Here is a 72089-nt window from a genome sequence, read left to right as displayed (position 1 = left end):
TTGTGGTGTACACTTTACAAGGCATCTCACAATAGCAGAGTATTCTTTAGCCTATGTAAGCCACACAATTAGAGTAAACGTTATGTGCATAAACTTCAGATGGGCTGGATTCCTGGCTTCACCACTTAACTGAAGTGTGTGGTCGGTAAATCATAGTATCTTGCAATATTGGGTGTTCCTGAAAGTGACCAATGGGTTAACAGCGTACTCTTGTGGTGCTTTACATATATAAAATGTCATGTATTGCGCACCATTTCCTTGCCTAGTGCGACCCTCGTGGTAACTTGTAATGTAATGTGAGTGATATTACTCTTGTGATGTCTTTTGTGGTGCGGTTGCTTCTGGTAATGTCAGTGCATATTGACATTAGGAGGTTGGCACACCCTTTGTGGCCTTGCAAATGTTCGAACTGGCCTTGGTTTCAACCTCCTCCTTGATAAATCTAGAGGTGGGCCAGGCAGGTGGGGAGGCAAGATGACTGCTGGTATGCGTCTTGTGTTGGGAATTGAAGGCACCAGGTTCTGAGAGGCAGGCCACACGCCTGCTGGGTCATCCATGGGCTGAATCTCATAAGTCCCCCCCCCCCCCCCCGCCTCTGTGACGTTCTGTCAGTCACTCACCTTACCTCACCCAGGCCCTCATTGCACTGATCTTCTGGGTGTCCTCACCAAAGTAGACCAGAGCCACTAGAGGGATATTGCAGGTCGATCACCACTGCAGGAACAGCAGTAGGCACCACCTGCTTGCCCCATGTATACCACCAGCCCCCCTGTCATGTCACCGGACCATCCGAGCTCCTCGGATCACTGACCTGCCTTGCTGTTCCGTCTGAGAATCCAGTAGGCGTCTTCTGATCCTGGCCTGCAGGGAACACAGCTCAGCACCTCATAGTGTTCATTTCCCCATCCACCCACTTCCCCCCTGACCCCCAGCCGGGATGCTGGGCAACACGCAGAGTCGGAAGGCTCAGAGCATTAGAGTCTAACTGGAAAAAGTGACGGAAGCCTAAAAGCCGGAACTGACTCATCATATGCACATCACTCCCGAAATGTGCTGTCCTGATATCACTGTAAACTTGCTTCTGGTTTATACTCTAGACCTGAACGCAGAGTGTAGGCCGACCCTTCTGATAAACACCCCTGAACGCACAGTGTAGGCCGACCCTTCTGATAAACACCCCTGAACGCACAGTGTAGACCGACCCTTCTGATAAACACACCTGAACGCACAGTGTAGGCCGACCTTTCTGATAAACACACCTGAACGCACAGTGTAGGCCGACCCTTCTGATAAACACCCCTGAACGCACAGTGTAGGCCGACCCTTCTGATAAACACCCCTGAACGCACAGTGTAGACCGACCCTTCTGATAAACACACCTGAACGCACAGTGTAGGCCGACCTTTCTGATAAACACACCTGAACGCACAGTGTAGGCCGACCCTTCTGATAAACACCCCTGAACGCACAGTGTAGGCCGACCATTCTGATAAACACCCCTGAACGCACAGTGTAGGCCGACCCTTCTGATAAACACCCCTGAACGCACAGTGTAGGCCGACCCTTCTGATAAACACACCTGAACGTACAGTGTAGGCCGACCCAGTGTAGGCCGACCCTTCTGATAAACACACCTGAACGCACAGTGTAGGCCGACCCTTCTGATAAACACCCCTGAACGCACAGTGTAGGCCGACCCTTCTGATAAACACCCCTGAACGCACAGTGTAGGCCGACCCTTCTGATAAACACACCTGAACGCACAGTGTAGGCTTACCCTTCTGATAAACACACCTGAACGCACAGTGTAGGCCGACCCTTCTGATAAACACCCCTGAACGCACAGTGTAGACCGACCCTTCTGATAAACACACCTGAACGCACAGTGTAGGCCGACCCTTCTGATAAACACCCCTGAACGCACAGTGTAGGCCGACCCTTCTGATAAACACCCCTGAACGCACAGTGTAGGCCGACCCTTCTGATAAACACACCTGAACGCACAGTGTAGGCCGACCCTTCTGATAAACACCCCTGAACGCACAGTGTAGACCGACCATTCTGATAAACACACCTGAACGCACAGTGTAGGCCGACCCTTCTGATAAACACCCCTGAACGCACAGTGTAGGCCGACCCTTCTGATAAACACCCCTGAACGCACAGTGTAGGCCGACCCTTCTGATAAACACCCCTGAACGCACAGTGTAGGCCGACCCTTCTGATAAACACCCCTGAACGTACAGTGTAGGCCGACCCAGTGTAGGCCGACCCTTCTGATAAACACACCTGAACGCACAGTGTAGGCCGACCCTTCTGATAAACACCCCTGAACGCACAGTGTAGGCCGACCCTTCTGATAAACACACCTGAACGCACAGTGTAGGCCGACCCTTCTGATAAACACCCCTGAACAAACAGTGTAGACCGACCCTTCTGATAAACACACCTGAACGCACAGTGTAGGCCGACCCTTCTGATAAACACCCCTGAACGCACAGTGTAGGCCGACCCTTCTGATAAACACCCCTGAACGCACAGTGTAGGCCGACCCTTCTGATAAACACCCCTGAACGCACAGTGTAGGCCGACCCTTCTGATAAACACCCCTGAACGCACAGTGTAGGCCGACCCTTCTGATAAACACACCTGAACGCACAGTGTAGGCCGACCCTTCTGATAAACACACCTGAACGCAGAGTGTAGGCCGACCCTTCTGATAAACACACCTGAACGCACAGTGTAGGCCGACCCTTCTGATAAACACACCTGAACGCAGAGTGTAGGCCGACCCTTCTGATAAACACACCTGAACGCACAGTGTAGGCCGACCCTTCTGATAAACACACCTGAACGCACAGTGTAGGCCGACCCTTCTGATAAACACCCCTGAACGCAGAGTGTAGGCCGACCCTTCTGATAAACCCTTCTTCTTCTCACTTGTCATTCATCACCTTTCTGCACCTCGTAGATGATGGGATTAAAAGTAAGAGTTTCGATAAGAAAACCAAACTCCTCATGGACAAGGGCTATACGGTTTGAGACATTTTAGGGAAAATGTACTTACAGTAACCAGTTATTTTGTGGGAAGTACCAGCAGTGTGATAGAGAAACTGGGGAGTCTTTATCCAGCTGTTAACTTTCCCATTTTGTCTCTGGTTACCAAAACATTCCAGGCCACTCCGCCTGTTCTTAGCTAACTACTGTTAGAGTGCAGTGGAGAGGATGAGCGCCCTCCCACCTGCATCTTTTAGGGACTGCCTCCAGATATCCACACACAGTGGCCCCTGCCTTCCCCAGCCCTTCTGCAGACTGCCTTCTGCTGCATGAAGTACAGTGGAGAGGATTATAGGCGTCCTCACACTAGCATCTTCTAGAGGCTGCCTCTGTCATGACCCACAGAACGCGCCCCTTCTGGACTTCCTGGTCCTTATCGCAACGGGGCCTGTATTCATTTTTTCTTCCAACATGGCCGTATCACATGACACTCCTCGCACCAGCCTTCACGACGGACGTTGTACGTCCCATAAATGTGCCGCGGCCCCGCGCGTCTCAATGCTATTGCGAAGTAGCGACCAGACGTGTGCTCCGTAGCTCGCGGTATTGTATCCTTTGCTTCTTCCAGCTTACCCCATCCTAGTCCCTTTCCTTCCTTTCTTGGTTACTGGACTCGTGTGCTTGTTGCGCACCCTGTTACTTTCCTGGACTCCTGGATCACTGCATCCCAGAACCTTGAACGTACGATGGAGTTGGAAGAGACTTGTGCAGCTTTATTCAAGACTCGATCAGTTCGCAAGAAGGCATCTACAAAGAAATCCAGCAAAGATCGAACTCAGGTGAGAAGGGGGGAACTCCTTGACAGTTTGAGACGCCAACCGACCGAACTCGACATGGACATGGAAGCGGCCATCCAGGACCTGATGCGTGGCATGCAAGAGCTATCAACCGAGGTGCAGAATCTAAAGGAGGAAAACGCCGCTCTCAAACAACTAGTTCTATCCCGTGATTCTGCCACAAAGGAAAGTGTGTTGCTGGGCGGCATAGTGGACAAATACGATGGCCCAGCAAAAACCCCTCGTGGATTCCTGGATTCATGTTTGGTCCACTTTACTTTTAAGCCCTACTACTTTTCAACTCCCAGGGCTAAGGTTGGGTTCATAATTTCCCACCTTTCAGGAAATGCCTTGAGCGGGGCTACGCCCCTCAATAATTCCGGCGATACTCTTCTGGATGACTATGATGGCTTCATACAAGCCCTTAAAACCATGTTTGACCGTCCAGAGCAGGTCTATAGTGCCCAGGAATGCCTGTTAGACTTCCAGCAAGGATCCCAGGATATGCTCACCTATGTTACCCGATTCAAGCAATTGGTCAAGGAAGCTCATTGGTCCTCAGAGGCTAATTTTACCCTTTTCAGGAGAGGACTGAATGGGGAGATTAAGGATGAGTTGGCCAGAGTGGCTCGCCCAAACTCATTTCAGGCACTAATGGACCTTGCCTTGCAAATAGATTTCCGTATCCAGGAAAGGAAGGCAGAGAAGAAGAAATCCAGAGCTAATCCTCCGAAGCTGTCTTTCGAGAATACCACCAAGACGGACACAAACCCAGGCTCAGTCTCCGAACCTGAACCCATGCAGATCGGAGCCTTCCGTGGACCTATATCCCCGCAAGAAAGCATGAGAAGGATTCATACGGGGTTGTGCAGGTAACACTTGGTTAGGAAGTGTCCTCTAGCCCCTCCTCGGTGTTCGGGAAACGCCAGCTCCCGATCCTAGATAGAGAAGAGCTTCGGGAGAGAGATGTTTGCTCCACATCAATTCCATCCTTGCACTCTCCTGGACAAAACTATTTGGTGATACTACAGGCCTTCCTGTCGCCCTCCAAGAATAAGACCTACCCCATTTTGGCCTTGGTGGACTGCGGAGCTATGCGAAACTTCATTGATCAAGACTGGGTTGTTAGTCAACATATTCCGTATGAGACACGAAGCACCATGCAGCCGGTGGAAGCAATCGACGGAAGACCCCTCTCTTAAGGACCCATAAGCTTGCAGACAAAAGAGATCCAACTTTCCATAAACCATCACCAAGAGCGGATCAGATTCGACATCATTAAGTCAGCTCATTACCCCATGGTACTGGGCATGCCCTGGTTACAAAAGCACAATCCGTATATCAATTGGACAGCAGGATCACTATTCCTGGGCTCAGAGTTTTGTATGTCCCACTGTCTATCCCTGGATCCCTCCTCGACACCTCCTAAAGAACCACTAAGTGACCAGAAAACACCACTCATGGTTTCCAATAGCATACAAGTCCCAGAGGCCTATCAGGGATATGCTGATGTATTTTCAACTGCCATAGTCCAGGCCTTACCCCCTCACAGACCTGAAGACTGTGCCATAGATACCAATCCCTCAGCAGTGATTCCCTTCGGCAGAATGTTCATTCTTTCTGAACCTGAGAAAAAGGCCCTCCAAGAATACCTGGATACCAATCTTGAAAACGGCACCATAAGACCCTCAAAATCTCCAGCGGGTGCTTTGTTGTTCTTCGTTCCCAAGAAGGACACCAAGGAACTCGGACCTTGCCTCGACTATCGTGGCTTAAATCAATGCACCCTCAAAGATCTGTAACCACTGCCCCTGATCTCGGATATCCTGGAAGCTGTGAGAGGTGCCGTAATATTCACAAAGTTGGATCTCCGGGTGCCTATCATTTGATCCGTGTCCGGGAAGGAGACAAATGGAAAACAGCCTTTAGAACACCCTTTGGTCACTATGAATATCTAGTCATGCCCTTTGGACTAGCTAATGCCCCGCGGTTTTTCAACGTTTTATGGGTAGGGTGTTCTCTGACATGTTATTCCTCTTCGTCATTGTCTATCTGGATGACATATTGATCTTTTCCAAGGATCCTCTAAAGTATGAAGAACATGTAAAGGCAGTATTACAACGACTCTGTGAACACAAACCTTTAGCCAAACCCGAAAAATGCTTGTTAAACGTTATTTCTGTTCACTACCTAGGATTCATCCTCAGCCCAGAAGGAATTGGTATGGACCCTTTAAAGGTAAAGGCCGTACTGGCATTGCCCGCTCCCACGTCCGTGAAACAAGTTCAATCCTTCCTGGGGCTTGCCAACTTCTACCGGAAGTTCATTTCTACCTTTTCCAAGATCGTTCAGCCGATCGTTGCTCTCTTGAAGAAAGACACCCCCTTTATCTGGTCTACACCGAAATATAAAGCATTGCAACGATTGAAGAAAGAGTTCATGCCAGCCCCAATCCTGGCCCAACCCGACATAAATCGCCCATTCCTATTGGAAACAGATGCCTCTAACTACGCCATAGGAGCGGTCTTGAAACAGGTACTTGAGGATAAACTGGAACGCCCCATTGCTTACCTCTCACGAACCCTGACTCCCAGTGAGACACACTATTCCGTCCTGGAAAAGGAACTGTTAGCCATCCACCAAGCCTTCACTGAATGGCGACATCTACTTCTGGGTGCTAGATATCAAGTTCAGGTCCGCACGGACCATCGGAATCTTCAAATTCTACAGTCGTTGGAGTGTAGGAACAGTCGTCAGGTGCGTTGGGCCTACTTCTTTGTCCAGTGCCAAATTCCAAATCACTCATGTTCCCGGATCACAAAACATGATTGCTGACGCCTTATCTCGACGTCCTGACTATGTAACCACTGAAGACAAGGCCTATCCTAAGATGTTTCCCCACGCGATCTTTGTAGCTCAAACAGTCAACCTCCTGGAAGAAATTTGAGTGCAAACCCAATCCTCTGATCTCTGGAAGGATATTTCAAGGAAGAATCCATGGAACCTAAGAGTTGAGGAAGGATATTTATTCAAGGACAATGCACTGGTCATTCCTACACAGAAATGACAACAAAGAATAATAAACCTCTGTCATGATACCCTTCACTTCAGACATCGTGGAATAACCAACACCCTCCGTCTTATACAAAGACAATTTTGGTGGCCTGGAATGAAGACCGACGTACAGCAGTACATCAAAGCTTGTGCTGTCTGCAGTCAAAACAAACATGATAACAAGAGACCGGCGGGTCTTCTACTGCAACCTACACTGCCAACAAGGCCATGGCAATTCATTGCTACAGACTTCATTGTGGAATTACCACCTTCCCGAGGATACATGACCATCATGGTAACCATAGACTTGTTCACTCATATGGCTCATTTTACACCCCTGTGTAAGCTGCCATCCTCGTCCGAGCTTGCTGGAATCTTCCTGGAACACATATTTCGTTTACATGGACTTCCTTCCAAGATCATATCTGATCGAGGACCTCAATACGTCTCTCAATTCTGGAAACCTCTCTGTCACATTCTGGAACAGTATCTTCGATGTTTCGCCACCAAGGTTCAAGATGACTGGTCACTCCTGATACCCGTGGCTGAATTCGCCTACAACAATTCTGACCATTCAGCACTTAAGACCAGTCCTTTTTTTTATAGCCAAGGTTTCCATCCATCGGTTCTACCCTCTGTTCTCCCTCATCCTACACCAGTACCTACTGTCGACTCCTGGATAGAAACCCTCATCAACGTTCACCAGGCGGCCAAAGAAAACTCAGACAGGGCCAGAACACAGACTAAGAGTTATGCAGAATTAAAAAGGAGACCAGGTCCTTCTTATGCTATCGGTGATCAAGTCTGGTTGTCTTCAAAATTACTACCCCGGCATCTACAACCAAACAAGTTGGCCCCTCGGTACTATGGTTCATTTCCCATCAAGGAAATTATCAATCCAGTTTCATACCGGATTAGACTACCAGACTCTTGGAAGAGAATTCACCCAGTATGCCACACATCCTTATTAAAACCCTACAACCAATCCTCCCGGAAATCCTGCTGACCTCCTCCTCTACTGGTCGACAACCAATTGGAGTATGAAGAATCCCGAATATGTGATTCCAGGTATAAACGGGATCAGCTTCAATACCTGGTTGAATGGAAAGGATATCCTCCTAGTGAAAGAACCTGGGAGCCACTTTCTAATCTCAAGGCCCCTCAACTACTCAGAAGATTTCATCTTATATACCCTGGCAAACCTGGTGGAACAGGTTTTCGGAGGAGGCATGCTGTCATGACCGACAGAACGCGCCCCTTCTGGACTTCCTGGTCCTTATCGCGATGGGGCTTGTATTCATTGTTCCTTCTAACATGGCCGTATCACATGACACGCCTCGCACCAGCCTTTACGGCGGACGTTGTACGTCCCATAAATGTGCCACGCAGGCGCGTCTCAATGCGATTGCGAAGTAGCGACCAGACGTGTGCTCCGTAGCTCGCGGTATTGTATCCTTTGCTTCTTCCAGCTTACCCCATCCTAGTCCCTTTCCTTCCTTTCTTGGTTACTGGACTCGTGTGCTTGTTGTGCACCCTTTTACTTTCCCGGACTCCTGGATCCCTGCATCCCGGAACCTTGAACGCACGCTGGAGTCGGAAGAGACTCGTGCAGCTTTATTCAAGACTCGATCAGTTCGCAAGAAGGCATCGACCAAGAAATCCAGCAAAGATCGAACTCAGGTGAAAAGGGGGGAACTCCTGGACAGCCTCCAAATATCCACGCACAGTGACCCCCACTTTCCCGAGCCCTTCTGCAGACTGCCTTCCTCTGCATGAAGTGCAGTGGAGAGGCTAATGAGCGTCCTCACACTAGCACCTTCCAGAGACTCCCTCCAGATATCCACGCATAGTGGCCCCTGCCTTGCCCAGACTGCCTTCTGCTGCATGAATTGCCGTGGAGAGGTTTATCAGCGACCTCCCACCTGCATCGTTTAGGGACTGCCTCCCGATATCCACGCATAGTGGCCCCTGCCTTCCACAGCCCTTCTGCAGACTGCCTTCCTCTGCATGAAGAACAGTGGCGAGGGTAATAGGCGTCCTCACACTAGCACCTTCCAGAGACTCCCTCCAGATATCCACGCATAGTGGCCCCTGCCTGCCTGACCCTTCTGCAGACTTGACTTCCACTGCATGAAGTGCAGTGGAGAGGATTATGACAGTCCTCACACTAGCATCTCCCACGCACTGTCACCCTATATCCACGCATAGTGGCCCCTGCCTTCCCCAGCCCTTCTACACACTAACTTCCACTGCATGAAGTGCAGTGGAGAGGATTATGACAGTCCTCACACTAGCATCTTCCAGGGGCTTCCTCCAGATATCCCTGCATACTGGTCCCTGCCTGCCTCTGCCCTTCTGCAGACTTGACTTCCACTGCATGAAGTGCAGTGGAGAGGATTATGACAGTCCTCACACTAGCATCTCCCACGCACTGTCACCCTATATCCACGCATAGTGGCCCCTGCCTTCCCCAGCCCTTCTACACACTGACTTCCGCTGCATGAAGTGCAGTGGGGAGGATTATGAGCGATCTCACCCCTGCATTGTTTAGGGGCTGCCACCCTATATCCACGCATAGTGGCCCCTGCCTTCCCCAGCCCTTCTGCAGACTTGACTTCCGCTGCATGTTCTTATCTTTTGAACATCAGTACACCATAGCTGAAGCTAAGAAGAAAATCTTGAGAGATTGCCTTAATGAAACTTTGCCAAAGCTGTGATTATGCATCCAACTCTCCAGCTGGGGACCTCTGCCTTTGTATGGAATCTAGGCGTCTCAACAAGTACAGAGTTCTAGATGAGTGCCTCTTTGCCACTAATCCTTAATTTCTTGAAATCTCTCCAACAAGTTGCCATATCATAACATTGGACCAGAGGGTGGCTTATCACCTTACCTAGCTCCATGCTGGGGATGTATGGGAGACCGTTTCCTCTTCGTTTGATAAACCTACAAACAAACAGAAGATCTCAGGGACTTTAAGTGTGCTTAATGGCATTGTGAGCATTTTTAAGAAAATAAATTAATTGTTACTGGTGTATTCATATTGGAAAAGGAATATTTCTTGTTTATCAACAGCGTGCAGCAGTGGAGTGGGTGAGTACTCCTTCCAGAGGATACTCTTGTCTCCCTCGATCACACGTATGTGGTGCATATAAAGTTAGTTGTGGTAAACAAAATTAATTCCTTCCAATGTACATAGGTACATGCCAATTAATGGAAATGACACCAACTAATGTGAATGACAACACATGCATCACACAGCGTGTACTTTTGATAATATCACAACGTGCTTGCTTTTTCAGTGCCTTATACAAGATAATCGCTGTAACGGAAGAAATCAAAACAAACAAAGAGAAAGAAAAATGAGGGATTCAGGTAGTTTTGAATCAGTCCTTGAATTCATGTATGATCATTAGTCAATGATAAAATGCAGGTTCCCGCCTCTATAGACTTGTTAAAATTATCTTTAATGTGTTCTGGTAGTAGAAAATAGATTTTTACTTCAAAATCATTTCTATATGCAGTTTGTCTAAATTAGTTTACTGGAGTAAGTCAATTTTATATGATATTTCTCTGTATAGAAAATGCCTATGTTAGAGCAGAGTTGTTTGTTAAAGTCACATTTTTTTGGCAAGTATTTTAAAGTATAAATGCTTTTGTGGATTGTGGCAAGTAATTTTGTCAATTGCTTTGCTGTTTGAACAAAGTATACACATGTGAAGAAGACGGGCTATGTTTAGACAGACTGTAGTCTATAAAGTGAGCAATTTTAAATTCATCACCATTTTTAAAAGTCAAGTTTACCTTTTCTTTAGCTTGTTTCGAGTTAGTGGTTTGTAAAATGCATGCTACTTGCTGTTTGCACTCTCCTCAGGGACATTATACCATCTTATTGTATATAGTAAGCCTCTCCATTTAATGTAAATGATGCTAACTAATGCAAATGCCAAAATGTTTTTCACACTTGTACTGTTGATAAGTGCCTCTTGCAAGATAAGTCACAGTAACATAAGAAGTCAAATTAAAAGGAAACAGAAAACATAATGAGGGATTGAGTTAGGTTAGTCTTAATATATTGTTAATATTCAATAAATAATATTCAGGTCCTCACCTCTATATTCTTAAATATATTTTGTAATCCTTTCTGGTAATAAAGAAATTGATTTTAACTTCAAAACACTTTTTCAATGTAGGTAGGCCCAATCTTGTCACTTAAGTGAATCGTTAATTATGTCTGTGTAGAGAAAAGATCTATTGGAAAGGTTTTTGTTCAAGTCACGTAAAGGTCAAAGTGATAAGAATTTTAAATTATAGCCATTTGTATAAAGAACAAGTCACATGAAATTACTGTTTCTAAAATATGTTTAATTGATAACGACACTTGATGCAATACTTATGAACACAAAGAAGAATGAAGTGACTCACTGTCCAATAACTGTAAATACGCTGAAACGCAAGGTAGAAAGAATACATAGAATCTTGCTTATGAGAGGTAAATATTCAACGTTTAGGACGACCATTAGAGGAAAATGGACGACGGCTTATGTCAATCAAGCCAGCTACCTCAAAATACGAGCCCAGGATCTTAAAGTGAATAGATTATCAAGAAGATGTTTTCCCTTGAAAAATAGAGGACTACACGGGCTTGGAACCAAGGACGCTATTTCCAGAGTTGAAGGAAAAGCACAAAGAGAGTCTAACGAGCAGACCATGTGCAAGGACATATTTCCCACAGATTAGGAGGAACAAGAACATTTATGGATGCCAAATATTGGACAATTAAAAGGGCATGAAGTTAATATGGGATAGAGTGAGTAAAGGAGCAGCTGCACCCAGCATAATTCAATCAAGTGGTGTTTAATACACTGTCGAAATGGGCAAATTCATGGTCTTGTAACACGCGATTGAGAGCTCGCAAACAAGGGCTATTCTTTAAGTCTGGAGCTAAGATAATTGTGTACCTACACTCCCTCGAATGCCCCGAGTCAGTGCGGACTGGCAAGGTCAGCCTTCAAACAGAAGACACTGGCATGGAGCCTACTGATGAGAGAGGGTGGCCTAATTGGGAAAACGAGCGGAAAGCAGACGTATCTCCAAGCACCTGGGTTTTGTTTCTATGTACGAGCTGCTAGCAAGCCGAATGTCCAAGGTTGGATTTGGGTTGCCAACCAATTAGAAAAGCCTGCAATGCACTTTTACATACAATATTGCAAAGTATTATTCTGCTTCCAGGCTTTCTGCTATGACGAGTTTATGATACCACATGTATGGAAGTAGCTCAGGGCGTTTCCTACAGAAAAGGGGCCACCAATGAGAAACTAATATTTATGCGTTCTATATGCAGACATGCTCCCCTAATCCAATCCCACCCATCGATAGATTTTTGCAACTTGCCACATAGGATGACGTTATAGATGACGCATCTAGCATTATATAAACTGAGTATAATCGAAAAGATAGTGTGATCCGGCATGAATTGATTTGATGAGTGTTTATTCGCCCTGCTTTACTTTAGTTTAGTTTAATTTGTTTATTCGTATAGCTCAGCCAAACCCTAAGGTAACTGGGTGCATAGACTTGTGGCGCAACATAGGTTACAAAAGGTTGCACATGCAAAGTACATTAGAGTATAATACAGTAGATGGCATGAGGTCCGGGTTACAATGTGGTCTGCAACACGGCCACAGACTGGCCGGGTTACAGATTGGTAAGTAGCTGCATGCAGGTGTGATATCATTACTGAGAAGTGAGCCACATTTTCACCTTGGCTCTGAATTAACAGAATGATACTTGGCCCTGATTATCATGGGAAGTGTGTTCCAGCATTTTGCTGCTAGCACAGGGAAACTAGGTCCCCCTGCTGTTTCAAATTGAATTTGGGAATGTTTAGTTGGTGCAGGTAAGGGGTTCTGGTTGGTCTGGATGAGCTATGTCTAGAGAATTTGTCTGATAAGTAGCGTGGGGCAGTCATTGAGGCTTTGTTGAGATTAAAGCAGTAGTTTACCATCTCCTTTGAGCCTGTCTAGTTATTTGGTCTGAGAGATTTTATTGGTAATTCCATCGGGCACACAGATGCTTCAAGGTGCTATAGCACAGTACAGTGAGCTAAAACGTGTTTGTAGACCCTCCTGAGTGAGCACCTTCCCATAGAACAGGTTATTTGGCTGTGTTCATCCTCTGTAGAGGGGCTCCCAGACCTTTTTGTGACTTTTATTTATGTTTTTCAGATAGTTCTGATTAAACAGCGACTCTGGTAGATTCTTCTCTTAGAGAGCTGGGCTTTAGCCATTATATGAGGCTACACACATCCAGGGGAACATATTGGATTAGGTGGCCTCAATTAACATCCTAATAAGTAAGCCTTTAGTGCCACCATGTCTTTGGTCAGACCATAACTTTATCATGTTTACTATTGTATTGCCAAGTAGATGGAGAAGTATTTACATATGTAATGTGTATAGCGCCGGCATAGCTAGGGAGCAATGGATGGTGTACATGGCATAGTGAGTATGCTGTAAGGAGGGGATTACAATATGTGAACCGAATGTTCTGGCCATGGGGGTGGCATGTGATATAGGAATGCGAGGAGTTTGGGTGGCACCAGAGTAATGTCTGAACTGCTAGAGTCTTGCAACAGTCTGGAGTATTACTGGTGAGGGGCTCCAGTAGGCAGGGGCATATGTTTCCTGTGTTATTTGCCATCAATGGTCCGCTCCCCGAAAGAGTGCGACCCTGTCCACTGTTCACCAACCAGTCCAGCCATAAACAGCTCTGCAGACCCCTTTTATTTAGTAATGGCCCCACACACCTGAAGTCACTCGGAAAATAACTTTCCAGCTGACTGTCCCAACAGGCAGCTGGAGTATAAACTGTGCAGCACCTGTGATTCATTGGGGAAGGGAAGCTGCTGCATAACTGCCAACCCTCCCGATTTATGCGGGAGACTCCTGACTTTTCAGTGAAAAATTTAGCTATTTTTAACGTTCTCCCGCCTGTAATCATTCTAGCCCCAATGTATTCCTATGGGGAAATTTACATCTCCCGATTTCCCTGACGAAATCTCCCTCCCAGGTGCTTCTGAAGGTTGGCATGTATGCTGCTGGGCAAAATATCCCACCCATGTGCACCTCCTTCGTCAATTATCAGTGTTGCGCCGGAGAACAGTGACTACATGGTCCTCGTTCGGCCTGTTCCTCCAGTGAATGCAACGCCAGGCGCGGATCACTCAGTCCCAGGCCAGACTTCCACTATTGCACCCTGCAGTGCTTGCAAGAGGGATGCGTGGTATAGAAGAAAGAAGACACTGCTCTAGTCCCTACCAGCAAGGACACACACAAAATGGCAGACCGAGCATTCAGCCCAGCAGCGACGTACCTGTGCTTCCATGGGCACGGGGTGACTTTCCCTCCCGGGCGAGAAGCCCACTTTACATATTTCTCAACTCACCCGCCAAAAGCATCCAGACATCCGCCCACGTGCCAGCTCATCTGTTTCTCCTGCCTTGGAGCCACATACTCTGGTGCCTACCTCACACAGGCTCAATCTTCCCAAAATGAGCCAGCACCGTGGGCTGTGGGCACAGAAGAGAGCCACAGACACTCAAGTCTACTGAGTCAGCATTGATAAGTTTCCACTTGCTATGCTGTGTTTATTTAGCCTCATGTGAGACTGTATGTTTTAGTTTATAAATATAATACGAGATTAATGTGTAACAAAAACATCACCCTCCTTACAATCAGCTGCCTCACTTGCCAAGCCCCCTATACAACCATAGCTCTCAACTCACCCGCTTTTGGCGGGTGTCACCCGCCTTGCAAAGGGCTGACTCACCCGCCAAGCCTCCTGCACGCCCACTCATTCCAATGGGCGTCTCACCCGCCAGAAACAAAATCGGGTGATTTCACCCGCCTTTGCGAGACAAATGGTTGAGAGCTATGATACAACCATTCACTTCAATGGGCTCTCACCGCATCCCCAAAGAAATCGGTAGTTTTCACCCGCCTTGGTGTCAAAAAAGGTTGAGAATTAGGGCTTTATCTAACACGCTGCGCCTGTTAAAAAAAAAAAAAGGTCTCCACAGTGAAGCCATTCAGGGAGCCCAAGAGTACTCTATGCCAATGAGTTTGGTGCCCTCGATCACATGTAGGGAGGGTACTCACATAGCTCCCAATATTTTGTGTTACCAAGGCGGATGAAAACACTGGATTTTCTTTTTGGCGGGTGAGAGCCCATAGAATTGAATGGGCGTATGAGGGACTTGGCAGGTGATTCAGCTGCTTGCAAGGCGGGTGACACCTGCCAAAAGAGGGTGAGTTGGGAGCTATGTACTCACAAATGCACAAGTACTGCCTTCGCAGCCCAGCAGCGAGCGGATCGGTGCCTGTCCAGAAGACAAGAGATGCGTTTACCAGAGAGTATTAGTGAACAGGGATATGATACCACCTGGTGGAGGACAGACGGTGTCATTGCATAGCTCTCAACTCACACGCTTTTGGCGGGTATCACCCGCCTTGCAAAGGGCTGACTCACCCGCCAAGCCTCCTGCACGCCCATTCATTTCAATGGGCGTCTCATCCGCCAAAAACAAAATCTGGTGATTTCACCCGCCTTTGCTACACAAATGGTTGAGAGCTATGTGATCGGATAAAGGAAGTTATTGCCAAATGAGGCTGAACCTGAACAATAAGTACTGGGACGAGGAAGATGGACTTGGAGGTAATTCCTTACCTACAGAGTAGCTACTGCTTGGAGACAGGGTGGGGGGGGAGGGGGCATATGAGCTGTGCATGTGCGGAGAATGATCCCCCATTTCCCGTCCCCTAAACTTTCCGGCGGTTATTCCCCATTTTCAGCCTCTTCTAGTGTTTCCCCATTTTCTTTCTTTTCCCTTTTCCCCGGGGTTTGCCCAGTTTCCGAGACCCCCCTCATTCCCAGGCCCTGCAGCACGGGATCCTGCCTCGAGCTCCTGCCAGGGGGAGGTCAGTGAAGGAGGTAGGGAGTGCTGCCTTCATCCCTGCTCTTCCTCGTCACAGTACTCTGCTTGCCCCTGCTGCCTCCTGGGGTCGGGCACCCTTTTTAGCTGTGTGCACCTTCGCCTGCTGCTCATCCGTGCCGGTTCCCCACCGTGTTCCTTATTATTCTGCACGACCCCTCCCGCATCTGCACTCATTTCTCTCCTCATAATTCTGCTTATTTTGCATGTGTGTGTCTGCACACATACACCAAATATGGCTTCTTGCATGTGCAGGTTGCGTCAGGCACAGCACTCCATTTCAGGACATGCATGACCGGACGAGGCGCTGCACACCTTCCCTCGCGGCGCTAGGAGGGCTTTCTTCCTGCATGCATTAGCAGGGATATCGACCCAGGAGGGGGTGTATTTGGGCACTCTGCTCTTGCCTTCCTGTGGGAAGTGATGGAGGAGAGACTCAGGAACAGAAGTGTCCATTAGGTCCACAGTCCACCCCCTGCTTTCTGCTGAGGGCAACTCTGGGGTCAGGGGCTGCTTCCAGATAAGGGGGTGTTGGTCTGAATATGAGCACCTACATGTTTATGTGTACAGGTGTGCATACGTTGATATGTGTGCTTATGTGCTTGCCTGTGTGTGTATGCCTTCTCTAAGCCAGTGTAGGCCAGCATGAGATGGGGTGGGCGAGCCTGGGGGTGGTGCATGGAACATCAGAGAGGGTTGGGAGGAGGTTGCTGGAGCCACCGACGGGGGTATAGCTCTGTTTAAGGAACTGGCTGCAAAGTAACATGTTAAAAGGCAATACTGGCATATACAGCACAACCCCATGAGCATGTGGTTATTTTATGTCAGTGCTTATAGCACAAACCCAGCTCAAGAGCAGCAGAGAGATTTGCAGCAGGATTGGGGCCAGGATTGGGGCCAGGACTGGGCCATGATTGGGCCAGTACTGGGGCCAGGATTGGGCCAGGATTGGGGCCAAGATTGGGTCAGAATTGAGGCCAGGATTGGGGCCAAGATTGGGGCCAAGATTGGGGCCAGGATTGGGGCCAGGATTGGAGCCAGAATTGGGCTAGGTTTGGGCTAGGATTGAGGCCAGGATTGGGGCCAAGATTGGGGCCAAGATTGGGGCCAGGATTGGAGCCAGAATTGGGCTAGGTTTGGGCTAGGATTGAGGCCAGGATTGGGGCCAGGTTTGGGGCCAGTATTGGGGCCAGGATTGGGGCCAGGACTGGGGGTGGATTGGGGGTGGCATTTCATAGAGTAGCGCAGGACTTATTCCAGATTTTAGTGTTTTGTGGAACTGGAGGATGGCCGGGGCATTTCAAGCCTGTACCGGGAGTGAGTTCCAGATAGTTGGCCTGTGGTAGGAGAGGGACTGCTTGCGAGTCTGCTCTTCGCGAGCTAGTTTTGACTCCAACCTTTTCATACTTTTACTACTTGAAATGCGAGAGCCTCCAGAGGTATGGAGTTTAACCACTAAGTATGTTGGTCTTCTGTTTGAGACGCTTTGTAGGGTATGAATGCAATGTTGAATATGATCCTGGCAGAGAGGTGGAGCTAGTGAAGCGTGTGCAGTGTTGGAGAGATGAGGTCGTATTTGTGGGCACCTGCAATGAGGCGGGTGCAGCGTGGTGTGCTTCTTTGAAGGAGGCTAGGTGTGCAGCTGGAAGCCCAGTAATCGGAGCATTTCCCCCCTCGATGTGCAAGATAATGAGGGCTTGGACCACCCTGCCGAATTTGTTTGGGGAAGCGAAGGGTTTGTTTTTTGGAGTGTATGCATCGGTAGCCATGCGGTTTGTGCCGTTTTGCCCGTTTGCTTTTCAAGGAAAGGCTACTGTCAACAATGAAGCCCAGAGCCGTGGCTGAGTTGGACAGCGGAGGGGTGATTCCTTGCAGACACGTGTCATCCAACTATTGTTGCACAAGTTGTTGTTTGGTGGGGGGACCGATGAGGAACAATTTCGTCTTGTTCGGGCTCAGTTTAAGGTAACCGTTCGACATCCATGTTTGGATAGCGGGCAGGCATTTGCAGAGGCAAGCAATGCCCAGGGGGTCACTGACCTTAATGTGCAGCTGACTGTCATCAATGTTCTCGTAGGTGGCTATTTTGGGGTCATTTCGGAGAGTTCCCAGTGGTTCCATGTATAGATTAAATTAAAATTACTTTTCAGAATCAGAACAAGTTAGTGGATAATCCTTTTTATATGCTTCTTACAAAATTCCTACACCCTGAGGTGACTTCAATCACAAGGACAGTAAGTTGCAGAAAGGAAAGGTTTACGGAAGGAAAAAGGTTAAACAGGTTCTCAGTAGATGTCAGGACAACTAAATTTTCCAATGAAATCTAGACAAGCCTTTCCGAGCAGTAAGAGTCTACAACGAGTTACCACCTATGAGGGACAAACAATATCAAAGTCAATGGGCTAGAAGAGTCTTCAGGGAGCCAGGACAGCCAAAGTCAATTTCAAACAGTCTATGGAGCTCAGGAACTTCTTAGAATCAAAGTCTTGCACAAAGTTAGAGAGTTTGTAAGAAAATCACTTGTAGGGTCACAAGCTGTTAAGCCTGTGGAAAGAGAGTTGGAATCAACTCTAAAAGTAAGCCAATCGAGTCCCAACTGAGAAAAGCACAGCTAAAAAGGTAATGAGGTAAGTACCCCAAGTCTGAACAGTACCTCTGGGTTAAAGAAGAGTGGTCCAGCTGGATTCTGTCCTGCTGCAGCGGTGCAGACCCCTGTTGCTGAGCCTCAGTCATGGGGACAAGAGAGAGGACATCTGGAGGTCATCAGCAACTACGGGGTCTTTCCTGTTCAGCGGCACTTCGCGGTTTCAGCACTTAGCAAACAGCACTGTCATGGATCTCGAATACCGGTTTGACTTCCTTCACTCCTTGGGCCCTGCACTTTGGTGAGGGGACTCGGGATCTGGTTGTCCTGCTTCTGGAGGGTCCTTAGGACATACCTGGAGCTGCTAGCCGGATTTGTTACCGCATCAGACGTTTCAGTTGACTAGTCCCAAAAACCCTCGCCTTTTAAGCAGTTTTCTCCCATTCATGCACAGCCTAGGCTGTCAATCACACAGCACAGCCAGACAATCAGGACTAGTTGTATTCATGCATTCCTAGAGACAAAGGACAGGGGAGATTTGAGACCCTCCCTCACATCCTGTCCTTAAAGACACACTGGAGCTAAATGCAGGCTTCAGGGCCGAAGGCCGCCAAAGGCTCAACAGATAAAGGGCTTGAATCTATTTCGACACACATAGTAAAACCCAAGAAAGACCTCACAAACAGAAAATGGCCAAAAAAGAAGTCGGGTGCCATTTTAACAAAATGGTCACCCATTGAGCTTTACTGCAGCTGAAGGTTCAGCCTCTGGTAGAAAAGCACAATGGTAGGAAAATTAAACCACTGCCACCAGCCATTTAATGTAGTGAGGGTAACATACAAATGTTACATGAGAAAGTAGGATAAGGGGCTACTAAGTAACCCCCCAGCACTCCACATATGATGGGGTGTGCTGGACCTACAAAGAGAAAAAGTAAGTAAAGACAATTTCACTTTACTTTTCTTGGGAACTGTAGTTCACCCAAGAAAAGGTATTTAAACCTTAGATGAAATCTAAAAGGATTTCTCTGTGATATTGCACTGAAGGGGCTGTGTGTCGCCATACAAAAAGTAGATGCCTATGGAGTTTGTCAAACTCCAAGAACAGTGGAAACACAAAATCCAAATCAGGTCAAAACACATGAGAGAGTGGGAAAAAGGTCTCACTCAATCCAGGGTTGAAATGAAAAAGTCCTTAAGTCCAGCAAAAGAGCTGGGGGTCTCTAAGGTTGAAGGGAATTAGCACAGAAATGCGAATTCTCCCTAAGAGAGTTCTTAGGATGGCGGGACCCCTCATATGTAAGTACTGGGATGAAGAAGAGTAGAACTAGGAGTAATGAAGATTACCTGTAAGTAATCAGTGCAACTACTGTCATCTCCACCCTGAAGATGAGGATGAAAGTGGGCAAAGGGAAAACCTAATAATGCATGGAGAGTCACTGGAAAAGCACCAGCTGTAATGCAGTATTTGTGTAATATGGCAGTCCCCCCGCCCCAGATTACCACTGCTGTTAATGGTGATTACCATTGACTGCAATCAATCCAAACTAAACTGCAAAAGCCATAAGAACGGTCGGTGGGTTTTTATTTAAGCATTTTCCTTCCTTTCTTTCCCAGGAACTGTGAAGTCCGAAGTTATTCCACCATCTAAGGCAGTTATGGCATCAATCAGCCATCGGCAGAACTGAGAAGAGATGCAAAGTATGTCAGAGTCGGCTTTAGGTGAGCAACTGCAATGTCTCTGTTGTCTTGCTATGAGTATGTTTACAGCCAGTACACTGCATGCTGCAAGCACACATCCAAACACTACTGCACCTTGTATAACAACCACTCGTCCAAGTGACAATAATAACATCATTAAGGAAACTAAAAGTCCTACTTAAGATAGCACTGCAGGGAAATCTGGAGACTGGCTGACACTTGTTCATCTGTGTTTTATGGCCTAAAGGAATAGGATGAATAGGCCTTAACACAACTCATTGCATATTTAAATACAAATACAACCTTTAGAAAAAGATATTTAAGTCAAAAGAAAACACAATTCCATTCACAGACTTAATTTACCTAAAAAGCAATTAATAACGACCTCAAACAATGGTCGGCTGTGACCGCACCACTAGGTTTCTTTTGGACACACTAGCCATGGCCTTTAGCCATGGCCAGTAGCAACAACCTTTCCCTGTGGTCCCTTGACATGTTGTCCCAATAGGTTTCATTGGGGTCCACTAAACATGACCGTCGGTTGTATGTAGACCTTCTCTGCTTCGGGGTGGGCGGCAGGTTGACTTGATGCTCTCGAATACAACTTCCAAAGGATAGTGGCCACTGCTTAACTGGCCTCTTCAGTTCCCGTTTCTCCAATTTATTAAACTGAGAAAAAGCGGTCTTATCCCAACTCAGGAGAATGACTCCCATGTCCTGGGTAGAAGTCTCTACAGTTCTCGAAATATAACTGGACTAGGAGAATGACTCCTTCTCCTGGGTAGAAGTCTCTACAGTTCTAGAAATATCACTGGACTAGAGGAATGGCTCCCATGTCCTGGGTAGAAGTCTCTACAGTTCTAGAAATATCACTGGGCTATGAGAATGACTCCTTCTCCTGGGTAGAAGTCTGTACAGTTCTAGAAACATCACTGGACTAGGAGAATGGCCCCCATCTCCTGTGTAGGAGTCACTACAGTTCTAGAAATATCACTGGACTAGGAGAATGGCTCCCATCTCCTGTGTAGGAGTCACTACAGTTCTAGAAACATCACTGGACTCGGAGAATGGCTCCCATCTCCCGTGTAGGAGTCACTTCAGTTCTAGAAACATCACTGGACTAGGAGAATGGCCCCCATCTCCTGTGTAGGAGTCACTACAGTTCTAGAAATATCACTGGACTAGGAGAATGCCCCCCATCCCCTGTGTAGGAGTCACTACAGTTCTAGAAACATCACTGGACTAGGAGAATGGCTACAGTACTAGAAATATCACTTGTCTAGGAGAATGGCCCCCATCTCCTGTGTAGGAGTCACTACAGTTGTAGGAATATCACTGGACTAGGAGAATGACTCCCATCTCCTGTGTAGGAGTCACTACAGTTCTAGAAACATCACTGGACTAGGAGAATGACTCCCATCTCCTGTGTAGGAGTCACTACAGTTCTAGAAATATCACTGGACTAGGAGAATGGCTCCCATCTCCTGTGTAGGAGTCACTACAGTTGTAGGAATATCACTGGACTAGGAGAACGGCTCCCATCTCCTGTGTAGGAGTCACTACAGTTCTAGAAACATCACTGGACTAGGAGAATGGCCCCCATCTCCTGTGTAGGAGTCACTACAGTTCTAGAAACATCACTGGACTAGGTGAATGGCTCCCAATTCCTGGGTAGAAGTCTGTACAGTGATGTGGCCCCATCTCCTGTGTAGGAGTCTGTACAGTTCTAGAAACATCACTGGACTAGGAGAATGGCTCCGTCTCCTAGTTTACGTCCAGTTTTTAGCAGGCTTTCCTTACTTGTGTCACTTTAATCGTAGATTCTTCATCAACTCTTTCATTTCTTTTCACTGACATTTTGTTATCTCTACTTGAACACTGAACTTCAACTTTCCCCCACTGGGACGTGGGAGCGACTCCTGAACCCTCCTTGACTCTTTAACAGTTTAACAATATTCTTCAAACTGCCCACACTGGGATTAGGAAGAGGTTCCCCAAGTCCTTCTTGACGCTTCAATACCACAGTCTTATGGAATTGGCCAGGGATTTGCCTCACTAAATGATCTATTTCTCTCTTGTCTCCTTGTTTCAATTTCTCAGGCTTTCCCAGTCCCCTCCTGGACTTATTACTGTTCCTGTTACCTTCTCTCAGGGAGCTCTTCACTAGTTTAAACAGGGGTCGTGGGTTTGTTCTCTCTCTTTCTTTCTGCTCTTCTCCGGGATGCTTGACTTCGCAGGCTGCTACTGTTGGCAGTCTGGGTGCAGGTTTCAGAGCAGACGGTGCACTTCCCATGCAATCACCTATGTGGCTCTGCAGTAGGCTAGTGTTGGCAGTTTCAGCGTAGTTCTTGGACCGCACAGTTCACACTCGACAGGTCACGCCTTGACCACACTGACTCTCAGCTTCAGACAACTGACAAGGAGCATTCCTCGTGTCCCACAGCTCCTTCTCAACAATTCACACTGCTGCTTCAATGCTGCTTTCGATCTGCCTGTTACCAACTCATTGGCTTTCTGGCGGCCTCTTAGCTCTCCCTGTCCTTCTTTACTGTTTAGCTTAAGTAAATGGAACTGCCCCAGCGTGACGTCAGTTTGATTGACAACAGCTGGTAGAACACTCTTCATGCTTGACTGTAGCGTTCTCGGTTTCTTCTTCGTCCTAGTACATAGCATAGGGAGACTGTCTGACACATTACAGTAACACATAGGGGGTCATTACAGCTTTCCCGGTATCCCGCCAGTAATTCTGGTGAGATACCAGGAAAGCTGCATTACCGTCTCTGCCCCCGATATCCCAGTATCACCTGGATATTAGGGTTGGCGGAATAACGGTAAGTTCCCTTTCCCATGGATCCCACAGGACTCCACGGGATGGGAACCACTAATGCACCGGCATCATTGTTAACGGTGCCGGTGCTTCAGTGATTTATCTGCCGGTGGAGGCCTGAACTACCAGCTCGTCGGGCCTGCCGGTGGTTCACTGCCCCTACCGGCAGGCCCAGAGTATGCCGATCCACAAAAAAAGACAGAGCCGGTATTACCAGCCACTTTACCGGCAATGTTTCTGGACCGTCATGCTCATAATGCGCATAGTAAGGAAGGGCTGGATGTTATTACCCTGTAGCTTGGGAGGTACAAGGGTTGTTTTCCAGATTCCCGTCTTTGACCTCAGGAAGGGAGTCCCTCCCTGTGAGACCCCTGTATGTTTCAGCCACTAGGGGGCCTCACCCCCCTAGCCTCCGTGGAGAAGTGATGCCATCTGAAGGATTGTCACAAGAGATTCAGTTCTCAAAAGCGACAGCAAGACCCTTAGGTCTTGCAATCCATCATCAAGGGGTCAGGGTTTTCATCCCTACGCCTTCTACACCACACGTGGGAGAGGCCAAGCAGTCCCAGGGAGACAATAGGGCAGGCACTTCCCAGAGTGCAAAACCTATGTGAAGTATTCTGCCACAAGTCCCCTTCGGGATGGGAGAATTTCCCTGCATAGCTCGGAATTGTCTCTGACAACGTCCAATGTGTTGGCATTGCAGGTTATTGAACTGGTGTACTGTCTCCCTTTCATTCAGTGTTTCCTGGACCGTTTCCCTCAAACCACAACCACCCTGCCTCAGACCCCATCCTCTTGTATGAAGTCCATCAGCGTCTTTCAAAGAGCAGGGTTTAACTGGTGACACGCTCAGAATGAGGAAAGGGTTGGTATCCCACTTATTTTCTAGTTCTGAAGAAGGACGGTGACTTGCATCTGATACTGGATCTGAGGCTTCTGAATTCGTACCGAGGAAAGGACGAATTCAAGATGGTGACTCTAGCTCGCATCCTCCAAGCCGTCGAGCTGCAGGACTATTTGTATCGCTGGACCTTCAGGGTGCATTCTTCCACATGCCTATTCTTCCAAAGTACAGGAAGTACCTGAGGTTCATTCTAGGCCAACATCACTACCAGTGTTGCCATCCTGCCATTCTGCCTTTCCTTGGCGCACAGGTTTTTCACCAACCTGCTGACAGTGGTAGCGGCTCGTCTCAGTCCTTCCTGGCTTTCCCTACATGGATGACTGGCTCATCCGCGGCCACTCCCCAGATCAGAAGTCTGCATATTGATTCCACTCATGCAGCCCATGGCACTTCTTGGGGTTTTCCGTAAACTTCAAGATGTCTCATGTTTCACAGTCCCTCCGATTTATCGGAGCGGTCTTGAACACATGCCTGGGCAGAATCTTTCCAACGGAGGACCGACTAGCGAACATCTCCCAGGTGGTGCTTGTTCCCAATCCTCGGAACACGTTCCTGCCCAAGCCTTCCTGCATCTGCTGGGTCGCATTGCCTCCACATTCTTGTGGTCTCAGAAGCTCAGCTGCACATGAGGTCACTCTAATGGCTCCTCCGTTGCCAGTGGTCGCAATTTCCGGAACAGATGTCTGATCTTGTTGAGTCGACTGGCTCAGGACCTCACGTGCTGGTCCCTGAGGGACAACCTATTGAAAGGTGCGTTGTTCAGCCAACCCTGGCCTTGAGTGATGGTTGTCACAGTTGCATCCTTGACAGGTTAGGGCGTTCACCTGTCGCACTTGACAGTGAGCAGGCTGTGGTTCAGAATCTCAGAGCACATCAACTTGCTAGAGCTCGGAGCTGCCAGGCTGGCCTTGGTTGCCTTTCTACCCTCTGAAGGGCAAGACTGTGCGGACCCTGAAGGACAACAGTGGCCATGCACTACATCACCACACAGGGAGCTGTGGGCGTGTTGCCTCAGTTGATGCAGAGAAATAATGTGATTGTGGTTCTGGGATCTGGAGAACAGTGTCTCTCTGACAGCTGCCCATCTTCCAACAAGAGAAAACACTACGGCGTATGCCTTGAGCAGACAGACTTCGGCTTCCTAAGAGTGCGAGCTCTGCCAGGATGTCCTGGAGGAGGCATTGTCCCGCTGCAGGGGTTCTCCCGCTGGGGAACCCCTCAAGTGCTCTTCACTTCCTGTGTGAACAGGAAGTGCAGGTTGGTCTGCTCCAAGGAAGTTCCTCGACGGGCAGCTCTGAGAGACGCACTGACTGTCAAGTGGACCTTTGACCTCCTTTATGCGTTCCCACCGTTCCCTGCCGTTTTACTGGTTCTCAGGATACTGCACCTGTTCGGTCCACGTTGATTCTGATCGCTCTGGACTGGGCCCGGAGGACGATGCACTCGAAGTTGCTGGACATGTCCATCGGCCCTCCCCGGCCCCTTCTGCTGAGAGTGGACATGCTCTCCCAGTCAGAGGGGCGTGCTCCCTATTCTACCTTCAGCAGCCTAAATCTTTATGCTTAATGTGATAAATCCGGCAGAGTCCTCACAGAGACCCGACCTAAAGTCTCCTCCCCGGTGGCCAGGGAAAGGCAGACGCTTCCTGATCCTGTCCCTGGGGGTGGTATTAGCCGGGAGGATCACCTGGGAGGAGAAGGGCACTAGGGGAGCAGGAGGACTCTGTTGGGTGAGACGCAGTATTTATCTTCCTCAGGGAAGGGAATGTCGATGATACTGGAATATGTAAAGGCTTGCTGTCGGAGAGAGCTGATAACCTCCCAAGTTATCAAGGTAGGTGAAACAATAATAACCACTTACGCCCCGTAAAGGAGAATAGCCCCTTTGAGATCACGAACATTCATAAGGGTGAAAGAAAAACAAACTCCCAGAGGAACATTAAAGCTGAATCTGTAAATATTACCAACTTAAACCCGGAACATGATAATTCCTTGGTAAAACCAAATCCTTCATTTGACTCTTACAATACTCCTTTCAGGAATATAAATAAGGAGAGAAATGAACTAGATATTGATGATTTCATTAGAAACATTGATCTTTACACTATGGACTCCAATTCCCACAATTCCCAACGTACTGGGTCGAAGAAGAGGGCTGTAGAGGAAAGAGACTTCAAAGTGCAGCCTATTAGTGTTAATGACCCACACCTGAGGGAAACTGGGAGGCATACAAGGCCCCCTGAGGTTCCGGCCATAGAGAAGGAGAAGGAAAGTAGCAGCAGGATTTGGAGTGGTTGTGGAACACCCACGTGCCAGCAGAAGCTGAAGTTAGAGAAGAGGAGAGACGTTGCAAACACTATTGTGAGCCGAACGGATGCTGGTCCATAGAGGGTCTCTTCTTTTCAAGAACGTAATTGCAGAGGTTGCGTAGCGGGAAGCGGTAGGATTGACAACTTTTCCCTTGAGAGTCGCAGCTGTAGAGGTCATGCAGTGGAAAGCTCACAATTTGAAAGTTTACCCTGCTTTCAGCCGAGCTCTGGTAGCAGGTGAGCACAGTAGGGCTGGGGGAGCCATGAGAGCTCCTGTAGTGATTGGCACCAGCAGCTGCGAGCCAAGAAGCAGAGGTTGCCAGGCCACGGAGGAAAGCAGAAGCGAAGGACCAGGAGGCAGCCTGATGAACAGACAAGCACACAGACCCAGTGAGTTTGCTAAGTAATTGTGGAGCGCACTGTAACAGCCTGCTTGCCAATTCTGGGTGCCTTAAGCACAGAAACACTATAAACAGAGTGAAATGGAATGGAAACCATATGTTTGAATACTGAACTGACATACAATAGGCTAATCATTTATTATGAAACCAAGCTGACTCTAAAAGATGCAAGTGGCAGACTATTAACTTTAATATCAGACCAGCTGGGTGTGATTGTAGAGGTGTGGGACAGATTAAAAGCCAGCAGCACAAGAAGGCAATGAATCAAACAAACAACTATTACTCAAGCCAGAGGAGAAGTGTACCAAAGCTAACTGAAAAGAACAACCATTGCCAAATCCAAAGAGTTGTAAGAGTGGGAGAGAACCGTTGTCAGCAGTTGCTTAATGTGGAAGTAGGAACACGAGTTGCAGGAGAGCTGCCCTTCTGATAGGAAGTACTCAGAAGGAGTGGAGCATAACCTGCATAATGTGGTGAAATCACCAGTGTCATAAACAGCATCAGTGGGTTTCTTGTTTTCTCAGAAGAAATACTTATGTTGATGTTGTGAAGCAAGAGACATTGTAAACATGTTGAAGAAGCTAACCTTTACCACAGATGTACTTGTAGTTAGTGGGTGAAATCTGTCCTGGCAGGAGAGTACACCAGGACAGAAAACAGTGTAGTAGAAGGCCTGGCAGGTGAGTGGACCAGGTGGAAGATGCTGAAATACTGTGGTGTGGTTAAAGTGGAAGTGACAGAACCACAACGATGTATTGTTGAACTGTTACTGACAAATTAGTAGTGCTGAAGCAAGTGTGTTTTGTACTGCTGCAGAATTATCTACAATTGTCAAAACAAGTGTTTTGACCTATGGAAATATTATTGGTTTAGGAGAAGAAGTTTCCTTGAACTCTTTTGTCACAGGGGGAAAGAGGAAAACCTTGTGGAATAATTTTGAACTGTTGTTAGAGTTCAAGTTGAAACAAACAGAACTGTTTTCGCAAGACCACGCATATTGGCACAGTGCTTGCAGAGTGCTGTTGGCTGTCCTGTTCTCTGTCCCTGAACTGCTCTCCATTAACACCTCATTCTATATTGGCAGCATTACCTTCATACCAAGCTGTATCTACAATCTTGTTTGTTGATTGGCTCATACAATTGAGCTCATTCAATCCATTGGTTACCTCACGGAAAGACCCACCTCTGGCATGCGCGAATTGGCAAGAGTGCTTGAAGAGTGCTGTCAGCTCGTCAGTGAGCCAGTGAAGAGGTCCATGTTTTTTTACAAATATAAGCAAGTTTCTTGTCCTGCCTTGACTGACAGTAGATATGCCAGCTAAGCAAAAGGACAAGCCTTCCAGATATTTTCTAAGACATGGGCCAGACAATAATAACGCTCCTCTGGTTTCTGATCCTATTGTTAATGCATTCGTCTCTGCAACAGGACAGATGGGCCGCAGGTCGACCAAAGCATGCAGTTATAAAGGGAAAATAACATATTTGTATCAACCTGAGGAGCCAACAGCTTTGCCACCGGTCTGCTTGCCTCAAATGACGGAAATCAAACTAGAAATAATCAATCGGTTAATAATCTGAGCCGGGGCCTGTTATCTCTTGAAGGCACAGGTAGCAATGCGTTATTAAACCGAAGTGACTCGTTCCAGCAGAGTATGGCGGCCCCTGTTGAAGCACATCATGATGGAAATGGACTCACCACAGTTGCAGAAGTCCAAGTAATTTGTTCCAATACCAGTTTTTGTTCTGTAAAAGACTCTAACCATCTATCGGCATCTCCTAATCTGCTCTTGCATTCCTGGCCCCCGAAAGCGAAAAATGTATTATCAGAAAATCAGGGGGTTTCAGGCGGACACTCGACCCTCTATGGCTTCCCTGCAGTCTGTGACGGAAAGTTTACTAAAGCTCTGCGGCTGGACTTTTCAAACTGTTCAATCGATCACGAATGGCCACAGTAATTTAATAACTACAAATGATGTGGAAATGCAAACAAATGTCATAAACAGAGGCCTGGCAGGAAGTGGTAACGCCAAATTAATTGAAATTCCAGACACATGCAAGACTGACAAAATGATGAGGCTGTGGACAAGTCAGGGTCTGACAAGGACCTATTTTACTCTTGGAAGCAGAGAGGCCCGGCCAAACTGGCCCAGACTTGTGCATTAAGACCAGCAGAGGAGGCCAAAAAGGCCCCAGTTGCTAGCCCAACTAATGGGTCTAACTGAGCCTTGTTAGGGAGAATTCTATGTTTAGGCTGAATTTCCTAACCTAGTGAGTCCCGCAGCAGCTTTGCTGGATTTCTGGAGTTTGTTTTTTTCCTCCTGCCAAGAGTGAGACTCTTTTTCTCCCACTCTTGGACATGATTTATGGTGTTCCTTTGACTGTGAATGTGTTTGATGGGCTATGGGGTCTTTACTCCATAGGGCTTCATGTGTTTTTGTGATGTGTGTTACACCCCACCATAGGCTCCATACCCTGGGACTGACTACTGTCTCCCAGGGCATGTAAAGTCACCATTGGCTTTACTAGTCCCAAATTATGAACAGAAACCAGTACAAACCATCATATTGTGGACGTACTGGTCGGGGCAATTCGATTGCCTCGGGGTCTGTTAGTCGAGGGGGCACGTCTCCGTCCCCCCTGATCGAGTTTTGGCTGGTGGCAGTGGATACTACTTTTTATATTCGACCGCAAATATATCCCTATGGGATTTTCCCATTGTTCGAGGCTACCAACTTTAATTATTTAATTCTCATAGCCTCGAACATATCGCCAGTTTATTTATTTAATATTAATTCGCCGGTTGGTATTTTTTGCCAGGACTCGATTCTAAAATGGCGTTTGTGTTCTCTTCTGTGACTCCAACCCAAGTCGAGCCCTTTGTTCCACTTTTTGGCGGGCTTCTCCACAGAAGCCTCCAAAAGTGGTGCCACTCTGTCTGGGTACCACAGGGGGTGTGGGAGTGGGTTTAGGCATCCTGAACTGAGTTACCTTGGTAACTGAAGTCGCACTCTTGTGTGATTGGCCCAAGTGGTGAGCCGGCCGGCTCACCACTTAGCATGTTTGATTGACAGCTAGGCTGAGTGAATGGGGGTGGGCTGCATAAAAGCAGGGCTTTGGGGACTGGAACTTCAGAAGTCGCCACAGGACCTGAGAATCCGACGAGGGGGAAGCTGAGCCGACCTACCACGATGACACCACCGGTGGAGCCCTGCGGGACCGACTCACCACTTCCTGACGACAGAGAAGATCTCCCGGCTGGAGAGGCTTCTTCCCCTGACTGGTGGGCACAACCAGTTTACCTTCTTTTCCTCGCATCCCAGGACGTCTTGTGGTCGAATTGCCCGTGCCAAGCACCCCGGCAACCGGATAGCCACTTACCACTGGACCGCGAATAAAAGGACCGCTCCTTTTACCTGAGAACTCCGCGGCTGGTTTCTTCCCTGGCAGTGCAGCGGCCTCCTGTCTTCCTCCCCGACGACATCCTCTCTTCCCCCGGACGAAGCACCGACTTGCATCCGTTTCCAGGAACAACTGCCCCCGCTCGAGTATTCTCACCACTTTAAGGTACCGTGTCCGCCAGGCCTCCCTTTCTAAAGATTGCTACAAGGTAATAATAATCCCTTAACCTTCTGGACTGGGTTGGCCGCCTTGACCATCTAACTGGTCCCTTTCTTTGGTCCAACTCTTTCTGAACCTTCTCAAGACTTTTGTGCACTTCAACCGTGTGACCTTGGATACATTTCGTTCTGATCCTCTTAAAGTGGATCCGGCCTTCTGAACTATAACTTCACGGTATTACTTTGCCTTCCTCTCTTGTTGTGTTCTTGTGAAAGTGTTGGGATCTGTTTCATATTATACTCTGCTTTTCTCTCCCTTTTTAAAACGAATAATTAGAGTGCCATCTGCGTTAAGCGCTCACCGCTGTCTGAAAATAAGTGGGGTTTTACTTAAGACTTGTCTAATATTCTTCTAAGGGAGTGTATATCTTTTAGTGACTGTGTTTCTTAATTGCTTACTATTGGTGCCTGTGTGTTTTTCTAGATGTGGTTTTAAATAAATAATTATATCTCTTTTACACCAAGCCCTGGTCAGTGTTTACTTGTTCTATTGTGTTCTCTTGACACATTGTGAATACTCTGGATACTGCCTAACTCTTCTTGAGGGAAGTCTGACTGCTCAGCCACAGCTACCAAGTGAATCTGTGTGGTACAGACTGCTACCAAGTGGGTTTACTGCCAAACACCTGTAGTCTTAAATCTTTTGCAGTGGTCCCAGAGGGAACTGCACAGGTTTCTGCCTAAGAAGCCTGAAATAAGAAGCACCTACTAAAGAAATCAGGCCACCTGATCAGTTGTCTGACCACTGTGAAGCGGGACGAGAGGCTCATGGAGAGTCCTGAAGTGGGTGACCAGTCCTCCCAATTGAATAATGCATCGTGTATAAATGAGGCTCACCTCTCCCCTCAGACCTGCGGTGACGGCGAATTCAGTGGCACCCGTAGCCCAAGGTCAGATGGGAAAGGCCAACATGGAAGAAAACACCTTATCTGATGATGAAATCACTATAAAAAGTAGGAACCAGGGGAGCAGGTCATCTAGGTTGAGTCGTTCAGCATTTCTGTCCATCTTAAAACGGTTCCTAGCAATTGTTCCGAATGGCAAAGTTTAAAAAAATGCATTTTTTAAAAATTTCTTTAATGGGGGGGGGGCCTCCCTACCCCCATTTGTTTACCCCTTAACACCCATGTTTGTAAAAAAAAAAAAACTTTACCTACAAAAAAAATGCATTTTTTCGATGCATTTTTTTACTAAACTTTGGCATTCGAAACTATATATTCGAAGCAATTCCTGGATACCCTTAAAACACACCCTACAACTCTGTGTTCTAGAGCCGGGTGACTTTGGGTCTCATCAACCATAGAAATGCCACAATCCCAATATGTCACTGATTCACTGTAAGAACCCAGGCACTGTGATTCTGCTGCAGAACTTCAGAAATCTTTTGTGCAACAGTGGAGCGGACGAGGAGGATATTGCACTTCCGTGGTTACGCGTAGACAAGGATAAGGGTGGATGCTCTTTAGAGCTTAGCGCTCCAATGCAGCTGAAAGACATCCAAATCACTTTGAAATGGCTGGCGAATGCACTTCCGGTTGCACTGTCCCGCCAGAACCGAAACCCCACCATTATCTCCTGGAACACACCAGGCTTTGCACATCTCAATACCCCAAATGGGTCTGTCAGTTTGCTCTTCCAAAACGCAGTGTTTTTGATACAAGAGACTTGGCTTGTAAGTGGTGCGTCCCTCGATGGGCATGTTATCTGCCAGGTCAAGGCCGGCAGAGGTGTGAGGGGGAGGTCCCCATGGGGGCTTATTGGGAGAGTCTCTAACAAATGAAGGTCTTGTAGAGTTGAACTATTGACGCTGATTATGTCTTAGCCATTGAAGTCGTTATATATTGAACCTTGTATAAGGGTCCAATCCTGATGGTGAACCTCAATGACCTGCCTGGTGGGAACGACTCGGAACACATACAAGAAGCGTTGCATGATCGATCCTCTTCATGGGCTACGGGTGATGGCACTGAGGTGGTAGTCATGTGTGGTGATTGTAACGCACATTGCATTTGTCTTGAAGATTTGAAGGGATGGGGCAATTTAGGTGGCCAGAGTCGCATGAAACAGTCCAGCTCAAATCAAGCTGCTTTGAATGGGATGCCCTTTAACTCAAACTGGGACCTGAACATGTTAAATGGTCGTGCTGTTGGGGACTTGCCTGGGGACTACACATGGAGACTGAGCTCAACTTTAGATGACTTCTTTGTATCTTCAAAGGTAGTGCCAGGTGTTGTGGAAATGCGCTCCCAGTGCAAAGATTGGAGCGAACACTGATTGCGGTCCCTATAGATTGCCTGCGATTTAGATGTTCACAGTAAATATACGGGTGATGTCTCAATCAACCACGCGGGCAATCGAATTAGGTGAACATATGCTAACATACAACAGGCTAAAACCACTACAGGTGCTTACTGTCGTAACAACTCGCTGGATTGGTGGGAGAAAAGCATAGAGGAGATAGAAGCCTGGATTACTACTTTCTCACAACATCATGCTTCACACAGTAGTTTCCCTAATGCATACATTGATGATAGAAGTGTTAGTTATGACAGGGAAATGCGTGATAGGAAACGACTGTTTAGAAAGCAGCTCCGCAGACTTAAACAGCTCCCTGTGCGGACCTGATTTAAGGAAAGCGACCTAGCAAGCAAGAAATGTGTATAGGAAATGCTTGCGTCAATGGCATCTAACAGTAGTGCGTGTCCAATCACAACCTATGATCAAATCACTTGCATTGGGGAGCTCCAGATGTCTATGGCAATTGCTTGAAGGTGGCAAAGTAAACAGAGCCCATAAAGTTATCAGCCCCATAAATGAGGTCACTTGGTTGCATCATCTTGGAGAGGGTTACGCGAGGGGCAGCACGGATTGCTCCGTCACAGCTCCCCCTCATGCTCAGGAACATGAGAGGGGGACATAACATGGGGGTTAAGCTCCAGGACCTGACGGCTCAGCTGGCATAGTCTTCAAACAGGACCCTACGTTTTGGGCGGGGCTACTGAAAGTCTTATTTGACAAGGTCCTCCTGGAAGGTAGGATACCGGTGTCTTGGAGCTCTTCTATATTGATCCCAGTGTTTAAAAAGTGCTCTCCCTCTGCCCCTTGCAATTACCGTTTGTTATCCATGTTGGATTTGTGAGGAACTCATGGTGGCAACATGTAAGACAGACACAAGTGATCACAGTTCAAGGATGTTTATTGAACAATGAATGCTGTGTGCAGGTTGGAAAAACACCTAATCTAAGCCTAAATCTAAGATTGGAGCAAGCTACGACCATCAAATGAAAATAACTCAGTCCTTGTGGTGTGTCAAATAAAAAGGCCTATACTAAGAAACCTATTGCCAAACCTTACACCTAATACAAAAAAGGGTGTGGGATAATTCTCAAGAAAAGAAAGAAGTGTTCCCACATAATATGTCAGAAGGCGGTAGCCTGGGTCTCCCTTCCCCACGTTTTGAGCATGGGGTATGATGGGATCGTGGAGCACTGTAGTCTTGTGCTTCTCCAGTACAAGGTGACAGTTCTAATGGCAGCTCTCAGGACACACTCCTGAGATTTTCTAGCACAAGATGACAGTTCAGCTTTCAACTCTCGTCCGTCGATGGCCAAGTCTCGTTTTACTTGAAAGTCTCTTGCTTTCGAGGACCTTACATGTTCAAATAACAAAACTAAAGTTCCTTTAACCAAATGAAAGTTCATTAGGGTGATAATAGTTCACACCTGGGTCCGCCTCTGCTGGGCGCTGACCCTTCCTACATATCTCATTCCACAAATGATATGACAGTTCTTTTCTCAATTAACTTTTGGGTGATAGCTTCACCCCTGGATCTCCTTCGGTCGGACTCAGACGCCTCTTGACTGCCAGCACTTGGGGGACGGCTTCACCCCTGGATCTCCCTCGGTCAAGGTCGGACCCTTACCAACTTCACATTCACTTGTATTTGTGGGATTCACTTCCCTTTCTTTCACTTAGCTTGTCGATCAAAGTCTTTTGATTGTATGGGGATTTTGCTTGCCCATCAGTATGACCACTTTGATCTCTTCCGCTGGCTCTCTGAAGGCCTGCTGGTATCTGTAGTTTCTCTCATATGGGGCTCGACTAGAGTCTCTTTAGTTAGCACCCACGTGGTGGCAGTTTCCCTCTGCAACTGGTTTCCATTTGACACTGGATACAGTTCTTTCACAGTTCGTAGACCTTGGATTAAACTTGTCACTTTGTGAGTCTCACTCAACACAGCCCGGTTCTTATCGTTTTCCCTTTTCGACTCACCAGCTGTGATGAACCGCTTGGCTTTTCTTCTTCATTGGAGTCACGGCCGGTACCACGGTCGCAGGAGCTTACCTCGCTCCTGCTTATCGGCGTAGGTTTGCCCCGTATACTGTTGACATCTGCTGCAAGAGAGTTGTGCATTGTTTGTGGTCTTAGGCTCTCTTCCATTAAGGTTCTGCGGGCCTGGGACGAAAACGGCAAGGTCACTTCTCTCCTTGTCACACTGTCGATTCCTGCTGCCTTTCTCCATCTCTTGAACTGCTGCGCCTGATTAGCCGTCTCGTCGTGCTGTCTGCTGTGCTCATACTGTGCTCGCTGGCCACACATTTTATCCTTGTGGGCAAAAGGAAGGGCCGTCAGGTGTGTGTAATTTAGGTTAATTTCCTGACTTTGCCTGACCATCGTGTAGGAAAACAGTTTTATTATGAGTCCGTAAAACAGTATTCATGTCGGGAATCAGAGGGGTTGAAGTGTCGGTTTTGTCCTACAGGATATGATGCAGAGGTAATGTGATTATCACAAGGGGGTTGGTTGGTAGACTGAAAAGGACAAAATGGGTAAGCTTCGTGAACTGGACGAGAATGACCGGGATGGAGAACAGAACATAGGGGATGGTGGGAATTGTAATTGGTGGTCACTTTTGACAGGGAGTTCAGAAAGTGACAATCAGAGAGACGGGATTGGTAGGGTTTGTGGGGTAAACTGGAATAGCCAGAATCGTGAATTAAACAAGGAGGGTTGTGGGAACAATAGTGTTCTATCTGAGCCTGTTGGGAGTGTGGGAAACAATAATCAGAGGGATGTGGAGAAGAACGGTTGGAATTATTTAAGTAGGAATTAGAAAAGCAAGGATTCTGGAATAGGTTGTTTCTGAGAGCAATGGAAATTGGGATCCTAGGGGATTGGTTATATACAGAGGGTTTGTCAGCTTTTGGTAGAAGATATTTAGATGGAGGAGGTGAGGCAGATGTGTTTTAGCCTATAAAGGCCTCGGAGATATCACTCGCCTCTCCTTCTTCCTCGGCATTGAGCATTCTCCTGAGCATAACCCTGGGTCCCTTGACCGAGGTGATCTTTCCCTGCTTGTTTGCCTTCAGGGTTGGGATAAGAGAGGGCCAGTCTTTTTGTGGCTGCTTGAATAAGGGGTTCCCGGGATCTACTTGGGAGAACACCATCAGGAGTCTTCTCGTCTTTCCTGCTTAGAGAACTGCAGTTCCTGTGTGGCTTTCACATAGGACACTCTACCACTCGGAACCTCAGACTGTTGGATTACTTGATGGGGAGAGCGAGAGTGAAAGATTTTCCCGGTTTGTATGCTTTCTTTGTCGACTTTAAATCAGCCTAAGACACAGTGGATAGGGGTAGACTCTGGGCCAAACTTAAGAGCTATGGCTACCCCCCACTCCCCTTTGCTACTGTACTTATTGCAACTTTTTCTTATTGACAATACAGCCAGGGTTAGGTTGGGGGGCGAGGAGGCCTTGTCCGCTCCTGTTACAATTGACAACGAAGTAAAACAGGGTTGCATCTTGGCCCCCTTGCTCTTCAACCTATACCTGAGTGATCTATCTCATGTCCTTTCGAAAGAAGAGTCTATCCCCCCAGAATTCATGCAACACATTCCCATATGATAGCATATGCTGACGATCCAGTCCTGCTAGCCCACACTTTCTCAGGAACAAGACGAGCTGCTGAAGTATGCGAGGGAGACCTTTCTGATCATACATGGAAATAAAACTAAACTGATGACGTTTTCGGCCAAAGAGGGGAGTTGTGCAAATTTGATCATTGAGGACACTGCAATTGAACACATGGCAGAGTATACATATCTTGGTGTTGAATTGGAGTCCAAGAGAGGCTTTAAATGGGGTTTTAATGACCGGATAGGGAAGGCTACTCAACTAACGTCACTGTTCTACCGCGTTATGCACAGAATGGGTGGTTTCTCTATTGAGGGAGCGAGACGCCTTTATTTACAACGTTTGGTACCGGGCATCACCTATGGGCTCGAAACCCTCACCATTATCGATCTTGGATATTGGCATAAGATACTGGGTTAATCCCCTTGCATACCAATGGCCGCTATTAGATTAGAGCTTGACCTTCTGTCTCTATCCTCAATGGTTTTCAAAAAGCATGCATTATTGTATGGTGCAGATGGTGACAAACCCGGGTACAGCCTTCTTGCGTGATGTGGGTTCTGATCTCCTGAAGAGAGCAAGAGAGCCTGAGTATGAAATGAGCGCTAAACAGTTGCTTGAACAGCTGGACTGGTCACTTGCAGGTGAAGAAGACCTCTATGAGAATAAAAAGAGCTAATTAAGAACATTGAGCTGTGGGATTGGGGTGCTAACTTTCGGCACTTAGCCACATTGAAGAGTTACGCTTTTGTATCAGAATCCTTATAATCTTTTTTTTTAAAACAGCCTTATACAATGGTATGGCCCTCTAAGCATCTACGTCGCTTCCTCCTCTTGCTGCGATTAAACCATCTTCCAGTTCAGGCGGTGTTGTGTCGTAAGACAGGGATCACCAAGAATGAGAGGCATTGTGGCAGGTTCTAAAGGAATGTTCCAAAAGGGGACATGTTTACATGCGGTTTCTAGCAGAATTTGTGCATAGAGTGGACACAATAAAGACTAATTAGTTCCGGAGGTGCAGTTGTAACACATCGAGGAAGTCTCTTCAGCTGGCCTTATATAGGATATGGTTAGAAGTCAGAGGGAAACTGCAGTAAAACCGATGATTCAGGTTTGTTGGTTGCCAGGGTGATGAAATGTGATGATATGTTATAGTGACTTGACCGTGGATACATATTTTTCTTTTGTGGATTTTATGGAAGTGCATTAATGATTGTTACGCACTGTTTTTTTTTTTATTGTTGTTTGTATTTTATGTAATGTGTAGTTTTATACTAAAAGACATTACAATTAAATAAAAATAAAGTTGGAACTGTAGTTGTCAAGTGGAGCAAAGGAACTGAGTTGGAACTTTATTACAAGACGAGATTTCCTTATCTTTCTGGAGCTGGTGAACGGAATCCTGTTTGAATCTGGAGAAGGGGACTTCGCCCAGATTGAAAGGAGAGACAGTTCTCCGATTGTGAATCTATCTCTTATATATTTTATATTTGATCTGCCCTATGTGACTTTATGGCGTTGTTGTATGTTCAAGTGTGATGGACAAAGACCTTTTGTTAGAGTGTTTCTTTTAGTTTGTATTTTTTTTTTATTGATATAGTTGAAATTTAACAACTTTTCAATATAAATTAAATAGACTTTACAACTTATTTGAAAAAAAGGGATATACAGAAATATGCAAAAAGCAAGACTATTCGGACAGAGACAAAGAAAACAAATCTAAAATACAACTAAAATACAGTACCTCTAAAATAGAGTAACAGTAAACACAACAACATCATAATGTGTTGATTATTATAGTTTGTAATTTGCAGTGTCTAGTCGAACATAAGCCCAATCAGTTCTTAGTGTGTAACTATAGTTTCCTTTACTACTAATTTGTTTTAGTTTCATCAAGCTTTAATTCATGCAGAAAAGCTAATGCCCCTAACGACACGGCCGTTGAGATACCAGAATAAATGGTTCTCCAGAGCATGTCTGATGTTGTAACTCCAAAAGGTTCAGTTAAATGTTTGAAAAATGTAACACGAGAATTTAAAAGTGACCCACATTCAGTGAGTAAATGTCTCAGAGATTCAATAGTGTCTTGCTGTTCACAAAATCTGCAAGTCGGTTGGTCTTTGTTGATAAACTTACACCGGGCCATCACCTGCCTCGTCGGCCATAAATTGAATCTTAGCCGCAGTAAGTCATTGCGATGTTTTGAAGATGGCGATTTGATTAAATATCGTTCAGGAAAAGAATGCTTCTTGAATGTGAAAGTTAATAAGTCATGATCACAATAGGTGGCACATTTTATTCGGGTATTATACCAGTCCATTGCGAAAATTCTTGTCTTAACATGATCTGGATTCTGAAGTAAGCTTGAGAGGGAAGCATCGACCAACGCCAAGGTGTCAATGACTAGATTACGCCATTTTGTTAGAAAACTATCTTTGGAATCAAAAATGTAGGTATCCAAGATTCCCAGGACCGTCGTTGATTTCCAAGCCAATATGCATTTCCGGAATAAAGCTATTACTAGCCATATATATCTAATGTGAAGGGAAATTAGTCCCAACTTGTGTCGTATGATGGCTAATGGAGTTGATGTTGGTAGATGTAGAACACTACGCCAATACTTTGCTTCCAGATTGTTCCAGAATTTTTCGGTTATTATAGGTCTTGATTCCGAGGAGTACAACAAAATAGGTGACATTTTTTTATTGTAAAATGAAGGAGCCGGAGTCAGAGTGAACTTGAAATTATCTTAAAATGATCTTAGTTTGTTGTATGAAGGTAGTCACCTTGTCTTGTTGTTGTTTATATGCCACATTTTGGTCTTTTGTGAGTATTTGGGCACCCAAGTAGGTAAATAATTACTTACTTTTAGGAGGTTCTCTCCCTAGATGTTCCAGTTAAACATTGCTCTAGATGTTCTACGGTTGACATTAAACGTCATAACCTTTGTTTTCTCCCGGTTAATGCTTAAATGATTTACATTTGTGTAGTTGATGATTGCATCCAAAGATTTTTGCAAGCCCTTTGGTGTTTTGGACATGATCACAAGATCATATGCGTACATTAAGAAAGGAATGGGCTTGTTATTTAGTTTTGGTGGATCTATGAGGATGTTTTTGAAGGACTCTCCCACATCAGAGATAAAAAAGTTGAATAGAGCTGATGCGAGAGTACATCCTTGCCTCAACCCTCGGAATGTTTTAATCGGTTGAGATAATTTCCCATCGTGTTTAAGACGGATTTGTATTGTATTATCTGTATGTAGATCTTCAATCAGATGTATAATATAATTTGGACACCCAAAAAGAGTTAATTTTCTGAACTAATAACTCACGTGAGACAGAGTCAAAGGCGGCCCGTAGATCTATATAAATGAAATATAATGGCTGTTTGATTATTTTATGGTGCTCCATGATCGCTGTGAGTTTAAGTAAATTGACACATGTTCCCATACCGGCTACGAAACCGGTCTGAAATGGATCTCTAACATCTGACTGGAAAGACCATTTGTTAAAGTCTCTCAAGATGAATTTTGAGAACAGCTTACCCGCAGCATCTAGTAAGGAAATGGGCCTGTAATTCTTCGGTAAAGAACGGTCTCCTTTTTTGAAGATCGGTATTATAATTGCCGATTTCCACGAGACTGGTATGATGTTGGTAGTTATAATTAGATTGAATATTAACGTCTGAATTTTAGACCATTGTTTAGGAGCTTGTTTAAACATGAAGTTACTCATGCCATCCGGTCCGGGTGCTCGTGAGTTTGAGAGTTTATTTATGTAGAAGAGTACGTCTTCTTCTTTTATTTCAAGGCCTGTATATGTTGAGTGCTGTCTTGTGACATTACTTGTTGCGCAAGGCTTTTTCTGATACATAATGGTGAAGTATTTAATCCATTGACCTTCACTCACTCCGTTTAATTGAGCTGCCTTTTGGGTAGCATTCGTAGAGTTATTGATTAACGCCCATATTTGTCCCGTGTTTTTGTTAATACTATTAGACAACATAGATTCCCCATCTTTTTGATACATAAGGATACGATGACCTCTCAGCCATTTTGTATATTGACAATTAAGTGATTTTAATTTTTGATGTTTGTCAAGGCAATTTGAGAGGAGAAGTAATTTTCTGTTTTTCCTTAAAGTTGTTATTTTTTGTTGCACGAGAGCATCAAATTCATGCCTTGGTTTCACAAAGTCAAGTTTACGTTCTTTGTAAGCAACTTGAAAGAGATGGAGAAATGCTGTATAGTCAGTATTGGGACGATGAATATTCGCTTCAATTGTTGTACAATAATCCACCAAATTCCGCCTATTCCATATCAATCTTGTTCGGGCATTATTAGTTGACAGTATATGGTCACATTTTTGGTTATGTTGTTGAAAATCCATTTCCACATTCCATTTTAAGTTCAGAGCGTTGTGATCACTGTGTAACTGTGGAAGAATGTGAAAGCTGACTGCTTTATTGAAGGTAAGTAAATCCAGGAAAACGTAGTCAATTATTGAGGACACTGCTCCTCTGCCCCAAGTTGTGTTCGGGTTAATTGCACATGACTAATTTGCGAATTTTCATGAGGCTCTTCCATCTTAGACACGTTAGATTAAATTTCTGATTGTGTTTAGGTAGAAGCTGCAGATTTAAGTCTCCAGCTAAGATCACTGAAGTGATATCTGGCGAATCTGAGATGATATTCAAGAGGAGTTCCAACTCAAGAAAAAAATGTTCGTCCTCAAAACCTTTCGGATTTCTGTAGACGTTTAAGATTGCCATTACAGTACGTCTCATGTCCAGTCTGACCAAATGTAAGTATGGGTTCGGGGAGGCCCAGGCAGAGAGACTCCAATTATTATGGTTTTTGATAATGATCATCAGCCCTGAAGAGGGCCTTCCAGACAACCTAGTTATTGCTGGATTTAATAGAATAGTATTTTCTTCCCACGTATGGCTCTTAGTTAGCCATGTTTCTTGAAGCAATATTATATCATGAGGCAGTAGAGCAGCTGCACTAGGGCCTAGTAAATGGACATGGCCGCATGTGTTCCAGCTAAGTAAAGATAAAGGGCCTCATTACGACCCAGGCGGTAAGTTACCGCCTGGGCCGTGACTTTACCACCATGGCGTAAACTACGTTTACGCCATGGTGGTTGGCGGACTTACCGCCCCTTCCGAGTTTGGCGGGGCGGTAAATCCCCAATCCCCATTTACCCTTCCCCATTCCCATTTTTGCCCCATAGGGCATAATGGGAGTGGGGAAGGCGTTAATTACGCCACAGTAAATTACGGTGGCGTAATTAACTCCAAGATCCCTTAGCGCCATGGATTTTAACACCTGCTAAAAGCAGGTGTTAAATCCGCCATGGCGCTAAGGGACCTCGTACTCAGGCGGTAAGGGTCGGCGCTGTTTACGGCGCCGTAAACCCCTTACCGCCTGAGTTGTAATGAGGCCCAAAGTTTGTGAATCACTTCTTGGTTATGATTTTGTTTCACCTCATTTTCCATTATTTGTGAGTTTCTGAGTGGATTTATAGCAGTGCTATTATTAGTCTGACTGTAGTCTCCCTGATCGTGTTCCTCCATATAATTATCTTTTCTTTCCAAGATTATGTTGCCTTGCGCATCCAAGCACATGGGATCTCTGGCCAACACAAAACCCAAGGCAAATAGCTCCATTCTGGCTTGCCATAATGCATTTCTTGTTAGGTTCGAAGGTAGCCAAAGTCTCACCATGGAATGATCATGATCTTTGATGAATTCGACCTGTGCAATGTCAATTGAGGTGATATCATGCAGCGCATCGACATCCTCAGAGATCGCTAAGATACTCGTTCGATTAAGCACGTAGTCCGGATATGGGGCGGGTCGACATTTGAGAATTAGCCTATGATGAGTATTCCACTTCTGTTTATTCTTTAGATCATTTCGTTTACCAGTCATGGGTCTAATCTCTTTTGGTTTCACAAATTCCTGCGATTTTTTGAATTCTTGATGCTTGTTTACTGTTTGATCTTGATTCACTTCTATTGCATCTTTGTTGCCCTGGCTCAATTTGTTCATGTTCAGAGTAAAATAATTTTCAATTGCTTTAGCTATCTGCTTATCTATTTCAGCAGTTTTTGGTTGTTGTTTCTCTTGTGTATCAAAGCGTTGACTTTCGCGAGCATCGTTGGCATACGGATTATTATGCATGGCAGTCATCTCTTGTTGGTCAATAGTCTCTTGAGAGAGGGGATGGCCTTTGGCCATGCCATGTGAGTATGACCTTTGGATATGATATTTATTAGAACCTGAACAACTTGGTTGGAGCTGTTGCACTGCTTGATGGTACAACGCAAGTTGCATGTGTTGAGGGAATCGTTCTTGTTGTGAAAGTTGTATATTCACTTCCTTGTAAGGACTTGAAACAGGTTCTGTGATGTGCACCCAATTCTCTTGTGACTGAGAAGAGTTTTTCAATGATTTTTGCAACTCCAGATAATTCTTTATTGAGTTCTCAATCTGAGTTCTGATATCAGCTAATATTGAAAAAATCTCTCCATCTTGTTTTGGGATGTCCAACAAATCTCGTTTTATGCTACCAACCTGACTTTGACCATTCTCAACCTGTGTTTTATTCCTTACAACGCTGGAATTCGTCGCTTGGCTCAGTGCAGCTTGATGAGGTTTTGAAGATTGGGTGGGTACTTCCTGAGTATCAAGTTGGACCACCGACGCGTCAGTTGGTACAGGCATATTTGGTTTTTCAGTGGTCATATCGTTGCCTTCCATCGTGGCAACCCGATAGTCTTTAACAGTGAGTTCTGCAACTTCAGTTGTTGGAACATCATTTTTTTTCAGTTTCTTAACAGTCTTACTATTTGTTGTTTTTGAGTTCTCTTTCATTTTCGGAATTAGCTGTTTAATTAGATGTTCAATGTTAGCTCTTGAACGTAGAGTTAATCGTTCCTGGTTTTTGTTTTTTTTTCCTATTGATCCCAACATCTTTACTGTTGTTTTTTAACTGTTTTGCATTTTGAAACAGATTATACATCATTGGTCCAGGGGTTTCCAGGCACCTCTTTTCCTTTGTAACTTGATGTGACTTAGAATTACTCTCTTCAGAATTCACATTGGTGGTTAAATCATCCTTTTGGTTAGGTGGAGTCAAGAAGACATCACAATTGTTACCTTGTAATTCATCGTCCAAGTTTTCAATAGTCTGAACAGATTTATTTGGGTCCTCTTGTTGAAAGGCATCCTCGATGACATGATTTATTTCAGGCAAAGCGGAAAAGACCTTTTCTTTGGTCTCTTTATTGATTGAAATCTTTCCAGGACTCCTAGGAAAGAGACACGATTTAGTCCTCAAACTGTTCATCCAGGTGACTAATTGATCAAGTTGATTAGCTTGTAATGACAATTTTGAGTCTAAGGTTTCAAAAAGCTTCATCAATGTGACTATAGTCATGTGCATTGAGTTCCAGCAGATTGAATTGTAGTTGGGAATCCGTGGTTTGCCCAGCTAATGGTGTCTTATTGGGATCATGGGTGGGAGTTACTTTGCCTTCGGTCACTAAGCCAGCCAATGACATATGCAAAGTATTCGCAGTGTTGTCGTAAAGGCTTCGAGATTTATACAGACTGTTGTCCTGGTCCGGGATCATGGATGACGATGCTATTGCTGACATTTCTTCCAAGTTTAAACTTGACCCTTCTTTTCTGTCTTCTAAATCAATGTCAGCTGGTACTGGTGGCATGTTTTTTCCCTCGTCTCGTGGACAATCTGTGTCTTTATGAGGTTTCAAGTTGGCTCCATTAGGTATATTTGATTTTTTAACCTTTGAAGTATCTGATACTACCTGATCTTCAATCAAGATAACAGACAATTCTAAAGGATTTAAGTTTGGATAAACTTCCGATGTCAGTATTTGAGTGATTTCGGAGATGTCAGCCTGGGGCTGTGGATTCTGTACCGCCGTCTGATTTACTGGCAATATTTCTGTGGGGTCAGATAATTGCTCAGCAACCGTCCTTAATTGCGTATCCCTAATAGAAATGTCCTGTAAGCTGTTAGATTTCTCAGTATTGCACTTCCCTAACGAAGTAACATTGGATGTATTATCATGCGTCATAGTATCCGCCCTGGCAATCAGAGCATTTCCGCTTGTCTTTAATTTGCAAAAATCACGAATATCTCCTTCGCAAGGTTTCTTCATGGCGATATCCAGTGATTGATTCCGTACTTTTCTCTTAAGGCTGTTAACTGACGACATCCTATTAGGTGTAGATTTTTGTTACGAAGTTCGTTGGTCGTGTAGAGTATGAACAACCCCTCTGTCCCCAAGAAACACCCTGACAACACCAGAAATACTGTCAGCGTGATTATTAAGGCCACAGGTGGAAGTCCCCAAGCCAGGACGCGGGACAGCCGGAAGAACCCCTTGAGCACTGTAAGGCAAGGTACAATGGTTATGTAAGTAGGAAAGCAGGACACAATCTTCCCAAATGCAAATACCAAAACACTGGAATACCTGTGAGGACTTGTGTCTTTCCCAAGGCTGAAAGAGGCGTGAACCTCCAGACTGTGGCTGGACAAGGCTGTAAGGTAGAGCAGGTAACCACCTATTGTAGGACCGAGGTCCTAATGAAACACGTGATCCGTAGAGAACTCCAGGCAGTCCGAGGTCAGAAAACAGATGATTCAATGTTCCAGAGCCAATGAAGGGTTAAGCAAGGACAATCCGTGTAACAAGCGTAAGTCGGCAATAGGCAATCCAAGTTCCAGAGTCAGTGAAGGGTTAAGCAAAAACGATCCGTGGAGCAAGCGTAAGTCGGCAATAGGCAATCCAAAGTTCCAGAGTCAGTGAAGGGTTAAGCAAAGACGATCCGTGGAGCAAGCGTAGGTCAGAATAGAACAGGTCCTTGAATGAAGAGAGAGCGTCACGTGATCCTAGTTGAAACAGCTGTGAAGCAACGCCTTCGGTTTTCGAACTCCTTTTATCCCTGGAAGGGACGCACGTGACAGTATCACGTGAGAAGTGAACCGAAAGCATTGTAGCGTTGCTAGGCAACTAAGAGTCCCATGATCCGTGACGCGCCGGGCAGCGCCGGTCTCCGCGAAGGATGTGAGTTCCTGGAGTGAAGGAGTCTCCACTTGGTTTGCCACAGCCGTGAAGGGCGATAAACGCCAGGTCCGCCAAACATGCCATGCCGTGCCCTGTTGTGTGAAATGTGAGTGGGAAACGAAGTACATGAATCTGAGCGTGTGTGCCGGGGAGCGCGGATAGAGGTAGACGCGGAGGGGCGTGTCCTTGACGTAGTAGGAAGCGGTGTGACAGAATCCCCCCTCAAAGGCCCATGACCACGTGGGCTAGCAGGGTTGTCCCTATGAAACAGCGACACCAGAAGCGGAGCCCGGACATCCCGGGAGGGAACCCAGGAACGATCCTCGGGACCATAGCCCAGCCAGTCCACCAGATATTGAAGGCGACCCCGATGGTAACGGGAACCAAGGATAGCACTAACCTCAAAAACGTCCTGGGAAGACACAGAGACAGGGGCAGGCGGTACAAGGACACGAGTGGGAGCAAGGTACGGTTTGAGGAGAGAGGTATGGAACACCGGGTGGATCCGCCAGGAAAGGGGAACAGAGAGTTTGAGAGCCACGGGATTCAAGACCTTGGTAATCCGGTAAGGGCCCACAAAACGGGGCAACAGTTTGCGACAACCAGGGATCCGCAAATGTCTGGTCGACAGCCACACCCGGTCGCCCACCTGATACTCCGGAGCCTTCGCCCGCTTGCGGTCAGCCTTAATCTTCATCATCGCTTGGGCTTCACAGAGATGGACCAGTGTCTGGGCATGCACACCGGCCAGATCGCGCACACAGGCATTAGCAGCAGGAGTGGCAGAGGGGAAATCAGGGAGCGGCAGGGTGCGCAGATGTTGTCCATACAGAGCATAAAAGGGGGAGAAACCAGTGGTCGAATGACGGGAGTTGTTATACGCAAATTCAGTGAGGTATAACAGTTTGGACTAGGAGTCTTGGTACTGAAGGGACAGGCACCGCAAGTACTGCTCTAGAGCCTGATTCACCCTCTAGGTCTGCCCGTCGCTCTCAGGGTGATAAGCCGAAGAGAAGCGAGCATCTATACCCAGGAGTTTGGTGAGAGCGCGCCAGAAACAGGACGTGAACTGCGATCCACGGTCTGAGATGATGACCTGCGGTAAACCAAAGAGACAGAAGATAGTTCTAAAGAACAAGCGAGCCAGGGTTGGGGCAGACGGTATGCCTGTGCAGGGGATAAAGCGGGCCATTTTGGTGTACGAATCAACGATAACTCATATGGTATCGTAGCCTTGTCTGCGGGGCAGGTTGGTGATGAGATCCATAGAGATGGTGTGCCAAGGCCTGGGAGGTACCGGTAACGGTAAGAGTAGCCCTAAAGGCCGTCCCCTGCGTGGTTTGCATTGAGCACATATGGAGCACGTGTTAACATAATGTTCAATGTCTTTCCTCATGGAGGGCCTCCAGCACCAACGTTGTAACAAGTCTAAAGTGCGTTGTTGCCCTGGATGGCTGTTTATAGCAGCATCATGTGACCAGGCTAGTGCCTGGTTGCGTACATCGCATGTAGGGAGGAACAATTTGCCTTGGATGAATGGTAACCCCTCGTGAAGGGCAACGTCCCATTCGGTGAGTGCATGAGGATTTTGGGAAACCCATTGTCTAATGTCGGTAAGCATGGTGGGAGATGGCGTACACATACAGATAATATGGCCTTTTCCTAGTAGTGTGTCGGGGAACAGAGACAATGACTCCCCACCAGGAGAACGGGATAAAGCATCAGCCTTGCCATGGATGCGACCTGGTCTGTGTTTGACTACAAAATCAAAGGCGGCAAAGAACATATGCCAACGCACCTGCCTGCTGTTTGCACATTTCAGGGAGGCCAAGTCTTGTACGTTTTTGTGGTCTGTATATACCACCGTCTGATACTTTGCCCCCATGAGATGATGTCGCCACGCTTGTAGAGCGTCCTTGATGGCCAATAACTCTTTCTCGGTTACAGTATAGTGTGATTCGGCTGCCGAGAATTTTCGTGAGTGATAGGCTACCGGATGCAAACAACCTGTGGTTGGGCAAGGCTGAGACAGTACCGCACCTAGAGCAAACGAGGAGGCATCTGCCTCCAGAATGTAGGGGAGGTCGGGATCGGGGTGTTGCAAAACAGGGGCAGAAACGAACCTTGGCTTGAGTGCCTCGAAAGCCTTCTGATGTGTAGGGGTCCAAGAGAACGGGACAAGAGGGCTGGTCAAAGCGGTCAGAGGAGAAACGATAGAAGAGAAGCCGGCGATGAATCGCCGGTAAAAATTAGCGAAGCCGAGAAAGGACTGGAGTTGTTTGATGGTAACGGGAGTTGGCCATTCAGTGACAGCACGAACCTTAGACAGGTTCATGGACAAGCCCCCAGGGGAGATGTGAAAACCCAGAAACTCCACTTCCTTTGAATGGAATAAACATTTTTCAGGTTTGGCGAACAAGGCGTTTGCCTTGAGGCGAGAGAGTACCTCCCTAACATGACCGACGTGTTCCTCCAGGGAGGATGAGTAGATCAAAATATCATCCAGATATACCACCACGAACGTATCCAGGATGTCCGAGAATACGTCGTTGATTAATCGTTGGAACGTCGCGGGAGCATTACAAAGCCCAAAGGGCATTACTGTATATTCGAATAAACCCTGTCGGGAGCAGCACACCGTCTTCCACTCATCCCCAAGCCGCATACGAATCAGGTTGTACGCTCCTCTTAGGTCCAGCTTGGTGCAGACAGAAGCCTTAGTCAACCTGTCCAGCAGCGTGGATATAAGCGGAAGCGGGTACCTGTTTTTTACAGTGATGTAATTTAACCGTCTGTAGTCCACACATGGACGAAGATCGCCCTCCTTCTTTGGCACAAAGAAGATCGGACTGGCAGCTGGAGAACAAGAAGGCCGTATGTGACCCAACTTCAAAGCCCGATGTATGTATTCCTTAAGGGCTTGCTCCTCTGACTGTGACAACGAATAGACCCTACCCTTGGGAATGGGAGCCTCCGGAACCAGGTCAGTCGGACAATCGTATGGTCTATGTGGGGGTAGACCCTCAGCAGTGGCTTTATCAAAAACCATATGGAAATCGTGGTAGGCAACGGGTATGTTAGCTGTAACGGCCCCCACGGCGTGCGAAAGCACAGGGTCTGGAACAATGTCATCGATATGGGTGGCAGCCATGGCACCAAGGATCGTGGCAGGAGTGTACAGCGGGTCAGCTTCGATGAGACAAAACTATTGACACACCTCGGATTCGAATGTGACTTGTCCGTTTCCCCAATTGATCAACGGGTTATGTTGCCGTAACCAGGGTATGCCCAATATGATGCCGAACTGTGGTGTATTGATAAGATCAAACGACATGGTTTCCCTATGGATGTTTTGTATCACCACTTCCATCGGAGCAGTCTGGAACCTGATTGGGCCGGAAGACAGGGAAGTGCCGTCCTCGGCGTGTACAGGTTCCAGGTGTTCTTTCCTGACCAGGGGCAGATTGAGACGATGGGCCAAGGGAATATCGATGAAACAACCAGTGGCCCCAGAATCAACTACAATATGAACTATGTGTGCGATCTCCCTAGTGGGCTTCAGTAGGGCATGAACTACCACTGGTCTGACAGGCCCGAAGGTGGGTTCAGAGGGGGTCATAGACAGGCTTGCCGGTGCCCCCTGTATCATGGGCGAGCCTTCTGAAAACCCGAGGTTTTTTTCTTGGGGCGTCGGGGGCATTCCCTTACAAAGTGTCCGTTTAACCCGCAATAAAAACAGGCATTATCGTTTCTCCGACGTTCTCGTTCGGATGGTGTTATCGGACTACGGATACCGCCTACTTGCATGGGTTCAGCAGGGATGGTAGAAACGGAATGTCCAGATTTACTAGTGAACGTTGTTTCGGCCCTTCTCTCGGATCTCCTTGCGTCAACTTGTAAAGCAAGATCCACCAGATCCGAAAATACCGAGGGAAGGGCAGGAACCACTGAGAGTGCATCCTTCATGGCGTTGCATAGGCCACGATAGAAAACGATTGCCTTTTTCTCCTCTGGCCAGGATGTTTTAGCAGCGAGTTGGTTATACCTAGTAATGTATTCTATCAATGATTGTTTACCTTGTGTTAGATCCAGGAGTTTGAGATCCCTTGATTGGGCCTTATAGCGTGTATCGAAGATTTGGCCATTTCTGATACAAGAAGATCAAAATCATATAGAGCTGGATGATCGTTCTCCAGCATTGGGTTCGCCCAGGTGGCCGCCACCCCAGACAAATGGGACAGAAGAAACGCGGCCTTTGTAACAGAATCGGGAAACGCTAAGGGCCTGCACAAGAAATGTAATTTGCATTGATTAACGAAAGTACGATACTTCCGAGGGTCCCCCTAGTAGCGTTCTGGCGCAGCAAGAGGGACAGTTGTAGGAAGCAATACAGGAGTGGGTGCAGGGGCCGTGACAGGTGCTGGTTGGGCTGGGGGAACTGTGTCCCCGAAATCGGCATCCGTGGGTAATGGGAAACGTGTGCTTTGTAGGGCGTCCTGAGGGCCGCCACTGCCTGCAACAAAGCGGTCACTGGATCCCCGGCGGAGGGATTCATACTCTGGATGACCAAAAAGGCTTCACAGTCTGTTACGAAGTTCGTTGGTCGTGTAGAGTATGAACAACCCCTCTGTCCCCAAGAAACACCCTGACAACACCAGAAATACTGTCAGCGTGATTATTAAGGCCACAGGTGGAAGTCCCCAAGCCAGGACGCGGGACAGCCGGAAGAACCCCTTGAGCACTGTAAGGCAAGGTACAATGGTTATGTAAGTAGGAAAGCAGGACACAATCTTCCCAAATGCAAATACCAAAACACTGGAATACCTGTGAGGACTTGTGTCTTTCCCAAGGCTGAAAGAGGCGTGAACCTCCAGACTGTGGCTGGACAAGGCTGTAAGGTAGAGCAGGTAACCACCTATTGTAGGACCGAGGTCCTAATGAAACACGTGATCCGTAGAGAACTCCAGGCAGTCCGAGGTCAGAAAACAGATGATTCAATGTTCCAGAGCCAATGAAGGGTTAAGCAAGGACAATCCGTGTAACAAGCGTAAGTCGGCAATAGGCAATCCAAGTTCCAGAGTCAGTGAAGGGTTAAGCAAAAACGATTCGTGGAGCAAGCGTAAGTCGGCAATAGGCAATCCAAAGTTCCAGAGTCAGTGAAGGGTTAAGCAAAGACGATCCGTGGAGCAAGCGTAGGTCAGAATAGAACATGTCCTTGAACGAAGAGAGAGCGTCACGTGATCCTAGTTGAAACAGCTGTGAAGCAACGCCTTCGGTTTTCGAACTCCTTTTATCCCTGGAAGGGACGCACGTGACAGTATCACGTGAGAAGTGAACCGAAAGCGTTGTAGCGTTGCTAGGCAACTAAGAGTCCCGTGATCCGTGACGCGCCGGGCAGCGCCGGTCTCCACGAAGGATGTGAGTTCCTGGAGTGAAGGAGTCTCCACTTGGTTTGCCACAGCCGTGAAGGGCGATAAACGCCAGCTCCGCCAAACATGCCATGCCGTGCCCTGTTGTATGAAACGTGAGTGGGAAACGAAGTACATGAATCTGAGCGTGTGTGCCGGGGAGCGCGGATAGAGGTAGATGTGGAGGGGCGTGTCCTTGACGTAGTAGGAAGCGGTGTGACCATTTTAAAGTTAGGGACATGCTTGATGTTTTCATGTTGCTTGATATTTTTGATCGCAAAAAATACCCTCCGAGTTGCATCAAACAGCCACACTTCAAATGAACCTTTCACCAAAAGGAAAGCGGTGAGCGCACCGTCGTCTGAAATGTATATATTTCCAAATCATATCACAACCGTTCAAAGGGCGAAGCCCCACAGTCACGGCTGAGACCAGTGGAAAAGTGCGTTGTTTTCGTGACAAAGCCGTTCAAAGGGCCGAGCCCCGCAATCACAGCTGAGTCCAATGGAAGTACGTTGTTTTTGTTGTTTTCGTGACAAAGCCGTTCAAAGGGCCAGCCCCGCAGTCACGGCTGAGTCCAATGGAAGTGCGTTGTTTTCGTGACAAAGCCGTTCAAAGGGGCAAGCCCCGGAGTCACGGCTAAGACTTCAGGAGGGTTAGTATAGTACGTTGGGAATGCTTTAATGATTTAAAAGTTACACGCGATGACTCATATCTACATAATAATTAGTGTTCACTAGTAGCATTCCCGCAGGCCTATAAGGATCTTAGCTACACAAGGTTGAGATTTTTCGCTGTGTTTTCCAATAGCAGGAGTCAATGGACGGGTCTTGACCTCACCTCGTCCCGCCGCTCCCCAAGCAACACAAATAACACACTTGCCGCACTCCGCGACGCTCCGCGTATGTCCGGGGTTTTTATAATTGAAGGTCCACCTCCTGAATAGAGAACAGCGTAGAAAGACTGGTCGCTGCAGCTCGTCAGTGATACAAACACAAATAATACACTCGCCGCACTCCGCGACGCTCCGCGTATGTCCGGGGTTTTTATAATTGAAGGTACACCTCCTGAATAGTGAACAGCGTAGAAAGACTGGTCGCTGCAGCTCCTCAGTGATACAAATACAAATAACACACTCGCCGCACTCCGCGTTTATATTCATAGGCAGGGAAATCCTCATCAGGGTAAGGATAGTGAGGCGTTATCCTATCTTTTGAGTTAATGAAATGACATCTTTTTAAAAACCTTCACAAAGTTGTCCGCCTCACATTTCTGACCCCTCACATTGGCTACTGAGGGGCTAAAATACAAGGAGTGGGACTTGTCGGACGATGTCTTTGATGCTCCTATTAGCTTGGAGACCTGCAGGTGGTGTACATTTTCAGCTTCATTCTGGGGATGAGAGCGATTTGGACCCCCTTGTCTTGTCCTTTATGCCCTGTTTTGGATTTATTTTTCTGCCTTTCTGCCTAAGAATTGGTACCGAGAAGGTATACTGCTGTTCTGGTTTTTAAAAGTTCCCTGGAACAGGGATCCACAATCCACACGGTTATGCAGTTCTTGCAGGGTCTGTGTAACCAGTTTCCTCCACGCCCGTTTGTAGTTCTAGCGTGGAATTTGAATTTGGTTTTGGCATTTCTTATGGGAGTTCTGTTTGAGCCCCTCGATTTATTTTTTGAAACATTATTTTGTCTTAGGTTGCTCCCCCTAACTATTTTCCTGGTCGCGATCACTTTCCGCGAGGTGGGCGAGTGAACTTCTACCGTTGTCGGTTAAGCCTCCCTATTTGGTTTTCTTCAAAGAGGTGTTGTTGAGGGTGAGATCACAGCTTTCTTTCTAAAGTGGTCTCCAATGTCCATCTCAAAAGATCCATCTTCCTGTCTTTTCTCCTCTGCCCTATCCTTTCAAGGCAGTGGAATGATTCCATTGGCTGGATCTGATGTGGGCTCTTAGCTTTCTATCTCTCTCGGGCAAGGGATGCCAGGCAAGATGGCCAGCTTTCTGGGCGTTATGTTGGGACACGTGCTGGCAGGGCTGTGGCTAAGCAGATGTTGCCAAATTAGATCATTCTTTGCATTTTGTAATGATATTATCTGGATGGTATAAAGAGGTGCCTGAGGGTCTTGGAGCTCATTCTACCAGAGGAGTGACAGGCAACTCTGCCCTGCAGAGGGGTGTCCCTGTTCTTGACATATGCCAGGTGGCAATGCTGGCGTCTCTGCACATGCTTGCTAAGCGTCACTGCTTAGATTCCCTTTCAGGGTAGCACATCACTTCTGCATAGCGGTTTTCCAGAGTTTTTTGGTACAGTTTGTGTCCTTGCTCTCCTCCCTCCCAGATGCATGTCTTACATCTCTGAATTTTATTTTTGATGGATGTTCCTCACACAGATCCCTCGTTGCCCTCCTAACCTGCCCCTCTTCTCAGACAGCTACTACACCTTTTTGGTTTTGCGGTCCCTCACTATCAGAGTGCTCGGGAAAAAGGGTGGAACAGAGGTCACAGGGTGAAGCACCTCGATATTGAGAGAAACCTTAGGGTATTCCCACTCCTACTCCCCTTGGATCCTCTGTGCAGATGGCCAGGGAAAGGCCATCGCTCTTGGATCTCGACTCTGGGGGTGGAGAAGGGATGGAGGATCACCTGGGTGGAGGGTCATTTCGGAGTGGGGTGCCCGTGGGTGAGAGATGGTATCCCCCTTTACTTATTGACGATGAACCTAACCCTCCCCAACCTTTATGATCTATTATAAGCCAGTTCCCCTCATTTTTCTACATACAATCCATGATAGTACTGGGATGAAGAAGAAGAAACCAGGAGTAATGAAGACTACACTTTTCACCACTCTGGTAATGGGGATGAGGAAGATGCCTGCTGAGAGTTGTGAGAGTCATGCATGTTCCTTTGATTGTGGTCAGGTAGGGCTAAGTGGACATTCACATCTGCAGCCTGTCAAGGGGCTCCAGGTGTATAAATGGAGACCAGCCCAGCAACTAAAGGGTAATCAGGGAGACATGTGGAGTTTGCCGCAGTGAGGACAGCAGGAGACCCTTGAGAGAAGGCAGCCGTGGTGGGACTGGAGATTGAGCCAGGATGCCAGTAACAAACCAGAGGACTTGTGGGGCCCGAAGTGATGGTGCTGTTTGCTTTCCACAAGCTTGGGTCCTCCACTATCCAACATGTGGCGCAGGAGCTGCTCCGGAGACCAGGAGCTCGGAGGACGCCGTCCGCATCCAGGAGGAACCATTGGCGGCACTGGAGTGTGGAAGAAACACATGGCGAGTGAGCAGGGCTCAAGCCAATGGTCTCCCCGGCTTCAGAAACTGGGAGGAAGTCGCAGGAGCTACTGGAGAGAATCCTAGGAGCCTGGTGAGTGGCGGACAAGCGCTTTAGCAACTGGACGCTCCAAAAGGACCATGCAGGAGTAATGGTCTGCAAAAGGGATCCAATAAATGTATATTAATTGATTCTGGCAATCCCATGCCATGGAGTCTTATGGGAATACATGGAATTGGAACTTACCCATCCCTGCCTCCCGTAATATCCCAGTAATACCAGGATATCAGGCGGCGCAAACTTCAAGGCAGTTTCACCGGTATCACACCAGCAATTATGCCAGAATACCAGCAAAAAAGCGTAGAGACATTTATTTTGTTTCTTTGCCATTCAATCCGGAAGTGGAGGAGATTGTAAGAACTCGGTGATCGGGGCAGAAACCAGCCTACACTAAATTGCTACTGGATAAGAAACCCTATCATAAGCTAAGTTTAGATTCTATTTTCTTTTGTTAATAAGTAGAAGGTTAGCTAGTAGGTTAGAATAGATTTGGATGGAGGATTGTTTTATTTGTGAGACATCTTGATGAACAATCGTTTGTTGTTTTTTTAGATTAGGGCTCCTTCACAGAACTAGGCTTTAGAGGAGGTTTTCTTTAATTTCAATAAAGATCATCATTGAACCATGTCCTCTTGTCTGTCTCCTATGTCTGACTTAATACAAGTGGTGTCAGGAGTGGGATATGAACAACCCGGCACCGTTGGGACCCATGTTAGTGAGACGATTAAATTGCATAGCAAAGCTACCAAAAAGGTTTGCTCCCCAATGTATTGGTTTCACTTCTTCATTACTAAGGGAGATCCCTGAGATGATTTCCACCAGCATTAGTATCTCCCCTCCAGGGACCCAGACTCTGTCGCAATACTCAGAAAGTACATATTACTTGCTTTTATTGCTGTATGTTTGAAGGCTTACGTTTCAAGCTCAAAGTTTTAATTCCTATAGTTTTCAATCAATGTTCCTTAAACACATCTTTTGAATAGCAAGCATTGCAAATGAAATATATTATACATTACATATTTTAGTAATCACTTATTTAGAAAAAAAATGCATTATATCATTAAATTTGAAATTAGGCAAACATAACGAACTTAACAGTCCAAACTATCACAAACTTAGCTTAAACCTTGCTCTTCCATAATGGGGGAAATGATGGGTGGAAGGTAAACTAAGAGGGTGAGTGAAGAGAGGAAGAGGTGGGTAGCATTGTACACACCACTAAAGAAATGCACACATGAATGAAGTGCGCAGTGACATTAATTGCCATACATCTCCAATAAACTCCTCCACATATATTTATACTTTTTCTCAAGTTATTTGGAAATTCTCTCAAGCCCTCTGCTTATTTTGAGGGGCAGAGAGACAAAAAGACTCGCTCAGCATCTCCCACTATGTTATTGGGGAACGGTATACACATTCACAGATCAACACAAGATGTGTTTTGTTTGTTTATTTATTTGGTAATTCGCACCAAACCCTTAGGTAGCTGGGCGCAACAGGACAAGTATACTTAAAGTTTAGTTACAGCAAATGCAATGGGTACAGACACACAGAGATATAACTTGCTACCACTTACAGGTTACATCGAGGGCGCGGTGCTATAGGTCACACATTACATAATACAGTCAAGTAGTACAGTGGGTAACGGGTACAATGAGTGTGGTGGAGCCGTAAGCCGAAACTGCCATAAGGCAGCAAGATAAAGGTGGGGCAGAGATAGGGTAACGAGTATCGGGTGCAGTTCTAGTGAGGTAGGGTGGGTGTTAGCGGTCATTTGTTCGTAACCAATTTAGCATGTTACGTCTGAATTTAGGGTGAGGGTGTTCAGTTCTAATGTCTAGAGGGAGTGCATTCTAGGATAGGGTTGCTTTGACCGGGAAGCTGGATCCACCAGCCGTGGTTCATTTGAATCTAGGAATCTCTAGGAGGTGGGTATTGGCAGAGCTAGCTGGGCGTGTTGAGGTTCTCCTGTTTATTCTGTCTGAGAGATATGGTAGTGCTAAGTTGTTCAGGCACTTAGACGTAAGTGAAGCTGTTTTAAGGAGGATCCTGTCGTTTATTTTTAACCAATGGACATCTCTTCTGAATTTGGAGATTTGCTCTCTGTTGGGAATATTCAGAGCTGCTCTTAGGGCGTTGTTTTGCAACCTTTGGATTTTGTCAATGATGTATTAGCGCCTAAGTACAAAGCATTACAATAGTCCAGCCTGGACATTATAAGTGCATTAGCCAGGGTAATGCAGCTGGTTTCGGAGAGAAATGGTCTGCAAGCTCGGATACGCTTGCAGGTGTAGGCTGTTGTGGAATCAAGCTAGAACCCTAATGTTTTAACTACAGGTATCACCTTGATAGGGTTGCTGTCAATATTGAAGGAGGCATAAATGGGGCTGAGTTTTTTTAGGTTCATCTCTGAACCTACTATCAGTATCTCAGTTTTATCGTCATTCAGGCAGAGGCCATGGGATGCCATCCATGCCTGAATGAGGAGGTATATCTTGTTTACCAAGACCGTGTCCTCGAGAAAGTTTCCCGAAAGAGGAATCGGGATCTGGGTGTCATCTGCATAATTTGTGTAGGTGACACCCAATCTGTCCAACCTGTCGAATAAGGGTTTAGTAAAGATGTTATACATAGTAGGTGAGACACAGGATCCCTGTGGTACGCCACAGGACAATTGTATAGGGTCAGCAGAGGCTGAAGGGGGAAAAGGCTTTTTTCGTATGGTTTGCTAGATAGGACTGGACCCAGGTTATGGCATCACTTGAGAAATGGGCAGCCGACCTGAGGTGATTGCATAACACTGGGTGATCCACCAGATCAAAGGCTGCAGATAGGTCAGAAGTGGGAGAACCCAGGATTCTATAAGGTTGTTAGGCACTGTGTTTGTCTTGAAGGAGGCGTTAATAAGCTTAGAGATGAACAGAGCTAGGTCTCTAGCTGCGTCCTTTATAATTTGGGCCGGGCAGCTGTCTCCCTTGCAATTCGACAGTTTTAACGAGGGCATGATTTTCTCAGTCTCGAGGATAGAGATTTTAGTGAATCTGAAGGGTGTGGTGGTTCTATCAGGTGTGGATTGGTGGGTGGGGGGGTTGCTGATCAGAAGGGAGCAGTGAGGCTTTGTATTCGCTATTTTTAATTGGAGGGATGCAATTTTATTCAACAGAGCATTTTGTATGTCAGTATACCATTGCTTAGCTTTCGGGATGTTGTCAACGGGAGGGATCGGTGCTTCCATTTCCCGGAGGATGGTGAATAATTCCTTGGTATTAGACTTAGCCTTTGAGATTCTATCATTGAAAGTATTTTTTTTTGTGCTAATAATTTCTTTTTTGTAGAGTTGGAGTGGTCAGTTAGCTTGGCTTTGTTCTCATCAGTGGGAGAGTGATGCCAAGTGGATTGAAGCTTTCTTTTTTGGAGCCTTAATTCTTTGAGTTGGGGCTTAATCCAGGCATTAAGGTGTGATTTTTCTCTGCCTTTACGAAGTTTGATAGGTGCAATAATGTCCAGTGCCTTAGTCATGGAGTTGTTGAAGACCACCACTAGTAGGCTGTGGTCTGTGTTGCTGGCGAAGTTATTACTGGAAGGAAGGAGATGAGGGAGTCATTTTTCCGCTGTAATATGTTTTTCTATTTCTAGTTGCGAGTGGGGGTGCCATGACGATAGTTTTGGGGCTAAGGAGAGCTAGTGTGGCGGAGAAGGTGATTAGATGGTAGGCAGTCCAGGATTGCAGGGCGATGTTGGTAATGGCAATGTTACAAATCAGATCGGCCTTCGAGGGTCCTTCCTTTGATATGGGTGGGGTAAGGACTTTCTGTGTAAGCCCATTTCCCGTCAGTAGAACTGCTACTGATTGGGCATGTTTATTATCAAGGTCATTGAAGCCCAGATTAAAGTCCCCCATCAATAAGATCTGTGAGGAATCTTTTGTGGTGTTGGCTAGAAGGCTAGTTAAGTCATTTCTCTTCTTTGTGTGCATATTTGTTTGTATTTGTGAGCACCTCGATGCCCCCGGGCCTGTCATTTGGCGCGATACAAATAATAAATAAAATACAGTAGTACCAACATCATACAGGCGGTACGAGGACATAAAATAATATCTGAAACCTTTTCTTTTTTCAACAGAGAGTGGAGCCACTCCCAAAACCAAGACTCTGGCAATTAACACAAGATTATGGGATTTACAGAGGAATAGGGGAAATGCTATAGACAATTGGAAACGTTGTTCCACTGGAACTGTAAAGAAAGTGACATCCTTTCAGGAGAGCCAGACGCCCGGCACATCAATGACGATTCATACAAAGGAGAAGGCAGCTGCCTGCAGTGTTTGTGGGATGTGCTTCACTCACAGGTCCAGTCTAATCACACACATGAGGTCTCACAAGCGCCAGAGACTTACCCAGGAGTTGGAGAAGAGATATGATTCCTCAAATTTGATAACCCATCAGAGGGTCCATACGGGTGATATGCCATACAGTTTCACACAGTGCGAGGAGAGGTTCAATCCAGCTTCAACTACGAGAAGCAATCAGATGATACATACTGGACCGAAGCCGTATACATGTACAGAATGCATAAGAAGCTTCACCTGCTCCTCAGCTCTGATAACCCATCAGAGGGTCCATACTGGGGAGAAGCCCTACATGTGTACAGAGTGCAGAAAAAGCTTCAGTTGCTCCTCAGCTCTGATAACCCATCAGAGGGTCCATACGGGTGATATGCCATACAGTTTCACACAGTGCGAGGAAAGGTTCAATCCAGCTTCAACTACGAGAAGCAATCAGATGATACATACTGGACTGAAGCCGTATACATGTACAGAATGCAGAAGAAGCTTCACCTGCTCCTCAGCTCTGATAACCCATCAGAGGGTCCATACTGGGGTGAAACCCTACAGGTGCGCAGAGTGCAGGAACAGCTTCAGTAGCTCCACAGCTCTGTTAACCCATCAGAGGGTGCATACTGGGGAGAAGCCCTACAGGTGCAAAGAGTGCAAGAAAAGCTTCAGCCAGGCCTCATCTCTGAAAAACCATCTTGTGATCCATACTGATGAGAAGCCTTTCAAGTGCACAGAGTGCCAGAAAAGATTCAGTCGCTCTTCAGCTCTGATTTGCCATCACAGGATCCATACTGGGGAAAAGCCCTACCAGTGCACAGAGTGCAAGAAAAGCTTCTCACAACCCTCTAATTTGAGCACACATCAGAGGGTCCATACCGGGGAGAAGCCCTACACTTGCACAGAGTGCAAGAAAAACTTCAGTCAGTTATCCGATCTGAGAAAGCATCTCTTAATACATACTGGGGAGAAGCCCTACAAGTGCAGAGAGTGCCAGAAAAGTTTCAGAGACTCTTCACATCTGAGCAGGCATCAGAGGATCCATACTCTGAGGATCACAGAACCTTTAGAGGATCTTTGAAGAGTGTGCTCTTGCCGTACCCATCAAGCAGAGAGATGCTGCTGTGTTCTTGTGAGGGATTAGCGCCGAGAAGCTGGTAAGCAGTCATCCATGCTCTACAAGTGACTATGCAGGCTAACATGAGGAGGGTGGACAGATACTGAATGGATTACAATAAATAGAATCCCAGCGAGAAATAGGACTCAACAGCCCACGATCAATGAGACGATGAACCAGGTGGTAGGAGCTTAAATGTCAACGCGCACAGCAAAGTGAGTTTCACAAAGTGTGGGTACGACACCCAGGGGTAAATATCTAAAAGCAAAGTAGAAACCCTCTCCCATGATATGGTATGATATGATATGGCATTTATTAAGCACCTATACACAATTGTTTCATGGCAACATATAATGGAAGCAAATAACTGTCACACAGAAAGCAGGTAAAAGGAATGAAGACACCGGATGTCATGTGAAAGACTAAGATAAATTAACACAAACACTAAACAGAAGCTGGAAACCGAGAAGGTCCTACGGACATCTCCGGGGAAGAACCAAGATGCTCTAAAAACTGCCTGGTGGCTCTGAATATCGAGACTCACTAGAGCATTAAAAGCGATCTATCTGTCTAGATTCAATACGAGAAGCACACCCTAAACAAATCAAACTAACATGAAACAGGAACCAGAAACAAAAGAAAACAAAGAAACTCTGAATATGGTGATATACGAAAAAAGAGCAGACCGTGTTTGTTACAAGTGTGTGGCTGAAACTCTTCAGATTGATGGAAAAGGACCAAACTTAATGAAGCAGGTATAGCTGCTAATTCTGTGATTCTGCACCAACTTGGCCAACAAAGAAAAGAACATTTCTGCTCCTCCAGAACCTACGGCTTCCTCAGCCGCGCGCCTAATAGCCACCCTATCGGCAAGCGATACACTGTACCCAGGGATAAAGACAGGGAGGGTACATATACATCTAGAATCCAGAAGCATCGATAGAACAAGAGGGCGTCACAAGAACATCTGGTGGAACCTAACATCTGGAAGGGCTGGAACAAGCTACCATGGTCCGCTGGAAGAAAAGCTGGAATCCAAGCACATTTAACTATAAAGCACAAGCTTCAGGAAATGGGCAAGTGCAAAACCATGGGTTTGTATGTGGCCCACTTTCCATGGCAGCCACTGGTGTTTTGGGCTGTGCTTATATGCCTGCCCCCTGTATTAGTTGGGCACCGAGTTGGGGCTTTCTGGTGGTAACCTTTATAATGTCCCGGGCTGCATCGTCCAAGAGCTTAGTTTAGTACGACCCCTTTGCACGCCCCATTGTTGCTTCCGAAGGTTTGGCGGGCAAGGTAGTGTTAGCATGGTCGATCCTGAAGAAAGGTGCGAATACACACGTCCATGTTTCGATGAATGTTATGACCATGGGGGCAGGGACAGTGTTGGCTTATTGCCCTAAGGGAAAATGCTTAAATAGTCCTACTTATGGGCTTGTCATGCTGTAACATTCTACTGGTTACATTCATTAAATGTGAGAAAATAAAGTGAATTCATGGTTGTAGTTGCGATGTGTGGATGTATTCGTAATTGAGCAAGTAGTGCACATGTGTATCGCGCATGTGTCACGCAAAGTGATAAACAAGACCTGTGTGAGCCAATTGGTGTCACTGGGCCATATCTACTGCAATAGACATAGAGACACCAATTGGCTCACAAATGAGAATGTTTATATATATGAGAGAGAGAGATTTTCAGTGAAGAAACTTTGTTAAAGGGGCGTTAAGGTTAAGTTGCAATAATAAAAACATAAAATCCAGTCAAAAAAACTGAAACCCCCAGAAATTCGCCAGTTATGGTCAGCTAAGCAACCATAAATCGTACCACCACCATGCACTGTTAAGACTAACACCCAGGACATCAAAGATGACATCACATACCTGGGCGACGTGCTTTTGTTCCCTGACATATCTAAGCCAGGCGGTTTTGTTCACTGACTGTCAGAATATTAAAATTCAAAAAGTGCTATATATCAAGACGTTAACCTTGTCGTATGTTTTTAAAGTACTTTCCTTAGGGTTTGGTCTCAGCTCATGGTGCACGTACATGGAGCAATAAGCAGGCGTCAAACACACAATTCATGTGTGTACATGATGATTAACTCTAATGTTATTGTCATTTTCTGGTGATGTTGTTTCTTTCCTCCTTACTTTAGTTTCCCTGTATGTGCCTCTGATTTGTATGCATTGTGGGTCTCCATATGTATTGTTTGTACTAACACGAGCATGTAGTAAGTCTTGAATTATTAGCTATTTATTCCATGTTTAACATCACTAAAATTCTGAGAAGGTAGCATTCATTTTTTTGTTATCCAAAATTGCAAGATTACAAATATTGCACTTCTATGGTGCATGCTGCAGCCATTGCCTATGTTTATGTAGGATTATGTTCCTGTATTAACAATAACGCTCCAATATAATTTTTATTTTTGATGAGGACATTATTTAATAGATTAAGTAGTTCATGATACGTCTCCCGATCACCCCTGACATCTTGTTACCAACATTATAAATACAACCCCTTGTAGGTACTTTTCATCAAAATGTATTTCACATGTGATGTCATCAGTGATGTGATCAATGACATTTGTGATGTCATCTTTAATGTCCTGGGTGTTAGTTTTAGCTTTGTATGTTGGTGGCGCGGGTCATGATTGCTTACTCTACCATAACTGGCAAATTTCTGGGGGTTTTCAGTTAAACTTGTAACCATAACATCCCTTTAACGAAGTTCTTCCTTTGAATGTCAAAGGTTCATTATGAGTGAACATGTGTCATGATGTTGCATCACTGTATATAAGTTATTAAAACTTCCTCTTTTAACATTTATCAAGGAACTGTAAACCTCCTTTAAGAAGCATATATTTTGCAACTCATTCTGATGTGTGTTGTTATCAGCAGCGCATGCTGGGGATGCAAACCATGGTTGAATTGCCTAGAGCATGAGGGTCAACCATGACCCCAGCCCCACCAAACCACCCCCGTTATCCACTGCACCTGCATCCTAGCTCAGTGTCTACTATACTCTCATAATGTGATCAGTGGCCAGCGTTTATGGCTTGCAGCCATGGCCAGTCTCCACAATCCATGGGGCATGGGCTTCAGCCACAGACCCAAATAAGCAAATCTGAGTAGACATTTGTCCTTGCTGAGGGCCAGGCCCACTGCCCAGGCAGCAAAGTTATATCACAATTTAATGTACTTACATTTTGACACTTTAGAAAGAACAAAACACCGGAGAGATTTGCAGAACCATGCTGTGAGGTCCTTGCTGAGGCTCCTCGCGAATATTTGCTGCAATCCTGTCCAGCACTTCAGGCTGTAGTCACGAGCAGAATATTTTTTCCCATTGAAACTTATCCTGATTTTGAAAATCTTTGCCACATAGCTGGTCCCTGGAGGCCATGTCCACTTTAACCCTGTTGCTGGTCCCTCGTGGTCATGGCCAGGAGCGAGATTGTCTGGCTCATGACCCGGACAATCTGCCCAGAGCCCACGGCCACAGGCAGTACCTCAGTCACCAAACCTAGATCACACTTTTTTCTACCTATATTGAGACTTTTCAAAAAGTAAGACAGACACATTTGCAGAACCTGCTTTCAGGTCCTTGCCAATGCTCCTTGCACGGGTTTGCTGCAAATCCGTCCATGTTTTATTTTTTGAAAAGTGTCAAAATGTAAGTACAAAAAATAGTCATATAACTCGGCCCCCACTTGACAAAATCCATTCAGACTTTGCACAAAAATTCAAGGGCGGGTCTATAATCTTTCTGAAAACCTTTGTGCAGATTCGTCAGATGGCAACAAAGTTATAAGGCATCTAAAAATGTTGAGACCCTCTCTAACGTTGCCCCCTCTTGATAAATTCCCACTAAACTTTGCAAAAACATTCAAATCTGGACCTAAAATCTTTTTGCAAACATTTGTGCTGATTCATTAAACGGCACAAAATGAATAAGCCTTACAAATATGTTGGGACCCCTCTAGGCGAAACAGCACTAAACATTGCAGCACCATTCAGGGTCAGGTCTAAAATGATATTGCAAAATAATTTCATGCAGTTTCATTGAGTAGCGCCAAAGTTATAAGCCATGCAAAAACTATTTTTACTGACCATGTGGTACTGAAATATGCATGGATGTCCCCGAAAATGGGAGATGCTTGAGGACATCGGAGATGAAAAACACCAGATTGATTTCTTTGTATGGCGATATCCCGGCTTTGTTTGGCGATATCCCATCCCAGCCTCATAAACTCCCCAGAGATAGTTTCATTTGTTTGACAAGTGAAATGTTGTGTTTTTTAACATGTTTTGACCGCAATGCCTGCGGACTACGGGTGCAGTGCAGAATCCAACATGACGTCTGTTTCAAAATGTTTTGACGCACCTCAAGTTTTTAATTGACCAATCAGCACGTATGATGTCCGCAAACATCACGCTGCTCTCTGATTGCTCCAGAGGCATCTGCGGACTCCGAATCAGGAAATGCGTCCATGGACCGGATCCAGATATCAATATTTAGCAGCAGCGGAGACCAGCAGGGGAACCTCTCTTCGTGGGAGCCACCGTGGTGGAACGGGTTGCCCGTGATGCTGGAAATGCATCGGAGGGACAGGGCCTCCTTGTCCTTGTCCTGTAGTCCTTTTTCATTTGTGTTCTGTACTATTTTCTGCCCAGGAGTCCATGTGGGACTCCTGGCAGTGCAGCTCTTTCTCTTTCTGTTTTTGGTTTGGTGTACAGACCCAGGGGATACCCTTATGGCAACCATGGGTGGGGGTACAACCCTGTGCCCCTGGTGTATGTATTTGTGCACCTGTGTGTGGCCCACAGAGCAGGGTATGGGCTGGTGGCAGCTCCATGCTGGATTTGAAAGGTGCTCTGAGTATCCTCCATTTTGGGACACCCAGGCCCTGCCATTGGAATCAGTTGATTCCTGATAGAAACAAGATGGCCCCTGTGGCCTCTTGCTTTTTATTGCCTGTTACCTTGTTTTCCCAAAGTCCTGGGAAGCCCTGACTCTGTCCCTTCCCCCTGACTGGCTGTTGGGTGGAAGTTCCATATATGGTGTTGTTGTGAAGTCCAGGCCAGACTTGCTGGAGCCTTCCCAGTGACTGTATGTTGTGGGTACGCCCTGTGGGTGGGGCCTGGGTGAATGGAGTGTGTGACGAATATGCACTTCTTGTTGTGGATGTCTTGTTTCTGGTGTTTGACACAATGACTGAGACAGCCCTGCCCGAAACTGGTATGAATGCAGTGTGGAGTGTTGAATGGCAGAGTGCTTGTCCCATTCCTTGTTGTGAGTGTCTGAGAGGGAGGAGGATGGCCTCAATGCACTGTATGCCTGATTGGCTGACTGACTGCATGAATACCCTTCTGTATGATTGACTGCTGAGTGTGACCCAGCAGTGTGGATGAAAGGCAGAACAGTATATCTCTGGACCTCTCACCACTGGAAATTGTTCAGAAGCTGCGTCTACACTTGAAGAGTAACTGGAACTGCTGACCCTCGACGACCCAGCTTGAAGAAGACTTGCTGTTGTATTTGCTTCGACCCAATCTGAAAGATGCCGAATTTGTCAAGGACTGATCCGAGAGAGGACCTGGTTAGGCGCCCTCTTCCCGTGCTCCGAGGGACCATCGAGCACCTCTAACCTTTGCTGAAGCTCCCTGGAAGTCAGACCCTCGAAAGGCTGCCGACTGGAGACGGGGACCGCCGAGGAGAACGAAGTGAAGCACCCGGACATCGCCGCTGTCGAAGTCCATTGCCGTCGCCCAGGGTTCGGAGTATCGCCGTAACTACTGGAGGCCTTGACGCCGTGCCACCGACAACCGGAGCCGCCCGCTCCTTTGCCTAAGACTGTTGAATCGAAGGACTCCCCTGTCCGCACCCATGACCACTTACTCCCGCCGGAGAAAGTCGAGGACGCCGCCGTGCTGAGGAGAATCCGCCGGTGTGTTTCCCGCCACCCAGAGACCACAAAGACTTGGACGACTCGACACCCTTGTCGGGCCACAGTTCTTCAGAAACTCTTTGCGGTCCTGAACAATCAATCGCTGAGGTGTCCCGCACACCTCATCCTCGCAGGATGTCTCTGACCAGCACCGCCTGGATCAACGTCGTGGCCTCGGCACCCCCGAACTTTCCCTCAACGCCATTGAGGCCAAGTTCATCTTCTTCGACGCCTCTCGACGATCCGTGGCTCCAGGTTTAAAATGAATCACTCAAGAAGGATCCATTGACGCTTCTTCGAAGAACTCTGATCGACCAAGTATATTGAGGGGGTAAAAACATTATAGGAGAGAATAAGACTGTTGATCAATATATGGACTGGGCTTGTGCTATATATCTTTATTTTACAGGTTGCCCAGGTGGGGGGATCTCCACACAGAACTGTGTTTAGGTAGTTGGGCCAGTAATCTGCCTATTGTTTCAACCATCTTGCTTTCCTTCCTCTCTCTACCGCTGGTTTCCTCTTTATTGATCTGTGTGACATTTTGAAGGAATATAGTTGGTGCACTTTAATGATATCTGATATTTGTGGTACCACTGTACAACTGTATATATTTACCATTGTGGATTTTCTGAGCACAGAGTGAGTTATTGTGATAGTGTACATACCATTTGAATATTAATTATATAAAGACTGTGTTTTCAGTAATACAGTGTGTGGACATTCCTTTGTGGGTGCTTGGGGACTACACTGTACTTAAGAACCAGCCCGCATCACCTCCTGAGAAGCTAGGCCTTGATTGCTCGTCCATTGCTACCTTATAGAGAATCTTGGCTGGGGTCCTCTGTGGCTCTCCTCTACCATATAGAGAGCAGAAGTACAGACCCCCCCCTCCAGTCTTTACAACACTGAACCAGGACACCGGCAGACCAGGGTCACAGAGGACACTTTCCGCATCCACAGCAAATCAGAAAGAGAACCTGAACAAGACGTATCCGGCAGGCAAGTAGGGCTTGCGACTGTGGTGTTTCCCATCTGCAGAAGCAGAGCGGAAACCGCGGGAGCCACCGGGAAAAGGAGCAGACCGCTGGTGAGTGTCGGAAGGGCACGCAGACACTGGGGAGCTCTGATGCAAAAACTTATATTTGAACTTCAAGATCAAGAATGCATTTCGAGTACACATAAATTAAACTTAAACCTTAAGCAACAGAAGTAACGATTGAATTTAGAGCAATTCATCTTCAAAGCACATAAAAACCATTAAGCAACTTACATGTGAAGCCCAACAAGAACATTGAAGTACAACCCCAGAGGATGGCAAAGGGGTAGCCAAAAATAGTGGCACGTTGTATACAAGGCAAGGAGGCCCAACGAAAGACATTAAGCAGAACCACATAGGAGCACAGGAGTAAGAGACAAGAACCACCTTGGTGCATCAGATACGTGCCAAGGAACAGCGTGGGGCCCAGGAACAAACACCCAGGAAACCCTTGGGACATAGGAGAATCAGCAAAGGGCTGAAGAGCCCAGGGATCCTGGCTGCGTGACCTGTAATGGGTGTACCGTGTGGTCTGACAACTGCGCCTAGAGCAATGAGCCACGAATACTGAAGGCCCAGTATATTGGGGAAACCATCTGATGAAACGAACCACAATAAGTATAAACGGTGAAGTTGAAGTTGTGGGGAAGGGAGCCTGAGACTGAAAAACTTGTTTAGTTTGTCTTGAGAGTGAGGTCTCAAGATCCCCCCGCCCCCTTGTTTGGAATTATGTTGCATGAGACTAGTGGAAGGGAACCCAAAGGATTATCTTGAATTATGTCTTGAATTATGAGAGAGGTGATCCTGAGACCTTTTGTGGGACTATATTATATTGGGGAGCAGAGGGGAGAAGGCTGAGCGCTAGAAAAAGCAGCAAACACTGCATGAAACTTAGCTTCTTTGGTTATAAACATCCCTACACATTGTTCGTCTACCTGGTGAGGGCAAGTGTAGGTTGTGGACACTGAAAGACTTACACGTGGAACTATTTGACCCAGCTACAATCTCCACTCGAGAAACCGCAGGGGAGAAAATCCCCAAAGGTTCTTCATTTCCAGGTGGCGTAGAGACAATATCCTTTGGCTTCTTATCTGCTGCACTATTATCGAGAATTATATCTACAGCTAGACCCAGCACCTGGCATAACTCTTCCTGTGTGTTAGATACATTCATGCAGAGACGAAAGAGTTAAAACGCCCGCACGTTTTGCATCAGAATCAGAACTAGATGAAGAGACAAAGTCATCTGTATAATCATGGAAGTTATTTACAATTTCCTCTAAATCTGGAGATGTTCACAGATGAAAACCGATGCCATTACTCATGGCAGCAGATTGCGGTATAGGGAGCACTGTGTCAGAAAGCCAATAGGCTCACGCTGTGGACTAGAACATGAGTTAAGGAAGGAGTAATGGACTACTCTCAGAAGCCTCAGGGCCTCAGTGGAATTCATATCTCCATCTAACAAGCCCTGCCTTTCTTTCTCTGCCTCTTTAGGAGCAGCCATTAGACTGTTTGACTTTATCAGTCGCCGCTGCTGGTATTGGCTCAGTCTCAGCATTGCCGCCTTTCATGAGAGTGCATCAGCGTTACAATGATGTCATTTAGCAAGGGGGCGTATTGGGAATTGCGCCTAATTGATACCCGTTGCCTTTACCAGGCATGATGGATAGAAGTAAATGACTTGCCAACATTAAAAATGATTCACCCACAGCCGCTGCCAGTCTGCGTGTCTGCACTTAGAGTGCACTTGTGAGAACACACTCGTACTGTGGATGGGCTCCTTCCTTTGCCTGCTCTTCTTGGATGCTTGCCACTGCACCACATTCCCAGTAAACACATTCGCCCTGTGGATGGGCTCCTTCTTTTGCCTGCTCTTCTTGGATGCTTGCCACTGCACCACATTCCCAGTAAACACATTCGCACTGTGGATGGGCTCCTTCCTTCGCCAGCTCTTCTTGGATGCTTGCCACTGCACCACATTCCCAGTAAACACGTGTCCTGTGGATGGGCTCCTTCCTTTGCCTGCTCTTCTTGGATGATTGCCACTGCACCACATTCCCAGTAAACACATTCGCCCTGTGGATGGGCTCCTTCCTTCGCCAGCTCTTCTTGGATGCTTGCCACTGCACCACATTCCCAGTAAACACTTGTCCTGTGGATGGGCTCCTTCCTTCGCCTGCTCCTCTTGGGTGCCTGCCACTGCACCACATTCCCAGTAAACGCACTCGCTCTGTGTATGGGCTCCTTCCATCACCTGCTCCTCTTGGGTGCCTGCCACTGCACCACATTCCCAGTAAACGCACTCGCTCTGTGTATGGGCTCCTTCCATCACCTGCTCCTCTTGGGTGCCTGCCACTGCACCACATTCCCAGTAAACGCACTCGCTCTGTGTATGGGCTCCTTCCATCACCTGCTCCTCTTGGGTGCCTGCCACTGCACCACATTCCCAGTAAACGCACTCGCTCTGTGTATGGGCTCCTTCCATCGCCTGCTCCTCTTGGGTGCCTGCCACTGCACCACATTCCCAGTAAACGCACTCGCTCTGTGTATGGGCTCCTTCCATCGCCTGCTCCTCTTGGGTGCCTGCCACTGCACCACATTCCCAGTAAACACACTCGCTCTGTGTATGGGCTCCTTCCATCACCTGCTCCTCTTGGATGCCTGCTACTGCACCACATTCCCAGTAAACACTTGTCCTGTGGATGGGCTCCTTCCTTTGCCTGCTCCTCTTGGATGCCTGCCGCTGCACCACATTCCCAGTAAACACTTGTCCTGTGGATGGGCTCCTTCCTTCGCCTGCTCCTCTTGGGTGCCTGCTGCTGCACCACATTCCCAGTAAACACTTGTCCTGTGGATGGGCTCCTTCCTTCGCCTGCTCCTCTTGGATGCCTGCCGCTGCACCACATTCCCAGTAAACACATTCGCCCTGTGGATGGGCACCTTCCTTTGCCAGCTCCTCTTGGATGCCTGCCGCTGCACCACATTCCCAGTAAACACTTGTCCTGTGGATGGGCTCCTTCCTTTGCCTGCTCTTGTTGGGTACCTGCCGCTGCACCACATTCCCAGTAAACACATTCGCCCTGTGGATGGGCTCCTTCCTTCGGCTGCTCCTCTTGGATGCCTGCCGCTGCACCACATTCCCAGTAAACACTTGTCCTGTGGATGGGCTCCTTCCTTTGCCTGCTCTTGTTGGGTGCCTGCCGCTGCACCACATTCCCAGTAAACACTTGTCCTGTGGATGGGCTCCCTCCTTTTCCTGCTCCTCTTGAGTGCCTGCCACTGCACCACATTCCCAGTAAACACATTCGCCCTGTGGATGGGCTCCTTCCTACGCCAGCTCTTCTTGGATGCTTGCCACTGCACCACATTCCCAGTAAACACTTGTCCTGTGGATGGGCTCCTTCCTTCGCCTGCTCCTCTTGGGTGCCTGCCACTGCACCACATTCCCAGTAAATGCACTTGCTCTGTGTATGGGCTCCTTCCTTCGCCTGCTCCTCTTGGGTGCCTGCCACTGCACCACATTCCCAGTAAACACACTCGCTCTGTGTATGGGCTCCTTCCATCACCTGCTCCTCTTGGATGCCTGCTGCTGCACCACATTCCCAGTAAACACTTGTCCTGTGGATGGGCTCCTTCCTTCGCCTGCTCCTCTTGGGTGCCTGCTGCTGCACCACATTCCCAGTAAACACTTGTCCTGTGGATGGGCTCCTTCCTTCGCCTGCTCCTCTTGAGTGCCTGCCGCTGCACCACATTCCCAGTAAACACATTCGCCCTGTGGATGGGCTCCTTCCTACGCCAGCTCCTCTTGGATGCTTGCCGCTGCACCACATTCCCAGTAAACACACTCGCTCTGTGGATGGGCTCCTTCCTACGCCAGCTCCTCTTGGATGCCTGCCGCTGCACCACATTCCCAGTAAACACTTGTCCTGTGGATGGGCTCCTTCCTTTGCCTGCTCCTCTTGAGTGCTTGCCGCTGCACCACATTCCCAGTAAACACACTCGCTCTGTGGATGGGCTCCTTCCTTCGCCTGCTCCTCTTGGATGCCTGCCACTGCACCACATTCCCAGTAAACACACTCGCTCTGTGTATGGGCTCCTTCCATCACCTGCTCCTCTTGGATGCCTGCCGCTGCACCACATTCCCAGTAAACACTTGTCCTGTGGATGGGCTCCTTCCTTTGCCAGCTCCTCTTGGATGCTTGCCGCTGCACCACATTCCCAGTAAACACACTCGCTCTGTGGATGCATTTAGCTCAATTCCAAGGGGAAAAGCCAAATCTGCCATGTTGGCAAGCAGATAGTGGGCAAAACCAGCGTGCTGGGCAAAAGTAAAGCATTATTTAGCTACATTAGTTGTGTGGGATTCGCGGTGTGCAATTGTTGTTCGGTCCTCGGTAAGTCGCAGTGAAGCAGTGACTGTGTGATGAATGTCATAGCAGCAACTTCCAAGAATGCGCTGAAAATAAGTGACTTGCAGTCCAAAGACATGGCACGTGCACATTGCCCTGGGAAACGAGATGGCACGTCACACACGGGCACACAGTGCTCTTTCTGTCCCCCCCCCCACCCATGCATTCGCCTGCGACCACAGTCCTGTGCAGAGCTGGCCGGTCCCTCATCCTTCCTTAGGCAAGTCCTCATTCCTGAGGGTGTGTCATTCCTTCTCCATTTAGTTTCTGTCCTCCCCAGCCCCCCGCCCCCCGCATGATCAGCAGTCTCCAGGGGGGTGGTCTTTGTATGACTGAGTGATGTTCAGCCCTGAGCCGGGTTATTCTTGCACATCACCGCAGAGCCTTTTGCCAGAATGTACTAAGAGCTAAGCAGCAAACTCACAGGCCTTAAACCAAGCCCTATGACGACATCCCCTGAGCTGCCATCACCAAGAGTATCTGGGTAGCACCTACCCCTACTTCTCACCCACCCTCACCGCCAGGCATTGAATGGAAAGAATTGAGAATGCAGCCTTATTAGAGAGTCCATCATATGCCAGCCCCTCTACCCCTGCGGGCACACTGCTCGTATCACGTCTCCATGCCCCTTGTATAGGGCTGGGGGCTACTTTCTTTGCGGAATCCCCACTCCACCTTCCATCTCTTCTGCACATTGGTTGCAGCGTTGCTCTGATCCCCAAGACCTGGCGATGCCACAAACCCTGGTGTGTTGTGGCTGTTGCTGGCAGGTGAAGGTTTGGTTTACAGGGTCTTGGCAAACTGAGCCTGGATTTTCTCCTCTGCCCTGACCAATCTCCTGACAAACACCAGGCCCTGCCCTCGATGGGCCAAAGTACCAGCCGGCCACTGGGCACAGCACCCGAGAATGCTCTATTAAGGCTGGAGGCGTCTGCCATGGAGTGGGAAATGGGTGACTGCTGCCCTGCCACTGAACCTCAGGTCCTTGCTACTCACAAGCCTCTGCACGTTATGCTAATGCCGCGTTTCCACACCAAACCTTTTGCTTATCTGCCAACTCCAAGATACTTATTCTGTTTCTCATGGGGTGCATTGGGCCTCATTACAGGGTTGCCGGTCCGGTAACCACGTTGCCAGTAAGCTACCGGCACCGTTGTTACCGGACCGGCAAACTATGAGTCTGCGAGCGGGTGCCTGTCAGCCGCTAGGTCTCACCTCACAGATCTTTACAGGTGCACCGGCACCATTCGTGAATGG

The 72089-nt window shown here is 46.9% G+C and overlaps 1 protein-coding gene across 1 annotated transcript; it reads left to right on the top strand.

Annotated features, from left to right (window-relative positions):
• The first annotated feature begins 15757 nt into the window (after positions 1–15757).
• Positions 15758–60939, top strand: LOC138468438 (zinc finger protein 271-like). The gene is made up of 3 exons (XM_069608992.1): positions 15758–15876; positions 20078–20182; positions 58104–60939. Exons 2-3 carry the CDS (start codon positions 20155–20157, stop codon positions 59393–59395), a joined length of 1320 nt encoding a protein of 439 aa, XP_069465093.1. The 5' UTR covers positions 15758–15876; positions 20078–20154; the 3' UTR covers positions 59396–60939.
• Positions 60940–72089: the final 11150 nt, after the last annotated feature.

The sequence above is a fragment of the Ambystoma mexicanum genome, chromosome 4q (genome assembly GCF_040938575.1).
Source record: "Ambystoma mexicanum isolate Mex_15411 chromosome 4q, UKY_AmexF1_1, whole genome shotgun sequence".
Lineage (NCBI taxonomy): Eukaryota > Metazoa > Chordata > Amphibia > Caudata > Ambystomatidae > Ambystoma > Ambystoma mexicanum.
Note: the sequence above shows the minus strand (reverse complement) of the source record. Positions and strands in the feature narration are given on the sequence as shown.

Coding starts and splice junctions, on each gene's coding strand:
- LOC138468438 (XM_069608992.1), top strand. CDS start 20,155: ATGCAAAGTATGTCAGAGTCGGCTTTAG. Junction 20,183..58,103: donor TATGTCAGAGTCGGCTTTAG/GTGAGCAACTGC, acceptor TTTTTTCAACAG/AGAGTGGAGCCACTCCCAAA.